The sequence below is a fragment of the Cupressus sempervirens genome, chromosome 1 (genome assembly GCF_028749045.1).
Source record: "Cupressus sempervirens isolate cs-2001-9-10 chromosome 1, ASM2874904v1, whole genome shotgun sequence".
Classification (NCBI taxonomy): Eukaryota; Viridiplantae; Streptophyta; class Pinopsida; order Cupressales; family Cupressaceae; genus Cupressus; species Cupressus sempervirens.
In genome coordinates this window covers 470,066,064-470,138,152 of record NC_143118.1, presented here as the reverse complement: position 1 = coordinate 470,138,152, position 72,089 = coordinate 470,066,064, and the positions used below count along the sequence as shown (strand labels likewise).

The following is a 72,089-nucleotide window of genomic DNA, read 5'->3' as shown; positions in this document are numbered from 1 at the left end:
TGGAAAAGGTTTTATTTCTGGATCAACTAATTTTATTCGACCTTGTTGTTTGATAGTTTGGGTAACCTTTGGCTAATATTATCTTAAGAAGCATTTTCAGGCTAGCCACTAGTCTAAATATTTTCAAGCTTCCTTTGAATAGTAAATTTTTTCAAGAAATTCCAAATTATCATGTTTGACACATTCATGTATTATTTTATATTCAACTCTCTATCTCATTTATATTAATAAGATCATTGTTTGATATACATCGAACTTGGAAGAGGCTTTTATAATAATAAATATATCCAAGAATTTGGTACTCTCTCTCCAATTTGGGAAGCTTCTAATTGGATTTTTTAAAGGATTATTCATGGGTGTATAGGTTTTTGTGCTTCATGAGTTTCCAGTAGTGTGTAGATGGATCAAGTCTTTCATTGTCTTAGTTTGGGGTGTTAAGGCCATGGAAGGTTTCATTGGAAAATCTATTAGAGCTTTCTTTTATATGATTTTAGTATGTCAGAAGTCAACACTTTCACATCTGTCCCTTTTTAAGAATCTGATAAGGGGTTTTTAATTTTATGATAATGGCTTGATGAAGAAATTAACTAGTTTCTTGGAGGGTTTGATTATTGTAGATGGATACATCAACATCTTTTGGTTTTGAGCCTTCCTTCTCCAAGCTTCACAGAGGATCTCCTTTTTGTCTCTTGTACTCAATCTTTTTGTGTTTTCATCAATTCATGTAAATGAACTTAAACATTTTGAAACAAGGGGTATGCCCCCTAAGTTATCTTTGAAAAAGAGGGAATGCCCTCTTTAAGTCCCAACTTGGCCATCTATATGCAATCTAGACTTTGGTCCCAGGTAATACTAGGGGTTTTCTTCACTTCGTTCTTTTCCCTTTGGTGTCTACACTTAAATTGGGTGTTATAAAATTATAAAAATTTGTGAAATTAATATAATAGACATTTTCCATTTATTAATTTAAAAAATCTATTGTATTTATTATTCTAGAGATTTACAAATATTATTGGTGCTAATTTGTATTTAGTTTTTTTTTAATGAATAGACACTTTCCATTAATTATGACTTTAAAGATATATATTCACAAAAAAAGGGGTAAGGGGATATAATATCACCCCATGAGTTCAAATGGCATAAGGCCAAATTAATAACTATTCATTAAAAAAAAAACATATATAAGCAATAAGCAAAAATCCCTCAGGATACACAAGCAGTGCTAGTCAAGGGTGAGTATTTATCATTAGAACCCTAGAAGTCCTTGGGGTTGGTAGTTGGCTCAAGGGGAGCCCAACTGTCATTAGCAATAGCATCAACATCTTTATCACCCTCTTGTCTGGGTGGAGAAATGGCTAAGTCCAATCAAGGGAAACCCATTTGGGGTCATGTTGCACAGACAACCAACCTACATTAGGGGTAGTAGGAGGAACCATCAGGGACTAGCCCAAACCCAACCTTTGTGGAGGTGATGTCAAGTGACAATGGCCACCAAAACCACTGGGAGAGTGGTGATGAGGCTAAGATTGGGGAGTATGTGAGTGGTGTGTAGATCTGCTCTAGCCTAACTGGCAACCACGAGGAGGAGTGCAATCATTGGATAAAGCATCTAGAGGCACGCAGGTGATTGTAAAGGATGGATCTTCCCAATGAGCCAATAACTCTTGTAGGTGAGCGACCTCCAATGTGACTTTCTTAGTTTGTACTTGAATCTCCATCATGACATTATTACAGATATGTGCTTTAGAGTACATAGCAACATGAATATCAAAAAAGATATGAGAGAATAAAAAAAAATTATGGTCCTTCCAAATAGTAAATAAAATATCCATTCTGAAAGCATGTCAAATATGGGCATATCTAAAAAGAAGCCTGGGTGGATCTTGTAGAACAATTATATGCCAATTGAAATCCTCTAGATGAAAAGGCTTGAAAAAGGCATGGATCCAAAGTTAATACTTTTGGGATCTTCTATAGAAGCAACAAATGTGCAAGAAGCTCTTAGGTTGGCCACAAAAAGGGTATCTAGGATCTAGGAATTCCAAATGCCAGAGTTGAGGGCCTAAAGGCAAGCCTTGGAAGAGGAGGCACTAGGAAAAGTGAGCAATCTTTAGCTTTGTAATGGAATGCTAGACGGTGGTAAATCTATTACTCCAAGTCTTATAAGAAGAATGCAAATGCCAACATTGATTGACAATATCAACCATTGAAAGATGGGACACCATCCACCAATAACCTGGCTTGGGCTTGTAATTAGTCATAGGAGTGGCAAGATACCACTTCCAATCTTTCAACCATGGGTGAGATGAATAAATACCAAGCTTGTGTAACAAGTTGGGAGGCACTACAAAAATTAGAAGAACAACTATTGGTTGATCTACAAAAATAAGCATTGCACCTACAGGTCCTCCCATGAATGAAGGCCCATAGTAACCCAAGAAAATAAGTCCTTTGGAGTTTCGATACCCTTTCAAAATAAGTGCAGAGCGTTGGGTTCTTGAATCTTAGCTAAAGGAAAACCTTGAGAAAAAAACAAGGGAGGTTCATTGAGAGGTCATCTCTAAACCCATTACCTTCCTAATGAATCCAAGGTTTGAGAGCTTCCCAAGATTTCCAAATTCTCTTAACAACAGAAGTGCCCTGAATCTAAATAGGTTTAGGATTCACAAGAAGGGTATGAAATCCAACCCCCTTCCAAGAAAGCCAATTAACTAGAAAGCTTGAAGAAATGCACTGTCATAGTAAAATTTTCTAGGCCTCATCTCTAGTGAGGGCCCAAATGACCCACTAAGCACAAAGGGAAATTGGCTACTTGTGAGTGGAAAACATTTGAAGGCCACTTGAATCTTTGGGAAGACAATAGTAATCCTAGGAAACTTTGTGAAAGTCATAATTCATAGCATTAGAGGCCTAGAGAAAGTCCCAAAGGAGATTCTCAAGCTTGAGGTATGAAGCTTTAGAAGGGACTCAATAGGAAGAGTAGTAGACATGTGTAGCAGCAAGCACTTTAGAATAGATTTGAAACTTACCTACAAGTAAGAGTGGCTTAGTGATCAAATACTCTAGCTTCTTCTCAATCCATGCAAGAACATCATTCCAAAAATCCACTGGGGAGGCTTGAAAAGAAAAGGGAATGCCCAAAATCTTAAAATTTATCCATGTTGAACCCTTTTCCGCCCATACTATTGCAACCATGGAGGGCCTAGTAAGAAAGATTGTCTATAACATAGGGCTTTATGTCATTGAATGGCCTCTATCCAAGCATTGCAAGGCATTGATAATATTTTCTTCATCTTCCATCAAAGTAAGGAAGGAATCATCTACAAAATGGCCATTAAAAAGTTGTGTGGAGGAATATGGAAGAGAGATTCCATGCACCAGACCTTGAGAAATGGCATTTCCAAGAAGATAGCCAAAACCCTCAACTATCAACACATAAAGTGAAGGTGCAAGAGGGTAACCTTGATGAATAGATATGAAGATCCCAAAAGCTTTAAATAGCCTCCCATTAAAGGTGGTGCAAGCAAAAGCATCACCAAAGAGCATCTTCACAGACCATAGAAAGACTAGACCAAATCCTAGAACTTGAAGCGTGGCCATAATGAAAGGCCACTCAATCCAAGTCATAAGCTTTGGAAAAATCAATCTTGAGAAATAAAGCCTGCTAGTTAGATTTTCAAACACATTCCATATCTTCCCAAAAAGCAATGATGTTATCTAAAATATATTGAGACTTAATGAAACTAGTTTGTTTAGGGTGAACAATCTAAGGGAGCAAGTACCAAATTTTAAGAGAGAGGGCTTTGACAATGATCTTGTAGGAGACATTCAACAAAATGATGGGCCTCCAATTGTATATTTCCTTGAGATCACTAGATTTAGGTATGAACTTAATATTGCCTTTTTTTATAATGTTGCATAGGGAATTATAATTGTAATCTTCATGATACACCGGCAGAAAATCAAGGCCAATATCATCCCATAGGATTTTGTAAAAATCATAAAGAAAACCATCACAGCCAAAGGCCTTGTCATCAACCATTGAAATGACATCTTCCTTAAGGTTTGCAAGCATTAAATTTTGCTCACAAAAGGTATATTGCTCAGGAGAAAGCCTATTAGGAGTGACAACAAGGCAAGCTTGTAAAGCTTGGTGATGCACCTTGGATGGCCCTTGAGCTATAAAAACTTACTCATAGTGGCACACAAAATCCTAGAGAATGGTTGGAAGGTCAATAAGAACCTATTGTTCTTCTCAAATGCATGTGATGCCAACTATAAAATGATGAGCCCGCACATCATTACAAAATTCTTTAGAATCTTTATCGCTGACCTCCAACCAATGAAGACAAGATTTGATTTAAGCTTCTCAAGCAACAAAACTGTTTGCAACTTGCTTTTGATGTCAAATATTGGAAAGTTGAACCTTGAGATACATATCAAATGGATTCATGGTGAGGACTTATGAGGCTATACATAGATCTTTAGATGTGGCTTCATAATATTTTCTATTGTACTTAGCTAACTGTCTACTACAAATACGAAGAAACCTTACAGTATGGAGGATGACAGCATTCCACCATTGAATCCACCCAACCTAGGTGTAGGGACAAAAATGAAGATTCAAGACTAGAAGAATGTGGGAAATAGTTAATGGATGGGACAACAAGAAGTAATGAGATTAAATTTAGTTTTACAAGGACGAAGCTGAGTTGTTTGCCAAGTGATAGAAAAGATAATAGGGGAGTGATCTGATAGCATCACATCTAGAAGAGGTGTGACAAGTAGGGAATACTTGTGAGAAAATTAAAAAAAGGATTACGTAGAAATCATAGCTCTATCAAGCCTCTTCAAGGACTCTATCATACCTAGCTTAAAAATTGGACCACGTATGCCAAACCTCATCTGGGTCGGTGGCCAGCATTGGGATAAAAAAGACCTAGCTTGTTTCACATGTAAAACTAGGCCTCTCTTTTACCAGTTGCCCATCAAAAAGGCAAAAACCCTTCTTTGTTAGTGGTCATCTCAACCATGTTGAAGTCCCCACAAAAAACTCAAGTTGCAAGTGGAAAATGATCTACCAGCCAACACCACAGATGTAAACACTCAATAGCGTCATTAGGGGCATAAATGTTAACAATACCAAAAGAATAATTCTAAAAAGACAATAAAATCCAAACTACCATGTGCAGAGGGTTAAATCCATGAAAAATAACATAAGAAAGTAAACAGGGGGAAAGAAGGGTAACAACCCCACCTCGACCGACGTCATGCTAAGAATAAAATATGGCATTTTCTAACCAAATAACCTTACTAGCTAAGGTAAGGAGAAATCTAGCCACTTTAACTTCTTAAAGACAAAGCACATCAAGATTACCAATTCGACGCTTGGTGTCATAAACAAAATATTTTCTAGGGAGGTCTATTAACCCCTGCACATTCTATGAGAGGCAATTCATGGTAAACCAGCTTGTATGCCATCCTCATCTCCAAGAGAGGAGAAAATATTATGCAAAAATGTGGGAGCATCAAATGAGGAGCCATCAAGAGAGATGACCCTTTGAATCTTCTCCCCATTATCAAGATAATCATCACAGTCATCTAGGCTAGGAGACTGATGTAGGGTTTTCTAAGCAATCATTAATGCTTCTTTTGGCACTAAAATCTATAAAGGATGAGGATCAGGAGTATGAACACCTGCTATCCCTTGCACTCAAGGGTTTGAAATAGGAGGTAGAAAAAGAAAAGGGATGGAAGGTTCTGGTTGAACTAGGCTTGAGCTAGGTCTACCATTATCCATAGGCAAAGAGCTCATCTTAGCCATAGTTGAACCCTTACCTTTTTTCACCACTATAGTCCATTCATCTTTCTGTCCAAAATGGGTGGATGATTGCAGTCCAACAAAGGATAATCCCTAATCTTGTGTTCAACAAACTAGTACTGATAATAGGTATTCAGAAGGTTTAGGTAAAGAACCTTCTGAGTGAAGGTGGTACCACTAATTTGGACATCCATAAAGTCTTTGATGTCCCTATATAGGTCAACCTCAACACAAACCTTACATTATGGCCGAGCATTGAAGAACTTGTCTAACTCAAGGAAAACAACCTTACCGACAGTTTGCATAATGGATGACAAAAATGACTAGCATGGGATAGGAAATCCAAAGAACTCCACCAAAATAGGAACCTTAAGCTTTCTATCATTAGAAACAACAAAATCACATGACTAGTGTTGAAAAACCAAGAGGGAGGACCTAAAAATCAGGGGACCTTGAACAAACACATGTTTCGCTTGGCCTGCATTGCCAAATAAAAAAAGGAAAAAGGCTTTGGTAAGGCTTTAAACACCTTCAAGGTGAACACCTTGAGGTGTGTTATGATGTGGAGCCTAATTAGAATCAAAGGTTTATTTAGCACAATTTTCTCCCCATTATTTCTACAGGGGTTTGGGGCAGTGCCCCCAAGATGGGATCAAGGGGCAGCACCCTTGCGAGGTCTTGGGGTAGCACCCCAATGTGCTCCCTATCATAGTACAGGGTGGGGTCGAGGGGAAATGCCCTCATGGGGGTTTTCAAGTGTAGTGACTCTGAAGCCAAAAATGCCCTTATATTGTAAAAGGTGTCAACTGTTATTTTTCCCTATTGAACAAGTTATTCTAGCCTTAATTTTGTAAGTAGCAAAAGCTTGCATAAAAAAGGCTTAGGGTTAGGGATTTCATAATGTAATGGTGATATTTTAGCTTCTTGTAGTAGAATTGAGCTATAAGGGATTATGGATTGTAATCACTGGATAATAATAATATTGGACTTGTTGGTGGATGTAGCCGAGGGATTGGGTGAACCACATTAAGTCTTGGTGTTTTGTGTTCTCTTTTATGCGATCTACTATTTTTTGATATTGTTTATATTTGCATGTAACTATTATTTCTATCTAAGGTTAATCCTAACAACATGTCCAATCCTTGGAAACTCATTCTTGCAGCATGCTTTTAGAAGGAATGTGACCCACAAAATACCCAATGAGGGTTTTTTGTTCTAACCAAGTGCATGCACTATCAAACTCCTTGACATTCAAAAAAATATCTGGAGAGGAATTACCTCATAAAACACCATGGTGATGAACTTGTGTGGTTGTTTGTTTAGCAGTGTCATTCTTTCCAACAATAACAACTCTAGCTCCAACATCAACTCTTGAGTCATAAAAGGCTAAGGCCATTAGAAATGAAAACAATTCCCGGAGTAAATGCAAAATGACAGGCGGTAAACCAGTGAGGGCTCAGAAAGAAGTCATACAAACCCTAGCAAAGCACATTTTCAATTGTTTAATAGGTTCTCTTTTTCTTTGCAACTTTTTGAAAGTTCCGTGAAACTAGAATTGATCTAAATCCTATTTATTTTTTATTAAGTAAAAATAGGTTTTAAAGGACCCGAAACCTTTTACAAAGTATCAAGAAGTCTTAAAAGTATAATGGAGAACTAGCAGCTAAAAGTCTAAAGCAAAACACAATAGGTCCAACAACAAAGATCACAAACTAATAGGCCTCATAGAGATCAGAGAAAAACATATAAGCAAGAGGCCAACCATAAACAAAGCTGAAAAAATAGCAAAAGGACAGCAAAAACCTAGCACCCAAACAACTATGTAGTCTTCAATAGGTTAGTAGCTTGATCTACCAAGATGTACATGTTCTCCATAGTAGCCTTCATTTCTTCCATCTTGTTCGCATCCCCACCCTTCTTGAAATGAGCCCTTGTGTGCGTACTTGGTCCCTGATTCTCGATCATAGTAAGGGAATCATGTTGTTTATCCTACTCAAACTTTTTCAGAAGACTGCTAAAATTATTTCACTTTCTTTAAGATGTTTTTGTTATGATCAACCATCTTCTTAATCATCTTTTCAATATTACCAATTTTGGCTTCCAGGTTGTCCATCCTCTTCTAAGCATCACTATTAGCCTTCTCCAAAACCCTATTTTTATCTTCAAACAGTGGTACCTTTTTCATAAGATTTTTTTACCTCTTCAGCATTACCTATTACTTCAGATAGTTGGTCAATATGTTGACCTAAAGTGTGTTCCCCTCTAGCCATCTTGTTCATCTTCTCAAATTCCTTAGAAATAATATACATTTTTTGTTTTAGATTCCCAACTTCCTTCAGAATGGTCCTAGGATTACCCATAAGCCCTTTGTAAAACCCATCTCCCCCTCATCCTTATTATAATCAAGGGGTTGTTCCTTTCCACCATGATCCTCTTTGTCCAAAGCCATATTCTTAGAAAAATTATCAACCCCCTCCTCTTGATCCATCATCATATTTCTTTTCCTTTCCATTTTGTGAATAATAAATTCATCATTAGAGGGAACCGAAACCCTATCCTCGTTCTGACCCCTATTACCTGAACCCTTTCCTCCACTTCCTTTCTTTTGAGAGCCTCTCCTCAGGCCCTCATCTACATGACTATCTCAGTCATAATTAGTCCCCTTGGCTTTCTTATTCTTCTTCTGAGAGCTACACCCACTACCCCCTTTAAATCTCGTATTCCTCCCCTCCACTTCATCCTCAATGTCCATATCATAGCCTTTCTCTGAGACACTGCCCTTTGTATCATACTCAACCGCCTTCAAACTATGCCTGGGTTTGTCTACCTTTTTGGATTTCAATAAATTCATTATGAGTACTATTAAACCCTCATGACACACATGTTCACCATATGGGTCATTTTGAATTGCCCGAATAGAATTACCCAATGACTGTCTAAGATAGAAGGGTAAATTTATCCTTATACCATGCTTGAAATGGTTACCTAACATGAAATGATAACCATAAAGCTTCATGAAATGACCATCCAAAGTAAGGTATTCTATGATTACAAACAACATGAATCTCGAAGGCCATGAAATAGAGACAGGGCTAAAGTAAGAGTTACCGATTTTCACTAGTCAATTACATTCTTTAACAAAGTCCACAAATTCATCAATCACCCTGTTTGAAAGCTTCCTATCAAGGTAGAAATTGATGCCCTCAATTTCTAGCCCTGTCACTTTCATAATTATCTCTTCTGACACCTCTATTCTTTGGTTTCCAACAAGGATAGAACCATCCCTCCACGTCTTGATGAATTGTTGAGTGATACTAGGGTTATTCGCTTTGAGCTTTTCCATAAAACTGGTGAAATTCATGTGCTTTAGAATTTCCCTCGCCTCTTTTTTTTGCTTCCATTCCTTGTAGATAGCTAGTTCGGTTCTCTTTTGTTTCCCTCCCATATTCTTCACTCCAATGTCGATAATGTGATTGCTCAGAAAGACCCTATGCAAGTTATCACCCGAGTCGATATCACAATCAAGAGGCAAATTAGTAACTAAAACCCACAATCTGTGTGGCATAAAGCACTTTGTTCTAGAACTCATAACCCGCCACTTCCCAAATGTGTTCAAAACATAAATGTTAATTTCTGACATAATCATCATTAGTGAAACACCTTTGCCTACTACCCATTTTATCATGATTGATAAGTAGGCATCCTTCAACAGGTAACAGATCATTATTATTCCATATAATCTCTTGGTCACTCATGCAAGCCACATTAGCTGCCCAATCAGTAGCTTGATTTACTTCCCTAAAGTTATGGGTAACAACACATATATCAAAAGAATTGATAATATTAATGATCTGAAGGATAATATTACTAATAGTCCATGAAGGCTTAGTAATTTTATTAAGGAAATTAATGATATTAAGAGAATATCCTTTCACCCAAACCTTCCTCAAATTTAAACTCTTAGCAAAAATGAGACCATGTAGGGTGGCACTAGCTTTGGCAACATGATTGGTTTGTCTGCCAATAGGGATAGCCATACAACCCACTTTCTCTCCACAAGCTTCCCTAATAACAATGCCACAACTAGAAATTCCTAAATTACCTTTGGAGGCCCCATCAAAGTTTATCTTATACTAACCCACCGGTGGGCTATCCTATCTTACATTGTCCCTTGGATTAGGACCCTTCTGGTTCATACTAAAGCCACCAAAGTTTTAATTTTGAATCACTATCTCTTCCCAATCATTGTGATGTAGTTGACCCAACGATCCATTGGTTTTGATATTCTCTGTCATTAGAGCCTTAATCTTACAAAAAAATTGATCAAAATTAGATTCAACACCTCTAAACACCCTGTCATTGCACTCCTTCCATATACCCCAACAAAGATATGGGAGAATAAAATCCCACAATCTTAAGATCAAATCATTATTAGAAGGAGGCTTCCAACTAATGAAAAACATTTGGATAGTGGTAGGGAAAACCCAAATACTCTTTCCCAAGTCTTCTTAGTATAAGAGAAATATAAAGTTAAATGGTTGACTGACTCAACATCATTCTTGCAAAGGTAACATCTATTAACAATATTGAACCCTATCTTCATTAAATTATCTATAGTCAAGATCTTACCCTGCAAAAGAATCGAAAAGAAGATATTAATTTTAGGTGTCATAACTTTCACCCAAACCTTGGCCCAACAAGGTTCTGGATGCATATCAAAAGAATTAATATAGACCGAGGAAACAGAGAAAATGCCACTAGGATCATACTTCCATATCAATTCATCCTCCTCTTGACTTAAAAAGACAACATTTAAAAACTTGTTAAGATAAGCCACGTTGTCATCCACCCTTTTGAGATCTAGCCAAGTATTACCCTCCCAATAATCCACAACAAAAGTTCCAATGAGATTTTTACATTGCTCCATTTAACTATTCCACTTTTGATCAGCGCAAAGTGGATGATCCATGATCTAAATATCTTCCCAAAAAAGAATAGTCCTTCCATTTCCCACCTTCCATCTAGCCCCTTTGTTGACGATGTGTTTATATTTATGAATGTTTTTCTAGATCATGGAACCCTCTTGTGCCAAATCATTATTAATAAGTTGATTAAAATTATGGTTATCCCTATTATATTTATTATCCCAAATGTTCCTTTATTCCCCATCCTACTTGTGTCATCTCCATAATAACTTGGCCAACAGAAATTCATTCATAGTTCTTACTTTTCTCAGTCCAAGTCCACCCTTATTGAGAGGCATGCAAACTTTCTCCCACACAATCAAAAGTAACCTTTTATTTACGCGTACCAGTCCATAAGAAGAGCTTCTGAATTTTTTCAATAGTTTGAGCAAACTTTCTAGGGATCTTGAAAACACTCAAAGCATAAAGCAAAACACTCTGTAGGATGGACTTCTAAATCCTATTTAGTTATTTTTAATTAATTAAAGAGATGATTTTTATTTTATTATGAAAATGAAAAAATTAAGAAAATGTTTATTTAATTTTTAATGTAAAAATATAATCTTAAATTTATTATATAAACTTATTGTTATTTACTTTTGTTAAATGTGAAGATATTATCATTCTATTTATATTTTTATAATTTATTCATTGAAGAATATATTTTTTCAAAATATTTTTAATTAATAAAAATATTAATTTTTAGTGAGTATTTTACTTATTTAAAAATACATAAAAAAATATTTTTTATTATATTGTTATAATAAAAATAAATAATTAGGAAAAAATTATATTATCATTTTATGTAGAGTTTTCTCAATTAATACAAATGTGTTTTATTTATCCAAAAAAAAAACCTTTTTAATATTATTATTTTATTTATACTTTTAATACTTTTTCCTATTAATACAAATATTCAATTATTATTATTATTGAAATTTAGAAATGTTGTTTATTTTAATTTCACTATTTTTATTTACTTAAAATAATCTATTGATTGTTTGAATAAATAAAAAATAGATAATAAGACATTTTTTATTTTAGTGCTAAAATTAAAATAAAATTATTTTAGGAATAATTTTTTACTTTTTAATAGAGATCTCTTTTATTTATTGTTATTGAGATTTAGAAAAATTATTATTATTAGATTTTATATATGTATTTTTAATTAATTAAATATAATTTTTTATTTTATAAGAAAAATAAAAAGATTAAGAAATATTTATTTAATTTTTAATATAAAATTATATAAATTTTAAAACTAATCTTAATTTTTAACTTTTTTGAAGATATTGTTTTTATTTACTTTTTCAAATTAGTTATTTTTATTTTTAATTAATAATAAGAATAATTTATATTTATTATTTTAATTAATAAAAGTAGATGACAAGATTCTTTTTTCTAAAACAATGATTAAAATAAGAAATAAATAATGTTGAATGTCTTTTGATTAGATTTTATCTATACAAGTTTTATATGTATGCATCTTTCTTTTGCTTAAAAGTAGATTCCAAAATTATTATAAACCTAATAAAACACATGAAAATGAACAATTTTGTCATTCCTCTCCCTTCATAGATTAACTTTTGCATGCAAAATAAAGTGAGTGTAAAAAAAAATAGGTATGATGATTTTAGAAGAAAACAATAGTTTTAAGGCTATTCACTATTTCATAAAAGTAGCATTTTAGAATTAAAAAAATAAAATAAAATTCCTACTAAGAATCTATGAATTCAAATTTGAAATCTAGTAGAAACTTATATTAATTAAAATCATTTTAAAAAATTTAATTAAAAAAGAATATAAATTTTTGTTTACTTGACTATTTCATGGTGAATTTTGTTTTTTTATTTGTCTATTTTTTATATTACCAACCTAAATTTGGTTGAAGTTTTAGATTTGCATTCGTTTGACTGGAATCTCAAGGTGTCTAAATATGTAGATCTAAAGAACTCGGTCACAATATGATTTAATATCATAAACTAAAATGTATGATCAATAGATAGTGAGATCAATTAGTTGCAGTAAATGGAAAACATATTCAAATAGGTGTTTGGCAATGTAGAAATGATGGCATAAAGTTTGTAGGCAAAGCTGGTAATGACTACCTTAATTTTAACAAATTACATGAAATAATTCTTGTCATATTCTAAACGACTAAAATAATATGCAACTCTTGGTCTTTCTCTTACCTTCTTTCTAGCACCAGAACCAATGATTCACTAACTTGTTTGTCCTACAGATTTTTAAAATATGCTACAAAAAATTGGATCTCTATTTGTTGGTAAACAAATTTGTCACTATAAAATTGGTCCAATAGAGTGTATGTGGTAAACTGTTCACAATAGTTGGATAGGCCCTTGGCATGCAACCTTCCTCTGTGTTTTGAGGAGCAGCTCCCTCATATGATATAATTTTGAAGTTTTTTGAATAAATATGAAATCAAACTTTAAAAGATGAGAAAGCTCGTGATGACAAATGCACCACATGACTTCACAACTTCCTTGAATTTAACATAAACTGCTAATAACAACAATCAAGATCTAAGCTTGAGAACTATTACCAGCACAATGATGATCCAAAGATTCATAAACATTTGTAAAATACCATGAGAATGATCATCGCAAAGAGAATCAACATTTCCAACAATTTAGATTCGAAAGAAGAGAACTCAAATTGCACGTTCCTTTATTTTCTTGCACCAAGAACCTAAGAGGAATTTCTGATTACAAAGACAAGATTTTTGCCTAGTGATATCCCTTAAGCATTCTGATTACAAAGACAAAGACAAAGACCAGAGTACCTTAAGTATTCTTGCCTAGTGATCTTCCTATGGTCGAAATCCCATAAGTGATCACACTAGGCAAAGACAAATGCTACGTCTACCAAGGTTTTATGTCCTTGATAGCCTTGAGTTTATAGTGGGTTGGAAGAGCCAGGTAATCTGCTTGTCCCCACTTGGGTCGTTCCTCTCAGGTTGTCCGAGAGCAGGCCCTCTAAAGGATTCTAACTACACAAAGAGTGGATCAACTTTCGAAATTCAATATTTATGATTCACCACAAGGGTGAAGAGTGTACTCTCCTATTCCAATCGCTTTCTCTCAAACACACTAGGAAGATTCAGTTACCCCTTGCTTTTTGAAACCAAATGGCAAGTCAAGATTTCTGATTCACCACAAGGGTGAAGAGCATACTCTCCTATTACCAAAAGCCTCCAATCACAAGTTTTATGTGCCTATGAAAAATGAACAATTAGTCAATGCCACACATGAAAACAAAAAATCAGGCAAGTTTGGGTTTTTGTGTTTTGGGCAGCCCTGCAAACAATGTTAGTAGCCCTTGCGCATTTGAAGCTTTGACATGCATTCTTTTGTATGCAAGGTTTCAATTTTTCTTCACAAAGAGGGCAACCTGCAATCACAACTTGTTAGCCCACAAGTTAGCATGAAATAATCACAAAAACTGCAAACTAGACCTCTGTAAAATAGCCTAGAAATTTGCTAAAAAACAACAGTTAGCCAGCTAAGAAGAAATTTGATCAAACCCCTCGAAAATGAGCAAAACTTGTCAGGCAATACTTGTTGCTAAACAAATGTCGTTCGATACTTTATAGTAAAGAAAGGCAACAATTTTTGTGCAGATGATACTTTTTCTTCAGTCGTGCGATAGAGTTTTTCACAGAGGGTGATAGAATGCAGGCTTCAAGTGCGACACTATTTCCAAAAAGTGTCACACAAAAGTACTATGAACTGTCACACAAAATTGGAAGAATGTCACCCAACACTTCTGTATGCACCCAAAAATGGTCGCCTAGACAATGGGCCCCCATTATTCAATTTATCAATTTATCAAATTTTCTGAATCAATGGTTTGTAATATTTTATTAAATCAATTCAAATCAATTTCCTTGATCAAATTTGATTTATTTCATTTCTAAGATTGATCATTTTATTCCAAGTCTTATTTAATTAAAAGAAAATCTTCTCTTTTAATTAAATAAAATAAAATCTCCATTTAATTAAAAGAAAACCTCTCTTTTAATTAAACAGTTCATCTACATTTAATTAATTAAGAGAAAAACCTCTCTTTTAATTTAATTAAATATCTTTTATTTAATTAAAAAGAACTTGCTCCCTTTTAATTAAATAAAAATCCCACTTAAATATCTCTTTTGATGGAAAAAAAGAAATAAAATAAATTCTTTTTATTTAATTTCTCTACACTTAAAAATGTGATCTAAGTGGGATTTATCTTTCCACTTTCTCCTCAACCACTCCTCTTTTCTAATTGGTGGAATCTTGTCTCACATGGATCACCACTTTCTTCTCAACCACTCCTCTTTTCTCATTGGTGGAATTTTGTCTCACATGGATCAAGCTCTATTATCCCATATTGGTTGTGAGAAGCCTCTCACCTCCATAATTTCCTTTATAAGGGAGAGCCCTCTCCTCATGTTAGACACCCATGATTATGCTATCGTTATGCTGCAGGTTTGAAGACCAATTTTTGAAAGAGTTTGAATACAAAAGCTTTTTGTGGAGAACTTCTATTTTCTTGTCTTTTTCTCTCTTGCACCCATCATGGGCTTTTAGATTAGATCTTGCATTTATAGATTAGATTTTGCTTTCATAGATTAGATCTTATTTTCATGCATATTTGAAGATCATGGAGACTAGCATTCTTGCTTTTCCTCTTTGAATCTCTCATCTCATGGTGTACTTGCATGGGCACAAAAATAGGTCAAACTGAGGGCCTCCATTGCAAACCTTTGCACTCTATGAGTAGAGAGCTATGGATCGATTTGTGAGGGCTCATTCTTGAGTTTTCTTACATATAATGATTCATAGAAGTGTGACAACATTTTAGCACACATTTTTGGCGCCCACCGTGGGGCTTGAATCAAGTTTCTAGCTCCATTTGCTTTTATTTTTTATCTCTGGTTTTTTTTACAGCAGCATATTGGATCTAATCAAGTGCTTTTGTAAATTTTTCACTTTGGTTTTAAGGCCAACCCATATATAGATTGGTTTGCAGGCAAAAAATCTAGTTGGTTTAAAGATTCAATCATATCTTTTAAACCACTTAGAGTTTGATTCTGAAATTTTTTTTTTGGGTTGGGTATGTGCCCAACATGTACGAGTTCTATTTTTAGAGAATTTTGAAATGATTTGCGCGAGTTACGAATTTCTCTTTATTTTTCATAAAAAGTTGTTTTTGATCGCAAATCAGCGTATTTTTCAAAAAAATTTACATTTTCAGAAATCTTTTTGAATTCTAAGGGGGGTTCTTTCTTTGTGTTTTGAATTTTGAAGCCTTATTAAGGATCAAAAACTTGATTTGATGAATCTGGCCTATTTTGAAAAATTGGGTCCCTAGGGCACAAATGAAGAGATTTTTTTGAATTTCTTACATTTTTGGAAAGATCTTTAGTTTTTAGTAGGGGTCTCTTCTTTTCATTTTTATTTTTGGGTTTGAAATCATAGCAAAAAAAAGGTCTAATCATGTTCACTAAGTTATTCGTATTTTTTTTGCAGGGATTTTCGTGTTTTTCTAGTTTTTTTTGCTAACTGCTCACTATTTTGGGTTTTTCTGTGTTTTTTAATTTTTTTGGAATAGCATAGCAGCAAGTTGTGATTTCATTGGAAAAACGTGCTAAAGTTGTTAAAAATAGGTAAGATCTACTAAGCGCGTTGCGAGGACTTCAGGTATTCTTCTTTGGCTGATAACACTTTGATTTGGAACCTTAAAATGAACCTCTCATGTGTCTAGCTTGTGTGTTTTGCTTATGTTTTTATTTTTCAAACACATGCATAATTGATACTAGGTTGTAATCTCCATTGATTTTTATTTAGCAAGCTTGATTATTAGTGATAGATTTAGATAGCTATATTGGGTTATTGGACTCACTGAATCTGTCGGCCCCTCATTCCACCCCGTGGTTGCAAGATCAGCGCCACATTAAAGGGGAGGGGTCTACAAGATAGAAGCATTAAGTGCTCCACTTGGCAACCCTCTTGTGCTTTCTAGAACTCACTAATCTTTGAGTTGTGGACTCATTTTGGCTTGTGTGAGGGGTTAAGTGTTCCACATCTTTGGACTCACCTTGCATTTGTTAAAGCGTTAAGTGTACCACCTTGTGCTTTTTGATTATTCTTGGATAGATTTACTTTTGGGGAATTAACATCTGTACACACATAGTAATTAGGCCCCATGAATACTATTCGTGGATCTTGAGGGAGTGAGTTCCTAGTGAAACTCCTCTCAAAGACAGATTCCTTGTAGGTGGGGAGGATACTTTGAGAATCTCTTAGATAGATGGATCTTCAACTTGTTGATTGAGGCATCTTTTCTCCGGAGAGGTTGATAGATCACTAGGGGTTGATATCATAGATCTTGAGATAATCTTAGTTAGCGTGTCAGATTAATCTACTTGCTTTGATTGGGCTAAAAGTGAAAAGGCGTCAAAACCTTGGATCTGAAAGCTAAGTCCCCTTGTGGTCCACTATTGTGAGTCGGTCACCTTTAGAGAGGGTTAACCATAGCAGACAATCCCTATATAGGGAAAACTGCAGATGGAACCTCAAGCGGTAATAGCCACTTCTGCCATGGTTGCAACAATTGCTATATAAATGTCCGCATGGAAGAAATCTCCATGGGGTATGGTTCATTGTGGGTTGTTAGATCTCCCTAGTAGCTCTTGAAGATTAAGTTCTCAGACTGTGTCAAAACCTCGATGCGCCGGGATTGGAGGTCACCCCTGTGAATCATAAAAGTTGCAGAGTCAAACCATTACTAAAAACCTTAGAGAGGCCAACTTTTATTTTCTAGGGATGTATGCAATGATTGTGAAACTCTTTGAGAACATACACAATTAGCTCTCCTAGGGATTAGCATAAACTAAGTCACTTGATTGCTCATGCGCAAGGTTGCTTTAGCCCTTGCTCATTGTTTGAAGACTACTTTCTTGAACTCCTTGATTGTTGTCTTATGTGCCTATTCAATGATGAAAACCTATTGATGTGCTTACTTCATATTTTAAAACAAATATGGGTTCCTGAGTTGAGACTTCACGATCAAATAACTTTGTTGTCCCATTATTTTGAGTCTCCCTAGGTTGATCCTATTTGGATTAGGCTACTTAACCCATTGTTAGAAGCTTTTTTTTGCACCTTAGGTTATTGTGCTTTGACCTCTTGAATTAGTAGTCATTGATTTCACAAGAGACCTTGTTTGGAGTTGGTAAGATAGAAATCGTCCTTATTGAGATAGATATACACTTGGATCCTTTGATATTACACTTGGAGAGTCTTAGTAATCTCTTGTCCATTCACTTTCATCAAAATTTAATTTTAATTAATTATAATTTGGGTCAATCATCCTCCTGGTCCATATGTGCTAGGGTATTCACCCAAAGTTGTAGGCACCTCTGTGGCAGTGTTGGTTTACACCTATTGCAAAATTCTATCTTATCACATCTCTTTTGGACAAGTGAGAGCTTTTACTATCCTAGTTTGGTACCAATGTTTCTTAGGGTTATCCTATCAACTAGTGCCTTTTCTTTCATGTTGATTACAAGTGCTATTACATGTTGCTCAACATTCAAATGATCTCAAATGGTATCAAATTTTCCAAAATGAATCTTGGTCTTCTTTCTTCTTTATCTTCCATGTCTTTCTAATCTATCATTTCCACTCTTCCTCTTCTTCATGTCTTCTTGATTCTTTTCCTCCTATTATCATATAGTCTACCTTCTTCTATTCATTCTTTCTCTTCTTCCATAGTTGATTCTTCTTCTTCTAGAACCATGGATCTTGGATATCTTTTTAGGGATCCTCATTTGAGCTCAGATGAAATCTACCTCCTTCTTGAATTTGAAAAGTGTTGTCACTCCAATAGATGCATGGATGCTAATGTTGCAACAAAAATGATTAAAAAAATGGATAAATCAGACACTTTTGCTAGGATCATGTGCAAGATTAAATCACAATATCCTTCTTCCAAATATTTTCCATCTTCCAAGTCTTATCATGATTCTTCTAAATATCATACTGATTCTTCATCCTCCAAGTCTTATCATGATTCTTCTAAATATCATTCAAATTCCTTATCTTCCAAGTCTTATCATGATTCTTCTAAATATCCTTCATATTCTTCATCTTCTAAGTCTTACGATAATTCTTCTAAATATCATTCACATTCTTCATATTCTAAATCTTACCATGACTCTTCTAGATATCATCCATCTAGGTCTTCACCTACCTCTTTTTCACGATATCATTCTTCTTCTTCTTCTACCAAGAGTCTTATTCCTCTTATTAAGACATATGATAATGGACAACATGAAAAGTCTTGTGATATGCCTATCTATAATTCTTCTAGTGACAATGATTATGATGGTGATGATTATTACATTCCAACATTTCCTAAAAGTCCTCCTAGTCCTATGCTTGTGCTTAAAGGGGATGAGTCATGAAAATATATTGATGGTAATTCACATGAATCAAATCTTGAAAACAACATTGATAAATTTTTTGAACAATACCTAAATGATAAATCTGCATTTTGTGATGAAGAGAAAGCATTTTTTTGTGCTGAAATACAACATCAATGGGATAAGAGTTCCTCTTCTAAGAACCCTCATGCTGAAAATAAAGATTACACTCTTGAGCAAGATCATGTTAATGTTGAACCTTTGTCTTCTGATGCTCCCCTTCCATCTTCTACTTCCTCCACTATCCATACATTCCCTAAAGATTCTAAGACTCTCAAATCTTCTACCAATCATTCGTCCAACAAAGATCCTAATGATTTTCATGCAGTTCCCTATAGTTATCCTCAAGGGCTACCTCTTAAAGAAACTCAAGCTAACCTTCACTTGGCTGCAAATACTTTTGATAATGCTAAATCTAAAGATCCTAAGCCTTCATGTGCTCTAATGCCTACTTCAGCTAGTCCTTCACAATCTCCTCCAAAGTCTTCCATACAATTCCAACATGCTTCCTTCTCCCTAGGAGTGGCTTCATGTCAAGAGGACTCTAAAAATGATAAAGAAAAGAATATAAATAAAGATCAAGATCAAGAACCTTCCATGTCATCCAATTATTTTCACAATGTCTCTGGTCCATTTCATGGTTCTTTTGATCCCTTACACCCTTCCTCATTCATTCCACCATGTCTTAAGTCTTCTCCTAAGAAAGATCAAGATATTGCTTGCAGCACTAAGCTTATTGACAATAAAAATGGCCTTAGTACACTTTCTCCTTCCAAAGATGATACTTACATTAAGGTTATTAAAAATGATGCTATTACTTCCAATGTTGAGCCTATTGAAAATCAAGAGAAAAACTCTACACTTATGCTATCCAAATATCCTTGTCAAGATCAAAGTGTTCCATCTTCTTGTTCTACCACTCCATGTTCCCTTCCACTTTCTACTCTTCCTAAGTCTTCTCAAGCTATAAGTTCTCCTATCAAATAAGTTGCTCCTATTGAAGATGTTCATGTTCCTATTGAAAATCCTGATGCTCACTCTAAAGATGTTGATGTCCTTGATTGTGATATAGATGTTGATGAACTTATTGATTACCCTTTTGCATCTTCCACATCCATCCTTGGACCTCCCCCACTGATACTAAATTCTTCACATCTTCCTTCCATCTTGGGTCCTTATGTCCCTTCAATTTCCCCTCCCTCTCCTATCTTTCCTCAAGATCAACATAGATGCATATCCTTGAATCCTTTTCATCCACCCACTCACCTAAACCAGTCATATCATCCTTCTTCTTCCACAAGTCCTAATTCTTTTGGAAGTAACTTGAATGTTCAATACAAGAAAAAGAAGCAATTCAAGAAGCCATATAAAAAGGTAGACCACCATGTCTCATCTAATCGACATGGGGGCATAAAGTCAAAAGAGATATCTAAGAAAAAAATTATAAGACAAGTATGGGTTCCAAAATCCATCATTGAAGATATTATCTCTACATCATCAAAAAGAAATGAAAAGAGGCCTACGGCTATATGGATTCCAAAGTCTTTCTTGAGAAAGTCTAATGTTGAACAACAATTGAAGTTGACATTCAAGCTTCCAAAGAATTCTGCTTTATCTTCTTCCAAAAGCATTCTTCCATTCCATGTGCCTAAACTACAACCTTTTCTATCCACTCACCATATTCCTTCATTCACATTTTCTCCATCCTTTTTCCACCCTTCAAGGTGTGTGTTAACGTTGATCTTGCCTTCATTTCCATTTTTCAATCTCACTCACTTCGCATAAAGCCATATCCTGCATTTTTGTCTCCCATCTTCCTTTCCCTATTAGCATCTTTGAGCATATCATTTGAATTCCTTTGTATATCATGGTTTAAACATTCAAAGAGCATCATCTCAAAAGCTTGACTTCTTCCAAAAAAGAAATTGAAAAAGATTGAAAAAAAAAAAAAAAAAAAAATGAAAAATTTGAAAATGTGCCTTGGTGAAAACTTGGTAATCAGGCGCCTTGGTAGCAAAAGTAAAGAGAAATAAATTCATCCTATGGTGAAAACCACTCCCTTGTGGTGCCTTGGATAAGAACCATGATGAAAACCTAACAAATAGGCATCATGCGTAGTTCTTCTACATCTTTCATTCATTTCGTCTTCTCTCTTTGATCTTGACAATGTTGACCTATAGACAAATATTTGGCTATCTTGTGAGATATCTTATGATGATCTTGTTTTCATTCCTTTCATGTTTAGCCTTCATATCTATTTTCCTCCATTCATTCTAGTCTTTCGCTATCCTTTTTCCATTTACCCTTTTGGTCTTGATCTAATAAAATAGAGTAAAATATGATGCTATAAAGTCTCTTGACATGTCTACTTCTTTGGATTGCATCTTTCCCACTTTTACATTATGCTTTCTTGAATTATCATATACTGGCCTTTCATTTCTTTTCCAAATGTTCTTTAAATGAAAAATTTTCTCTAGCTTGGGTACTCTTGCAGAGTCAACCTTTGAAGATCAATTTCACTTGCTTCATACACTCCTTGCTTATCCATAATATCCATTAGCTTATTGCTTCATCATGTCCTCCACCTTGTTAGACATTGGGACTGCATGATGTGATCTTGCTTAAGAGTTTAATGCCCATTCTGTCTAGGGGTATCTTTGTACATATTTATTGATCCTGAAAAAAATTCAAAAAAATTGATATATTTTAAAAAAAAATCCAAAAAATTGATATATTTCAAAAATTCAAAAAATGATATATTGCAAAAATTCTAAAAATTGAAAAATGTCCTTAAAAAATGATCTTCTTAGTGACAACCTAGCAATAGGCACTTTGATGTATCTTCAAAAAAATTATATATTCCAAAAATACAAAAAAAATTAAAAATTCAAAAATTCAAAAAAATAGAAAAAGTGCCTTGGTGAAAACCTGGAAACAGGCGCCTTGGTAGCAAAAAAAAATTTAAAAAATAATAAAAAGTCCTGAAAAAATAAAAAATAAAAAAATCCAAGTGGTGAAAACCTAGAAACGGGCGCTACTTGAGGCCTTTGCACCCCTGTTTCTTAGCACATGTCCTCGACACTTAGCCTTTCTCCACCATGCCTTGTCCTTGTTACCTTGGTTTGGAATTGGTCTTTGTCTAGGGGGCATAACTATGTTAGCTTTGGTTTCTTAGATGTGTGAGTCTTTAGGATACCTCACAAATGGTGTTTTTCAACACCCATTGACATCGAGTGTTTTTCAACACTTTTTGGTTTGGTCTTACCCAATATCATCATGTGATCTTACCTTCCTGCAAGCATTTGATCCTTGACCTCAGAACTCAGTATCAGTTAACACACTTAAATTTTTTAATGCAACACTTAATGCTTGACTTATGTCATGATTTTTTTTTCTCTGTGTACTAACTGTTATTGATTTTTGTTGAGTGTCTTTGTCTGATAAGTCTCTCTATGATGCATCGCTAGAAGACTTGGGGCATGAGACATGTTTTTATTTATTTATTTTTTGCTTGTGGGTGTGGTCTTGAACTCTAGAGTGTCTTTTGTTGTCCCCTTGAAACACTTAGGAGATTTGAGACATCATCCTTGATTGTTTTTGCACAACCATTCTTATAGTCATCTTGGCATCTATGCCTTGATGCGAGCATAGTTTTTCTATATTAAATTGGGTAAGCTAACATCAAAGTCATCTTGACCTTTATGTCTTTGATGCTTATGTTAGAATCTTTCCACATTTCAATCCAATATAAATCGCATTCATATCTTCATAGTTGCATTTGTAACTAGTGATGATTGTGTGATTTTTCGATGTCCATTAATAATGGCCCAATGATGAAAATAAGTTCTTTTACATTCTCTAATGAATGATGAACACAAAATCCTATGTTATAGTTGCTCTTTTGCAAGTACACCATTACATTTCATGTAGCTTGCATTATTAGACTTCATGTTAGTTTGCATTTTTAGGCTGCATTATGAGTTTGAGAGGGTTCTCCTTTCATCTTTATTGTGGACATTTAATCAATTGTGGTCACATTTTGATCTTCATTTCCTTATTTTCTTTCGTGATCTCAATCAAAATTTCAATCTTAAACAGTTGATTGATTTTTGGAGCATTTTCTTTTCTTATTTCTATTTCTTTCCATATCTTTCAAACTTCTATCTTCCATTTTCTTTTTCCCCATTTCTTTTCTTCTAAATCACCTTTGGGGCATAATATTTCATGCTTGATGATCTACCTTGGTTCTATGATTCTTATATCTTTCATCTTACATCAAGAACCTTATCTTTTGTTCGATTTGATCAAATTTATCAATTTGTTGTTTCTCCTCTATCTCATTTCGATTTCGATCACGAGGGGGCAGTAATTATCAATTTCAATCCTTGATTCAGTTTTATCAATTTTATCCTCGACTTTTTCAACTTAAAATTTATTTGTATTCTTTGTCCTGATGTGTTCCCGAGTTGACCACACATCTGGGTTGTTTTGTGATCCCAAATTGACCTCACACTTCAATTTCTTTCTTTGACTACATGTGTTCTCGAATCGATCACACATTAGTCAAAGAGGGGCAAATGTATGCACCCAAAAATGGTCGCCTAGACAATGGGCCCCCATTATTCAATTTATCAATTTATCAAATTTTCTGAATCAATGGTTTGTAATATTTTATTAAATCAATTCAAATCAATTTCCTTGATCAAATTTGATTTATTTCATTTCTAAGATTGATCATTTTATTCCAAGTCTTATTTAATTAAAAGAAAATCTTCTCTTTTAATTAAATAAAATAAAATCCCCATTTAATTAAAAGAAAACCTCTCTTTTAATTAAACAGTTCATCTACATTTAATTAATTAAGAGAAAAACCTCTCTTTTAATTTAATTAAATATCTTCTATTTAATTAAAAAGAACTTGCTCCCTTTTAATTAAATAAAAATCCCACTTAAATATCTCTTTTGATGGAAAAAAGGAAATAAAATAAATTCTTTTTATTTAATTTCTCTACACTTAAAAATGTGATCTAAGTGGGATTTATCTTTCCACTTTCTCCTCAACCACTCCTCTTTTCTAATTGGTGGAATCTTGTCTCACATGGATCACCACTTTCTTCTCAACCACTCCTCTTTTCTCATTGGTGGAATTTTGTCTCACATGGATCAAGCTCTATTATCCCATATTGGTTGTGAGAAGCCTCTCACCTCCATAATTTCCTTTATAAGGAAGAGCCCTCTCCTCATGTTAGACACCCATGATTATGCTATCGTTATGCTGCAGGTTTGAAGACCAATTTTTGAAAGAGTTTGAATACAAAAGCTTTTTGTGGAGAACTTCTATTTTCTTGTCTTTTTCTCTCTTGCACCCATCATGGGCTTTTAGATTAGATCTTTCATTTATAGATTAGATTTTTCTTTCATAGATTAGATCTTATTTTCATGCATATTTGAAGATCATGGAGACTAGCATTCTTGCTTTTCCTCTTTGAATCTCTCATCTCATGGTGTACTTGCACGGACACAAAAATAGGTCAAACTGAGGGCCTCCATTGCAAACCCTTGCACTCTATGAGTAGAGAGCTATGGATCGATTTGTGAGGGCTCATTCTTGAGTTTTCTTACATGTAATGATTCATAGAAGTGTGACAACATTTTAGCACACAACTCCAACTGTAAAAAAGAAGAAGAATGCAAAATAGTAAAGGAAATGCAAGCAAAAATAGGGAAATGCAGGGCAAAACGTACAGTCTGGCCCCACGGTGGGTGCCAAAAATGTACACTAGAAATGTGTCACACTCTAAACCATTCTATCCCAATGATTCCATGATTTGGAATGCTTGGATGCCGGCTTAGAGCTCCCTATCCATGAAGTGCAAGAGGCTAGTATTCTAGCATGAAGGCTCTTAGCTAAGCCTTAGAAATGTGCTTCTTGCTAGTAAACCATGCAAAAGGAGGTTCTTTGAGACAAGAGAAGGAGTGCAAATATCTCAAGGAATCCCTCAAGTATGCAATGCAAGATGGAAGACTAAATTAGAGTGGAGATGCAAGATGCAGCTATGCAGCTAGAATATGAATGAGAGTGTTACAATACCGTTATTTAAACTATGTGAGATAGATTATTGCAAGAAAATAACTAAACTAGCATGTAAGTATGAATCTAAACTAGTATGTAATGGTAATGAGAGAATGAGACAAGAAATGAGAAGTTCTCCACAAAGCTCCAAAAAAACCTGTTAGAAAACCTGCAGCATAACAATATTCAAATGAGGGTGGATCCTTTGAGGGGGAAAGCTCTCTCCCTTTTAAAGTCATACGGAAGGTAGAGATAAAGATGAAAATGGTGGATGATCAATGGTGGAATTCGAAAAGAGGAGTGATCCATGTGCACACACAAGTCAACCAATAGAATATAAATTGACTTGTCACATAAGACAAAAGTCTCACAAGCCTTTTCTTTTAATTGTAAAATAGAAAAAGGACTTTATGTGTGCACTTTAAGTGGGTTAGAATAATGGGGTCTTTTATTTAATTAAAAGGGGACATGTTCTTTTAATCAAATAATGAACTTAGGATAGCATAGTCAAACTATAGGTTATAATCAAATAAATTGATTATTAGCAATTTGGTCTAGGTAAGTGATTAAATTAAATTAGCCAAAATATTGAGAAGGGGGCTAATAGTCTAGATGACCATTTTTAGGTGATTACATTTGCCCCTCTTTGAATAATGTGTGATCGATCTGGGAACACATTATGTCAAAGAAAATCAAAGCCAAGTAGGCAGTGGTAGATATAGATGTCTGATTTCGAAGAATGAAATGCAAAAATAGATAGCAAGTCTTGAATGTACAGCCTGATAGTAGTAGTACTGAACACTAAGAAGATTATGTTAGGATCTAAAAAGAATTCTAACACCTAGAAAAGTGAATAGATCGAGAGCAAGTGATAAGGTCAAACAAATGCTCCTAAGAAATAGATAGCTATAACAATCAGCAATAGAGTATTTCTGCCCCCTCGAGATCAAAATTGAAATGAGGTAAGAGGATGTAGAAACTAGCTAGACATTAGAAAATTGAGATATAGCAATGTCCAATATGACAGATAAATGATTAGAGCCCAAGAATGACTATAAGAAAGTGATAAAATGCCTTAGTTTGACTAGAGTTGACTGTGAAGGATATAGCATAAATTTTTTTAGGTCAAATCTCGTAGAAAGATGATGTTAGATATGAAAGAGGTGAATTTGAGTAGATATGAAGTGTGTAAATGCTGAGAATATGAAGAAGATAAGATGCCCCAACGATGATTCAGAGATTATACCTCAAAAGGTCAGCTAACTGCTCAGAAGAAGGTGAAATTTTAAAATGCAATTTTGACCATCAAGATGAACTTGAATTTTGATTTTGATCCCCAAAATGGATCTAGGACATCGAAATTAGCTAGGGGTGCAATTTTTGCGCAGTTCCAAGGAGTTTGAAAATTAGGTCAAAATGAGGTTGGAGTCTATAAAAGGGGTCCAATTGTCATTTTCACTATTCATTTGTCTTTTTGTGATTTGAGAGATTTTGTGAGTGGTCTACATAGCATCATGGCTCAGGCAAACATTCCTCTTCACTAACACCATTTCTAGGGCAGCCGGTTACACAACCAGCCAGAGCGATATGGGGCACCGGTAAGTAATTACCTTTTTTGTCACTTTTTCAAGCTTTTGTGAGCTTTTTCACACGTTTTAAGGGTTTTTCAAAAAGGAGTCACGCGATACTTTTAAAGTATCGCACGGTGACACAATACTTTTTTTCAAAAATAGTATTGCACCACTTAGTGAAAAGTGTCACTTCGGCTATACCCAAATGTTGCACGGAATGGTGCAAAATATCACACGACAAAATTATGTCACACAGCTTAGAAAAAAGTGTCATGGGATACTGTTGTAGAAAATTATGTCACACATTGCATGTAAAAAATGTTGCACTGATGATTTTGATGCTTTTCTTAATGCTTTTTTTTTCATCATGTGACTATTACTGATGGTTGCATGTTTTACCTAGATAGGAGGTATTCTTAGCATTATAGATCAAAGCTCCCAAGGTGGTGGGTTTGCGCATTGTGGATAATTTGAGCGATGATGAGCAGGCTGCTCTAGCTGCTATGGGCTTGCGATGGGTTTTACGGATACCCCATATTCGGGTAAACCATGGTTTGCTGAGTGCGCTGGCGGAGAGGTGGTATAGCGAGCATAACACCTTTCACTTACCAACTAGCAAAGCCTCTATTACCTTGGAGGACATATATCGCATTCTATGAGTGCCATGCCATGGCAAGATGGTAAGTTGCTTGATTAGTAGTTTGTTGATTTAGCAATTTTGATGTTGGATGCCAGGTGTACTGATGTCAAGTTTGATGATGGCACAGGTGTACTATGATACGACCCCGACAGAGGGGCGAGCATGAGTGCAGGAGCTATTCCAAGATGTGACCATTTTGGACCATCACCTAAGTTGGGAGAGATTGATGACCAAGTACAAATATGATTATCCTTTGCCTATCTTGTTATGCTCTTTTGTAGCCTAGTCCCTGGTGACATACCGAGGCTAGAAGGGCTTCCCACTAGGATGGGGTCAACTGGTGTATGATCTGATCTCCTGAACACATAGGATGGTATGGGGGCCTACCATATTGGTAGAGATGTACCACAAGATCCATGAGATAGTATACCATGAGGGTGGGTCATGGGCATGTGGAGCAGTGTTAGCAAAAATCTAGGCTTGGGAGCACATCGTTGTGATCCGACCGCAGGTGCAGCCATGAGAGCACAACCAGCCTTACATTTTTGGGTACAAAGGGTTCATCCCACAAAGACATAGTGGAGATGTGACCTACTACCACATGTTTGATGAGTTGACTATATTCACATGGTGACCATACCGGGAGAGTGGAAAATGGTCAGACTCGTCAGAGCTCGACTATATTAGATATAGTAGACCACTGGTGGGTCGAAGCATAGACATTATGGAATGATTTATGATCAGTCATGTATGGAAAAAATTTGCAGAGTGAGAGGTGATATCGGTAGAGACCACCACCTATGCCCAATTGCACACAAATGAGGGATTGGGATGGCTACCGATGCTGGACTATCATAAAGCAGTTTGAGATACAGTGGTGCTAGTGGCAACTCCTTGGGATTATAGCCCATATGTGGCAGATGAAGGGGTAGATCTAGGGTATCTTTATGAGATACAGAGACACCCATTCCCTCAGTTCATAGATCCAGATGTGGCACCCATAGGAGTGGGACATGGAGGCGGCGGGGGAGGAGGAGGTAGAGGGAGAGGGAGAGGGAGAGGGAGAGGGAGAGGCAGCAGGTAGATGGAGGGGGAGAGCTCCTGAGCAAGGCGGAGGAGGACGTGAGCATAGAGGGTACAGGAGGAGGAGGAGGAGTCATTAGAGTCTGATGATGATGATGGTGAGGAGGAGGAGGTTCCCCTGAGGCAACAACGAGCAGTGAGGGTAGAGGCACCTACAAAGCAGCCAGCAGGAGGAGAGGATCAAGATGTGAGGATCCATGCCTTGGAGGCAGAGCTATAGGTAGCTCGGGTGACTATCACAGTATAGGATTAGCTGATGATGGATGAGTGGGTACGAGCAGATAGCTACACTGAGAGTGGGATACCGCGAGGCAAGAGGCAACGCATCATGGTGCATGAGATGCATATTATTACGCCATCTATAGGGGTGTGGTACCACTAGGACAGGGTCTTCCTGACTATTCAGAGCGAGCAGGTAGATCAGAGCACGCAGTGCAGCCATCGGATAAGAGACAAGCTCCCCCACTAGGGCCAGCACCAACCATGGAGGGTGGCAGTCAGACATGATGTCAAGCGATAGCTATGTTTTGATTGTACCTCATGTATTTTTGAGACATATATCTAGATTTTGGATCCCATATTTGTATATATACCATGACACATTTGATATATATATATATATATATATATATATATATATATATGAGATACTGGATTTATTGATATTCTTGTGCACTTGTCTCAAAATGTCTGTTTCAGCTTTCATGTGGTGTTTCAGTTGTTGTTTTAAGCTCGTGTATGTGTATATGCTCATGTGTATTGATTTTGATCTCTCATATGGATGGTAAAGACTTAAATGTTTTTGTGAAAATATGTGACACCTGGATAGATCGTATGTGATGTTTTTGGATTAACCCCTTGTGATGACAGGATAGCAAATAAATTTAGCAAAAGATTAAGGAGGTGAAAAGACATGAAGAAGTGAAAGATGAAAGTAGCTAGCTAATATGACCACAATGAAAAAAAGATGAAGAGAGAGCTCTTCCCACGTGTAGGAATGTGAAACTAGATTAAATATGGCATGAACCTAAAATGCAAGCTAATATGCAAAGTGGTTTACCAACAAGAAACACATAACATTTAGACTCTTAATTTCATCATTGAGAATTTATTAGGGACATCATGAGATCATACAACCATCACTAGTATAACTATGAGGATATGAATATGATCGATATCAGATAGGGATGTGGAAATCCAATCTAAGCATCAGAGACATGTAAGTCAAGATAACTATGCGATTAGATTCCCTAAGTTTAATTTAGCAAGATTACACCTGTATCAAGTCATAAGCACCAGGATAAACGCCAAGTGTAGTCTTTTGAAACAGTCAAGGATGATACATTTGTAAGTTAAAATTTTGAATAGGTCAAGCATAAATGCTTACAACACTATATACAAGCAAAGTATACCCACAAGCAGAAATCAAGAAAACATGCCCCATGCCCCCAGTCTTCTAGTCAATGACATCCTTGAAAGACTATTAGGGATGGAACATAAAGAAATCATCATAGACAACACACAAAGTAGATAAAGATCAGCATAGCTCAGTCGTTTAAGTGTTAAAGTGTGTGTGTGTAAGTCACTTGACCATTTCTTCAAGGCTTGATTCTAATAGTGAGAAATATCACGACATCGGAGATCATAGGTAAACTTATCTGTAAAGTGTTGAAAAACACTTGATGTCAAGGTGGGGGAAGTGTTGAGAAACATTTTTTGTGAGTTTTCAAAGAAACCCTAATGTACAAGAATACCTCAATAGGCTAAGTAGCTATGCCCCCGAGATGAGGACAAGAAACAATTCCAAGCCAGGAAATGTGGATGATTAAGACTGATAGGCATAGGTGCAAGGGTCTCAAGTAGCGTTTGTTTCCAGGTTTTCACCACTTGACATATTTTTTCAAGACTTTTTTTTTTTTTTTTTTTGGTGATACATCAAAGCACCTATTGCTAGGTTTTCACTGCGATGATCATTTTTTTAGGACTTTTTCTGATTTTTAGGATTTATTTTAGGATCATAGATATATACAAGGTAGCTAAGTAGCAAGCCTCTAAGAATAGAACTTCTTCAACTATAGGATGTTGATAGGTTCTGCAAGCTCTTCCCCTTCAGGAGTAGACAACTGATAAGCACCAAACCCAAATGATGTTGTGATAATGTAAGGACCCAACTAGTTGGGTTCAAATTTCCCTTTCTTCTCTTGATGTTGCTGATTTTTTGGATTCTCTCTAAGCATGAGTTCACCTACTTGAAACTCATGAGGATGAACTTTCTTTTTATACTAAGTAGACAAGTGCTTCTGATAAGCCCTCATGTGATCAAAAGTAGCCTTACGTCATTCATCAAGAGTCTCTAATTCCTGTACCCACATAGCTCTATGGTCCTCATCAGTTATCAACCCATGTAAGGAGACTTGCAAGGAGGGGATCTCAACTTCTAATGGGAGAATAGCCTCAGAGCCGTAGACTAGAGAAAAAGGAATAGCCCTTGTAGGAGTACGAATAGAGGTTCTATAGGCCCAAAGTGCCAGATTTATTTGCAAGTGCCAATCTTTCCCAGACTTGTGAACTATGCGGTGTAGGATTTTCAATAGTGTTTTATTAGAGGCCTTAGCTTGGCCATTCCCTTGGGGATAGTAAATAGAGGACCAGTGTTGCTTAATTCGAAACTTTTTGCACAGCTACTTTAAGTCTTTATTCTTGAATTGCCCTCCATTATCTATAACAATAGAGGATGGGATACCATAATGGCAAATGATGTGAATCAATATAAACAGGGCAACATGTTTGCCTGTAGCAGCAGATAATGGTACAGCTTCAACCCATTTAGTGAAATACTTCATTGCTGTGATGATGAATTTATGACCGCTGGATGAGCTTGGATGAATCTTTCCTACCAAGTCAAAGGCCCATTGCTGAAATGGCCAATATGTCACAAAAGGGATTAACTCTCATCCGGGAGCATGTATCAAGTTGCCATGGAGCTAACATTTTTTATAGGACCTCGCATAGCACACAGCATTAGCTTGCATGGTGGGCCAGTAATGACCCATCCTAAGCAGTTTTCGAGCAAGTGCAAGGCCATTAGAATGTGCCCCACAAATGCCATCATGGACTTTGGCAAGTGCCTTCTCGAACTCTTCTAGCTCTAAACACCTAAGCAACATTCCATCTAGACCCTTCCTATACAAGTCACCAGAGACCAAAGTGTAGTGTGAGGCATTACAAAGGAGTTGGCATTTTTGGTTGCGCATGAGGGTTTTGAGAATAACTTGATCACGCATGTAGGAGAAGATAGCCACGTAGCGGGAGGAATCATGACCCACAATAGTGCAGATCACTTGGTTGTCTGAAGAATCATAGGCTAGATGACATAATTTTTCCACCAGGAACTCAAATTGTGATTCATGTTCTTGTAGTTGGAGGATAGATGCTAAGGTAGCCATAGCATCGGCAACCTTGTTTTCTATTCTAGGAATTTCTTGGAATGTCACAAAAGTGAAATAGTTCCTTAGAGCATCTATCAACTTCTTATAAGGGATCAACTTGTCATCTTTTGTTTGATAGTCATTATTCACTTGGTTTATAACAAGTTGAGAGTCTCCATAGATATGCAATTCAATTATTCTCCATTCAAGATACATTTTGATTCCATTTGTGAGTGCCTCATATTCTGCAATGTTGTTTGTACATGGGAACAAGAGTTTGTAGGACTTTGGGATTGTATAACCATGAGGGGAAATAAACAAAACACCTGCTCCAGCTCCATTCTAAGTATGAGACCCATCAAAAAACATCTTCCATGTCCTCTTAGTAATATACATGATTGAGGCATCTGGAAACTCAATTTGCATAGGCGTTGTATCTTCAAGTGGAAAGTCATCCAACTAGTCAGCTATGGCCTATCCTTTGATTGCCTTATGCTTGACATACTGAATGTTAAATTTAGAAAGAATCATCATCCATTTAGCAAGACGACTAGTAAGTGTGGCTTTACTTAACAAATATTTCAAAGGATCTATCTTAGCAATTAAGTGGACTGTATGCGCCAACATATAATGTCAAAGCTTTTGAGAGGCAAATACTATAGCAAGGCATGCCTTCTCTATACTTGTATAGTTTATTTCATAAGCTACCAAAGTTTGACTGATATAGTATATGGCTCTTTCTTTACCTGTCTCATCACTTTGGGCTAAGAGTGCTCCTAGAGAAGAATTCGTAGCTGAAATATACAGAATCAAAGGTTTTCCCAGAATGGGTGGTATCAAAACTAGAGGTTTTTCCAAGTAGCCTTTGATTTGATCTAAACTCTGTTGACAATCACTGTTCCAAATATGGGTAAACCCTTTATGCAAATTTTTAATGAAAGCTTGAGCCTTATCAGCCAATTGAGAGATAAATCTTCTTATGGATTGTAGACGTCCTTGCAGACTTCTAAGCTAACTAATATTCTTTGGTGGAGGCATATCCATGATAGATTGGACTTTCTCAAGATCAACCTCAATGCCTTTTGCTGAAATGATATACCCTAGCAATTTCCCAGAAGTGACACCAAAGGCACATTTTTTTGGATTTAGCCTAAGTTGAAATTGTTCCATACGGTCCAATATTAGACTAAGGTCTTTGAGATGTGTGTCTCATTTTTTAGATTTAGCCAGTGTGTCATCAACATAGTCTTCCATGTTTTTATGCATCATATCATGAAAGATGGTTGTCATTGCTCTTTGATATGTAGCGCCAGCATTTTTAAGCCCAAAAGGCATGACATTCCAGCAAAAGGTACCCCATGCACATGTAAAAGCTATCTTTTCTTGGTTTGCTGGAGCTATCTTGATTTGGTTATACCCAAAAAATCCATCCATGAGCGAGTACATCTCATAACCCACAGTCATGTCCACTATCATATCAATTTTTTGTAGTGGAAAGTCATCCTTAGGGCATGCTTTATTGAGATCTCTAAAATCAGTACAAACTCGTATGGATTTTTCATGCTTAGAGATAGGTACAATCTTGGAAATCCACTCTGCATAATCAATGGCCCTAATAAAGTTTTCAATTAAGAGTTTTTCTAACTCTACCTTGACCAGTAGAGCTACATGTGGGTGCATTTTTCTCAACTTCTATTTGATAGGCTTGACATCTATGAGATTGATAAATGATGCATGATGAGATCTATATCATGCCCTGGCATATCAGAGTATGTCCATGTGAAGTTGACCTTCTTGTCTTGAAAGAATTGAGCAAACTATGTCTTTTCTTCATTTGACAAGGATTGAGCTACATGAATAATCTTAGGACATTCTTTTGTACCCAAGTTGATAGGCTGCATAGGTTCAATGAGAACTGAAGATCTATCCTAGAAATATTTTGGCAGACTACCAAATACCTCATTTGTAGGTGCCTCAGGGAGGTTTTCACCATTAGATACGCCTTTATTTTTACTTTTTTGAGGATCAGACACCGCCACAATGTGGTTTTTGCCATCTGACCGCTTATTTTTTCTTTTAATTTTTTAACTGAGGTACTTGATATTTGATTTTGTCATGTTAACCATGGGTTCACTAGTGGAAGAAGTGACGAGTTCAATGGCATTCAGGTAACAAGTGGTCTCATAGTCATTTTGGAAAGACCATATTTTAGGTCTTTGATTTTGGAGAGACCAATCTATGAGATTAGGGTGAATTAGTGAGCATGAGGCAAAAGTTTCAATGTGATTGATATGGAAGGAGTCATCTCTGGTGACTTGTGAAGTCGAGCCTATAGAGAATGTCGCAAAGGAGTCCACAAAGCTCCAAAAAAACCCATTAGAAAACCTGCAACATAACAATATTCAAATGAGGGTGGATCCTTTGAGGGAGAAAGCTCTCTCCCTTTTAAATTCATATGGACGGTAGAAATCAAGATGAAAATGGTGGATGATCAATGATGAAATTCAAAAAGAGGAGTGATCCATGTGAACACACAAGTCAACCAATAGAATATAAGTTGACTTGTCACATAAGACAAAAGTCGCACAAGCCTTTTATTTTAATTGTAAAATAGAAAAAGGACTTTATGTGTGCACTTTAAGTGGGTTAGAAGAATGGGGTCTTTTATTTAATTAAAAGGGGACATGTTCTTTTAATCAAATAATGAACTTAGGATAGCATAGTCAAACTATAGGTTATAATCAAATAAATTGATTATTAGCAATTTGGTCTATGTAAGTGATTAAATTAAATTAGCCAAAATATTGAGAAGGGAGCTAATAGTCTAGATGAGCATTTTTAGGTGATTACAACATACACAAACCCTAGATCAAGAGCTGCCTTTGGACTTATTTCTCCTCCACCAAAGTCAAATGGAGTGCCAACTGCATTTGTATCGTCTATCATTGTACTACCAGCATTGTTCATTGGAGTAGCTGTTGTAATGCATGTTGATCTAATAATAGATGGGTTCCAAGTGGTATGAACTATTTTTAAAATGTAGCAGCTTGTCTCACATGAGGGCATGCCATGAATGTTCCAGATATAATGTTAAAAGAGGATGGCTTCATTCCCATGGGAACATCATCTGATGAAGAATTCATAGGAATCCAAGAAGCAAGTATGTTCACTCCCAGTGCACTTATGTTCGGCTTGAGAATGTTTTCAATCTGTCCTCCAAGCCCTCTAGATGAGAAATATGGAATAATTGGTGCTGGTTTATAATTTTGAACATCCTCTGGTAGAGTCACAATTGCAACTGGCTTCTTGGTTGATTTTATGTATGTTAAGATCTCTTTTGCTTGTGTGCCACTAATTGTAGTGGTAGGAAAAGTGCCATAATTGGTTGCAATTAATTTCTATGAATCGTTAGCTAAGACCATGACTATTCCTCCCTTGTTTTTCACCTCTCTTTTCTCATATTGCTTTGGATAACTTGTGTTAGTTTTGAGACATACTACCACCTTTCCTTTCACTTTGGAAGAACTCAAAGTGCCTGAATTGCAATTGCTTGCATCATCTGTAGAACTAAAAGAGCTAGCAGCACTACCCCCATCCATAAGTGGGTACATGTTTGATTGGCTAAGATTTGAAAAGTTTATGCTTATGCTCTAGATAGTCTTCCATTACCCAAGACAACATTTGATCAGAATTGTCTATCAATAGTGGTTGCCACAACTATGAATATCCAAGGAGCCATGTTGACAATAGATCGACTCTCAGGACCATTTTTTCCAGCAGAACAAACAACAATAATTCCTTTCTAGGAAGCATGGAAAGCTCCAATGATGATTGGATCAGATGTATAATCAATGAAAGCTGAATTGGATCCAAGGGAGAGAGACAAGATGTCAAATCCATCGTTAATTGCATTGTCAAAGCTAGCCAAGATGTTCGAGCTGAGAAACCCATCTTCAACACACACTCCATAAATTGTAATTTTGGATGAAGTTGAGCCACCTCTAGCAGTTCCCTTGGCGAGGCCATAGTAGTTTGCATTCGCTATTGCATTCCAACCTGTAGTAGATGTAGTGTTGGTGCCATGGTTGTTTGAATCTCTTGTTGTCATGGATTTTGTGTAGATCATTCTTTTTTGAGGTGATGATGTGTTATACTTCACTCCAATCAATTTCTTGTATCTAGAAGCCAAATAATCACATCTTTTTGTGAAGAAGACACATTTTCATTTCCACTATGCTCTCACTTCCTTGGAGCATTTTGTCAAGCAGTTCACATGTTGTGTGTAGGCTTCCACATTTTGCATACATATCTACCAGGGCACTTATGACGGCAACATCTAAAATTTTTTTGCTTCCAATGATGCTTTGGTGGATACCTATACCTTGTTCTAAAGCTCGCTTATTGGCATAGACTGGAAGGACGGTTGCAAGGGTTGAGGAGTCTAGCTTAATACCTGCCAATTGCATTTTTTTTTTTAAAGTTTCCAAGGAACTCATGTGATGTCCAAAACTTTGTGGTGTTTATGATTGGATCCTTCACTGATGGGGACACAACCCAAGCACAGAATGGACACAACAGGAAAGGGAAAATTTTATTAATTGTGAGAAAATGCTAATACATTCAATATAGAGAAAAGAGACTTCAAAACATGCCCTAAGGGCTTACAATAGTATAAATCTAGAGATAATTTCTCCTTTTAGTACCTCCTCTCAAACTCCACTTCAAACTGCGTTTTACAATGCCAGAAATGTTCTTAAATAGACCCTGGAGGGTTAAGGATTAGGAATACATTCTAAAAAGTGCTAGTAGGCATCCACCGACCAAATAGAAGGCTCTAGAAGTCACATTAGAAGTTGACGCAGAATTAGAAGAATCTAGAAATGGTAACCGAACTTTTGGGAGGCATAACTTTTGAACCGTAGCTCTGATTGACGAACTGTTTACATTTTTGAAAAGCTCTCAAAGCACTCTATAGCCCTATGGACCAGCTTCGCTCATCCTCCATTTTTTGGTCCTATTGAAGGTCATTTAATGCCCCTAACCTAACTTTGAAGCATTCTTAGGATGTCTCCAAAAATCAAAAAATTGCGATAACTTTCAAACCGTGGGGCCTTTCGACCTGATTCCTTTTCTGGAATGCTCTAAATTAGTATGACAATTTTTCGACCAATTTACACCTTCTAGTTCACCAAAATGATGGCTCAATTACATACTCCTATTTTTTTGGCATTTACATGTATCCCAAGGTGATTAAAAACTCTATCTTAGAACACTGATAGTGGAACTATGAGAGTTGGAACCTTTATTTGACCCAAATGGGTATCCAGAAATGAAAACACATGAAACAGAAACTAAGTCTAAGTACATTTTTTTGGGTGACACAGGATTGCCCTTATACCTCTGGATGCTCCTGCATCAAACACCCAGGGTAAATTGAAAAGTGACCCTGTCACTTTATGAATGGTAGAGGAAAATCCCAAATGGGAAACCTCAAATGTGGAAATCCAAGTTGAGTCCTCAATCAGCCGTCCTTTCCACTTGACCAAATACTCTTCATATTATCTATTTTTGGTACTCCTACCCACACGACTATCTAGAATCTCCTCTATCTCCTCCTTCTTAGAAGTAGGAATTGGACATGGCTCTAACATCGGCTCCTCATCTGCACCATCATCATGATACTCTATTAAGTTTGCAATGTTGAAAATAGGACAAATGTGAATACCATTTGGCAACTCCACCTCATATGCATTTCCTGAGTCATGTTTCTTTAGAATTTTGTAGGGACCAAATTTCTTCATTTTTAGCTTGTTGTAAGTACTGGATGGAAATCTTTCTTTTATTAAGTGTACCATGACTAGATCCCTACTTGGAATTCCTTATGTCTTCTCCTTTGATCAGCCCTAGCTTTATACTCTTGATTCATCTTGGTAATGTGTGCCTGAACCTCCCCATGTAGACGCTTAATATGTTCAGCAAATTCTTCAGCTTCAACACTTGTCCTCTCCCCTTGCTCTATCTTCCTCAATTTTGGTGCAGTCCTTGGGCTACTTCCATATATAATTTGGACTGGTGATCTACTAGTACTCCTATTTACAGAGTTATTGTAAGAAAACTCCGCTTGTGGTAGAATCAAATCCCATCCCTTGGGCTTACCCCAACTAAACATCTCAGCAAATTGCCCAGACTTCCATTTACCACTTATGTTTGGCCATCAGTCTATGGGTGATGTGTGGAACTGAATTTCAAGTCTGTTCTCAACTTTTTCCACAATGTTCTCCAAAAATACCCCACAGATTTAGTATCTCTATCAAAAACTATATTCCTTTGGAGACCATGTAGTCTTACCACCTCTTCGAAAAACAAGTTTGCAATATGGACAGCATCATGAGTTTTGTGGCATGGAATGAAATGTGCCATTTTGGAGAACCTATCAACCACCACAAATACTGAGTCATTACCCCTTTGTGTCCTCGGCAATCCAAGAACAAAATCCATACTTATGTCCTCCCACGGCTTTGATGGGACAAGCAATGGCTAATATAGTCTAGTATTGTGACTAAATGTTCTCTAAGAATGGCAATGGTCTTATCTTGACCAAAATGTCCTGCCATCCCTCCATTGTGTTTCTCCTTTATTGGATTTTCCCTCATGGAACTCCTTGGAATGAATAATTGACTGCCCTTGAATAACATACCATCCTGAATTAGATAGTCTAACCACTTAGTTTTGTCTATAGCAATAGGCTCCTTACAAGCTTTCCACGATTCAGCAAAATTAGGATCCTTAGGGTACAGATTCTTGAGTTCATCAAACCCAACTACTTCAACCTACATTATTGTAAGAAACAATTGTCTCCTACTTAGTGCATCTGCAACCCTGTTAGATTTTCCACTTCTATGCTTCAACACAAATGTATAGTTCTACAAGAACTCTACCCACTTCATATGCCTCTAATTCAATTTACCTTGGCTATTTAGGTACTGTAATGCTTGATGATCAGTATACAAAACAAATTCCTTTGGCAATAAATAATGCCTCCATTTCTTTAAGGCCTGAACTATTGCATAGATTTCTTGATCATAAACAGAATACTTTTTTTTTGCATCATTCAATTTTTTACTAAAATATGCAATAGGCCTACCTTCTTGGCCTAATACAACCCCAATAGCATTGCCACTAGCATCAGAATCCACCTGGAACACCTTTCTAAAATCTAGAAGTGCCAACACAGGTTGTTCTATTACCTTCTTCTTTAGCAATTCAAAACTTCTCGCAGCTGCCGCAGTCCATTTGAACTCTTTTCTATCCCCTCTTATTGTGTTAGTCAGAGGTGTACACATGCCACTGAAATTCTTAATAAACTTTCTGTAAAAACTAACCAAACCATGGAACGATCTTACCTCAGTAGCAGACCTTGGAGTAGGCCATTCCAAGATGGCTTTTACCTTCTCTGGATCCATTTTGAAACCTTTAGGTGATATAACAAACCCCAAGTAGACTAACTCCCTTTTTGCAAAGATACACTTCTTCAAATTAATTAATAGTTTCTCTTCCCTTAACCTTTCAAGGACACTATGAATATGCAATAAATGTTCTTGTAAAATCTTCCTGAAAATTAAAATATCATCCAAATAGACAATAACAAATTTTCCCAAGAACTTCTTAAGTACCTCATTCATAAGCAGTATGAAGGTGCTTGGGGCATTCGTCAATCCAAAGGGCATGACTAACCACTCATAAAGACCCTCCTTGGTCTTGAAAGCTATTTTCCACTCATCTCCTTCTTGAATTCATATCTGGTGATAACCACTCTTGAGATCTATCTTTGTGAAGTACTGAGCTCCACTCAAGCAGTCCATAAGATCATACATTCTTGGCAAAGGAAACTGATACTTGATGGTTATCCTATTTATAGCTCGAGAGTCTGTACACATCCTCCACTCTCCATCCTTCTTTGGTGCTAGTACTGTAGGTATTGCACATGGACTCAGGCTCTCTCGAATCAGGCTCTTTCTCAATAGCTCCTGCACCTATCTGTTTAGCTCCTTAGTTTCAATAGGAGTCATCCTGTGAGTAGCCTTGTTAGAAAGACTAGCTCCTGGGATTAAATCTATCTGATGACTAATTTTCCTTATTGGTGGCAATCCTTCTAGAACATTATCATAGATAATATCTCCAAATTCACCTAGTAAATCTAAAACTTCAAGTGGTATTTCACTACTACCTTCTTTATCTTTCCTAGGAATCAAAGCATAGCACATACGTTGATGTTTCATGCCATCTAAAAACTTCCTTCCATCAACAAGAAAAATCCTAGCATTGCTACACACCTTTTTTCCTTCCTTTTTCATGGGCTTCAGTTTGTGGCAAACTCCATCCTTTGTTAGAAAGTATGTGTTTGCATGACCATCATGTACTGCATGCCTATCAAACTGCCACGGTCTTCCCAACAATAGATGGCAAACATCCATTGGAATAACATCACAAAGAACTTCATCATGGTAAGTCCCAATTTTGAATTTCACTAAACATTGTTCACTTACCAGGACCTTATGATCATCCTTCACCTAAGCAATCTGATAGGGCTTAGAGACCATCTCCTCTGATACCAATTTATCAGTGCTACCACCATCAATGATCACATCACAACATTTATCCTCACACTTGCACCTAGTATAGAATAAACTCCTCCTTTGTCTGAGTTCAATCTCACCACTTAGTAGGACTCTTTCATTTACTAAAGTCTCTCCTCTTTCTGCATCTTTTGAATGTGATGATTGTGCATCCTCATTCGCATTAGCAACCCTAGCTTGACCCTCAACTCTCCTATCTGTCCTTCCTTTTCATTGAGGGCATTCAAAGGCATGATGACCTTCTTCATTGCAATGGAAATAGGTACCACAAAAACCTCCTCTTCCTTGTCCACGTCCTCTACCTCTTCCTCTCTGATTTCCAAAGTCTTGATCTCAGGAGCGATTGAAACCCTCATTCCTCTAGTTCCTGCTAGTACCCACATCTTGATTCTTCTTTTGGGTTTCATTTTGGCCTCCAAATGACCTAGCACTACCTCTTCCTCCTTGACCACACCCTCTTTGTCTCCCTTCAAATCTCTTATTTAGCTTCTCTTCAACTCGTAGGGAAAATTGGTATGCCTCTTCGACGCTGGTCATTCTTACAAGACTTAATTCCTCTTAGATGCTAGGTCACAACCCACTGATATAACGAGCAACCTTCTTATTTGCTTCTACATGCCCCACTCTAATAAGAAGTTGATAAAACTCCTTTGTATATTCTTGGACTAATTTTCTTGCTTGCTTTAACCCATGCATCTTCTTAAACAAATCAATCTCATAATCAATAGGAATGAACTGCTTCTTCAATTTGTCCACCATATGATCCCACCTTGTGATCTTCTCCTTTCCTCTTTTGTTTCTTTCCAATTGAACCTCTTGCCTCTAGATTTTGGCATGTCCTTTCAGTTTGGCCTTTGCAAACTTAACCCTATCTGGGTCCTTGATATCCTCATACTCAAAGTATTCTTCCTGTTCATTGATCCAATCGATCAACTCATCTGGTTTCAAATTTCCTGAAAATACACCCACATCAATTGTAGGTCTTTTTCCAAACTTAGTAATGGCCCTAAAAAGCCTTTCCTCTACCTGATTCAGAACTTCCCCATCAAATTCCCCTTTTGGTCCAATTTCTTCTTCTTCATTGTCATCCTCACTTTCGTCGCTTGCGGCAACATTTGTTCCTCTATGGAGCTCCTCCTACAATGCTTGTACCTACCTTTGGAGGGCTCTAACCTCCTCAAGATTAATAGCTCTAGCCCTTCCACCATGCTCTCTTCATGGAGGCATCTTCTTAACTCAAACTCACAACCACACAGTCCTGGTGCAAACTGCCTCACAGTTAGCGCTCTGTCTACACACTCAGAAAAACTAGCTCTGATACCACTTGATGGGGACACAAGCCAAGCACAGAATGGACACAATAGGAAAGGAAAATTTTTATTAATTGTGAGAAAATGCTAATACATTCAGTACAGAGAAAATAGAGTTCAAAACATTCCCTAAGGGCTTACAATAGTATAAATTTGGAGATAATTTCTCCTTTCAGTACCTCCTCTCAAACTCCACTTCAAACTGCCTTTTACAATGCTAGAAATGTTCTTAAATAGACCCTGGAGAGTTAAAGATTAGGAATACATTCTAGAAAGTGCTATTAGGCATCCGCCAACCAAATAGAAGGCTCTAGAAGTCACATTAGAAGTTGGCGCAAAATTAGAAGAATTCAGAAATGGTAACTGAACTTCCGGGAGGCATAACTTTTGAACCATAGCTTCGATTGATGAACGGAGTGCTCTATAGCCCTATGGACCAGCTTTGCTCATCCTCCATTTTTTGGTCCTATTTGAGTTCATTTAATGCCCCTAACCTGACTTTGAAGCATTCTTAGGATGTCTCCAGAAACTGAAAAACTACGATAACTTTCAAACCGTGGGGCCTTTCGACCTGATTCTTTTTCTGGAATGCTCTAAATTACAATGACAATCTTCCAACCAATTTACACTTTCTAGTTCACCAAAATGATGGCTCAATTACATACTCATATTTTTTCAGCATTTACACGTACCCCAAGGTGATTAAAAACTCTATCTTAGAACACTGATAGTGGAACTGTGAGAGTTGGAACCTTTATTTGACCCAAATGGGTATCCAAAAATGAAAACACGTGAAACAGAAACTAAGATTAAGTACATTTTTTTGGGTGACACAGGATTGCCCTTATACCTCTGGATGCTCCTACATCATCCACTATAAGCCCACAAACTGCCATGAATCAAAGAGTTTCATCTATTCTATGGGCTAGTTCTAGATACCTTTCTCCTTGCTCACTATGGGAAGTGAAATCTAGATTCCACTGGACACACATTGCATTGTTGTATAACCTCCAGTTGTAAATGCTCAAAGAAGATTGAGAAGTTAATTAACCACCTCCAAAATACGTATTTTGAGGATTAACCTTAACCTTTTGAGAGGTTAATGATGGGAGAGAGAATACAATTTTGGAGAGGTTAATTAACCTCCTCCAAAATACATAATTTGAAACTTATCATTAACCTTTTTGAGAAGTTAATGGTGAGAGAGAGAATGCATAATTTTGGAGAGGTTAATTAACCTCTTCCAAAATATGTAATTTGAAACTTATCATTAACCTTTTTGAGAGGTTAATGGTTAATGATAAAATTGAAAATACGTATTTTTGGGCCTCTCCATTAACCTGCGATAATTTTGGGCTCAGAAGCTAGATTTTGAATATTCAAAGTGTTGGGCAGAGCTAGGAACGAGCTAGAGATATTGAAGGTCAAAATTTATCAAAAACTCAGAGGAGAAATGACCATTTTAATGCTTCAAACAAGGCATATTTCAAAAATATCCATAGCATTAATAAGATCAAAATTGAGATAATTTCAATAACCGGGTAACACTGTTTAATAGAATTTACCACACTAAAGAACTCAAAAATCCATTTAAAAACTAAAAGACACTACACAATTGAACTGTTAAACAGGGCTAAGAGGATTTGTGAACATTTATGCGCTTATAAGTCATATGTATATATATTATATATACATACATACATATGTGTGTGTGTGTATACATATGTATATATGTATATATATGTATATATATACATGTACATATACATATATATATATATATAATATATATATGTATCTAAGTATATATATACATATATATACATATATACATATGTATATATAAATATATATACACACATATATATGTATATATGTATTTATATATCTATATTTACATATAGATATATATGTGCATGTGTGTGTGTGTGTGTGTGTGTGTGTGTGTGTGTAGTGAGTTTTTCTTAATCTTTATTTATTTATAAGAATAAATTCTTTTACTTTTAATTCAATCTCCAATCTCTAAAAGTAGAATGATGGAATTTGATGGAATTGGAGATTGAATTAGACATAAAAGAGTTTATTCTTATAAATAAATAAAGGTTAAGAAAAACTCAGTAAATAAGGAATAGAAAATTGAAATTGTTTAAAAGAATATGACAAAATATAAAATTTGAATAAGACTCTATAATTGGATAACATTTATTATGACAAAATATAAAATTTGATAATTGGATAACAAAATAAATACACTTGCTTCCACATAAAATATATGGACTTAATTAGACTAGTGCATGCTTTTGTGCTTGCAAACGATAAGTCAATAGGTGCTCCATAATAAGATTACTTTTTAAAATATAATATTTATGTGAACCAATTAGATTATTAACAATTTTGAATGTAAATAACAAGAATATTTACTAAAATGTTTTGAATAGATTAATAGATGTTATTTATTTAAATTTCATTTATCAAATATGAAAAAAAATCATTTAAAAAAATCTCATCAAAAAATCTATTATGAAAAATTAATAAGAGAATTTTTTTTAAAATGATAAAATAACATCTCTAACATATATTCTATTAACTAAATAAATTATAGAAACTAAAAACAACATTTAAAGAAATGATTAAACAAATATTTTTTAAAAATTAAAAAATTAAATTAAAAAAAACTTAAATCAATTTTAAATATCAAAAGTTAAATAAAAGATATGACAAATGAGCTAATGTGGAGATCACAAGTAATTATTTTTTTAAAATAGAAAAAGAAAAACAATAGTTAAAAGTGAAGATTTAAAATATAATCATATGTGAACAAATTAGATTATTAATCATTTTCTATTTAAATAACAAAATATTTACTAAAATCTTTTTAATAGATTAATAAATATTATTTATTTAAATTCAATTTATCAAATATGAAAAAAAAGTCATTTAGAAAAACTCCATCAAAAAATCTATTATGAAAATTTAATAAGACAAATGAAAAAATAGAAAAAAATAGCAACGTCTCTAACAAATATTCTATTGACTAAATAGATTATATAAACTAAAAAAAACATTTAAAGAAAAAAACTAAACCAATATAAAAGAAAATTAAAATAATTTAAACACTAAAATCTAAATCAATTTTAAAAAGTAAAAGTTAAATAAATAGAGATTAGCTAATGTGGAGAAGTAATTGTTTTTTGAATAAATAGAAAAAGAAAAACAATAGTTAAAAGTGGAGATAACAATTAATAAATATCAAAACAAGAATCAAAAGTGGAGTGAGATAATAATAATAATAATAATTTAAAAAACTGGCCGGTAAATAGTTAATGGGAAGAATTTACAATTTTTCGTTCGACAACTTTTCCGGCCAACTAACAAATTTTTGTGTCAAAAATTCAATTAATGGAAACAAAGCTCCCACAAATAGTCTATTGGCTAAAATATAGTTAATAATTATTATAAATATATTAAACTAGAAACATAATCCCATTTAGCATTACAATTAAAGATGATTGCTACATGCTAATTGTTTGCTAAAGACGTGATCATATTCACTTTTGAAGTGTGGTACAGAAGGTTTCCAAAGATTATATCATTTAGATATCTTAAAGACAACTGTGTTATAATTCATTACAGTGACATTGAATGAGTAAGGTACTGTGAGATGTTTACCAAATTATTTTGACCTTAGAAAAAGAGAAATAAATGTGTCTAGATCACATACCTACAAAGGTGTAAATGTTTGTGGCTTCTTAACTTACAAATTGGGAGTGATATCAAACCTTTTTATATTTGTCAAAGTTCCCTAGATTCTCAATGTGCCCAAATGACTTATCAAAATACTTCACCAAATAGTATATTGTTAAAATGTGCAAGATTAGTCATTGTCATTGAAGCAATTTAGAATCCTAATCGACATTACAAAGTAAGGGTGCTAATCTATCTAATGTGTTAGTTGTCATTAAAAAAATTAAAATCGGATAGCAAATGAGCTATAAAATGTTTTCCAAATTGAAAGAATGAATTACTTTACAAATCCATTTCTTTCTTACAACTTCAAGATACTCGCCATTTCAGTATTCAATAATCTTACACTCCACAATTGGAAATGGTGAAAAAATATGGTGAATCCTTTTCTTTCTTACAACTTCAAGATACTCACCATTTTAGTTTTCAATAATCTTACACTCCACAATTGGAAATGGTGAAAAATATGGTGACTAAATAAAAAATTAAGGTCATTCCATATATCTGCCCCATAGAAGGGTTTCGTTTAAAGTCGAAAAAAAATAGGTAAATTGAATACAAAGGTAAAACGAAAACTAAATTGAAGTCAAATGGAAGAGTTCAAAAGCAACAAATGATCAGGTTTTCATAATGGTCACCCATGTTTAATCTATGAGAGATATGTTACATGTTTTATACATACAAAATATTTAATTTTTGATTGGGCAAAAGAACCATGCACAGTGTTGCTTGTGACATGGATTACAAGGAAATAGTTACAATTTTTTCCTTAGCATCCAAGCAAGAGGACACCTCCACAAAATGATATTAATCAATCAAAGCATAATGAAAAGTATTATGAGCAAAAACATTATTGGACCATAAGAACTAAACTTTTTCTTACAAGAAGCTAAGACTGTAATGTCCCTTTTTCAAAATATGGTTTATAATTTAAACAATAATCATAAAACAAAAATGTAAAAGAACAAAAAATAATATCCAAGTTAATTTTAATGAATAGTCAAATGGAAAAGGGGTAAAAGTTGAAGAGTTGCAACTCTCTCATACATGAGATATGAAAGGGAGAAGAGAATTGCATGTGAAAGGGGATAAGGATAAAGGAAGAAAGAATGGAAGATATGAATCATTAATGGAAGATGTGAATCGTTAACGGAAGAGAGAAGAGGAATGCAAATCCAATGAGAAAACAATTGTTTTAATAAACACAAATGATGAAGTTTTGTGTTGATGTGAGTTTTGTTCGACTACAAAATACAAGATCAAATACCCTATTATTCCTAACTAGAATGTCAATTTTCAACTATCTCTTGAATATAGATACTCATATGCTACACTATATATATATATAATGTGATCCAATTTAGATAACTTCAAGGTTCTTTCTTTATTGTGGACTTCCACTCAATTTTATGATGTGATATATTAGTTTTTTTTATTGACAATAAGTTTTGAAGGGACATTGAAACCCAATACAATATAGGTTTTTAACCATGGGGCCCAAAACCCACACATAAGATATACAATAAGCTCTACTAAGAAAAATGGAAAAAGGACAAAAGAGTAAAAAGATGAAGAAAAGGGAACCAGACAACACACTCCCCCCATAAGCATAATCTAGAAGTCAAGAAACAACAAGATAATCAATCATTGTACTTCCCCATAGGAAAAAATAATAACATTTAAGATTACCACTTGGATCCCATCTTTTGGGATCTAAGGGTCATGCCAAAAGAAAGAGGGATATTCTTTGAATGTTTTCCTTTAACTATAATCAACCCTTCTTAAACCATGGCCACCTCATCTTGTCAATCCAAAAAGTAGATTTGCCTGAACCATTAGAGATGAAGAGAACAAGCTCTCTAATGACATGGATAGAAAAAGAACCAACACCTGAACACTACTTCCAGAAAAAATAGGGATAATGAGATCCTTAGGGACAAGAGGAGAAGTAGAAACAACAAAAATAGTTGGGTCATAAGAGTTACTTATAAAAGGGACAATATTCACACCTTCATCTTTATCATTTGAAGGAACAATAACAACATGAAAAGAGGAAGAACCCATGGTGGGAATGGAAGGAAACTCGCCATCAAGGGCCATCTCTAGATCATTGGCATGTCCATCATAATGAGAAGAACCCTTAAGAACTTTGTAATCATGAGTATAAGCATCCTTCCATAATGAATAAATTTGTTTCACTTTATCTTTATTCATCCCACATTTAGCCACAACATGCCTAATGTTGAAATACTTTTTGCATATGAAAGGGATGCCCTCATAGTCCAAAGACTGGATCCAAAAACTCTTAGGATAATCCAAATTAATATATGTAGGTAAACACTTAGAAGAATCTCTCTCTCTCTCTCTCTCTCTCTCTCTCTCTCTCTCTCTCTCTCTCTCTCTCTCTCTCTCTCTCTCTCTCTCTCTCTCTCTCTCTCACACACACACACACACACACACACACACATTTCTGTTAATCATGTCTAATGATTATTAACTTACCATAACCAATATTGATTAACATAAATATATGTCTTTGTATGTCTCTTCATAAGACATGTCTTTTCTACTCCTCTGTGTGTGTGTGTGTGTGGATCTACACTTCAAATATACAAAAATATGGAAATGATATTACATTTGCAGTGATCATGTTCTTTAACACAATATTAGAGCAGGTTGAAAATGAAATAAAAATAATTAAAGATACTTGAATAAAAATTATTACATGAGTATTGAAGGAAATAATATGTAGTCATTTAAGAGAGCAATATTCATTGTCGAATAGATAGATGCAAGGGGGTCTACGCAGGAGGAAGGAAATAATTAAAAAGAATGAATTTAGAGGAAGAGTCACATCAGAGCAACATAATTGTTAGAGTTACATGATAGAATTTAAATAAGAAATCAATGAAGTTGTCTGAACACAAATAGTGCAAAGGATTATCCCCATTATATGCAACTGAAGAAGATACCTTGGAGCCTTTGTAATGTTCATATGTGACCGAGGGATAAATTGAGTCATCAACCAAAGTAAATGATAACAATATTGGCAACTGAAGAAGTTGGTCAAATCATCTAGGGCCCGTTTGGCAATGGGAATACAAGGGAATAGGCATATGTAAATTCTTAAAATTTTGAATTCTTTGTTTGGATGCACCAAATTAGAATTGGAATACAAAGTAAAATAGGAATACATATTCCAATTTTGGCCCAAAAATGAGGTTTTGCAATTCCACCAAAATAGGTGTTATTGGAATACGTATTCCTATTCCACTTTTATTTATTTTAGGAAACATAAATTTTGGGGTCCGCAAATTCCCCATCAAATATTGGCTGAACCAAACAGAAAACAGGAATACATAGTCCCATTTTCTATTCCAGAATAGCTATTCCTATTCACCTATTCCTATTCCTACAACCAAACGACCCCTATAAAATTGTGGGTTTGATAAAGGACCATCTTGTCATCTTAAAAGGATCAATATGGAAAGATAGCATAAATGAAAAATTCAATCTACCTAACATGTTAAGTAAAAAATGACTGTAGACAATAAGGATTCAACAACCAGAAGTCATTCCTTCCATTGAAAGAAAAGTGCATAAGGAGTATCAACTGTCATAGACCAAATAGAACAAAAAAGATCACAGATCAGATGAAAAGGAAATCATAGTTTATGAAAATGTATAATGTATTCTTGGGAGAGGAGACAGAGAAAATTATAAATTTACGTAGGAAAAGATGCCCAATCTAAGAGTCGTAGATTGTGCTTAATTAACCATCGCACCACATATATGGGTTTGGTGAGTTGTGAATTCCATTAGATTTACTACTAGCAGGAAATAATATGGGGAGAGAAGGAATGATTTAGACATGGAAAATAATGAAAATAACAAAGTCACAATAACAATAATACTCAAAAAATACCCACCACTGACTGTATAAGGGAGAAGACATACAATCAGGAAGTGATATAGCGGTAGAGAAAAGATAAAAAGAGTTATCTACAAGACTAAATACGGTGTGATGCCTAGATAAGAGGGAAGGACCAAGACTTTAAACATCCAATCCAATAGTTAAAATGTACAGTCAGCAACAGATTTGTAATACTACAGTCACACATAGACAACATACTGGTATTAGTAGAAGATGTCATGGACAAAAGAACTCATTTCTATGATCATAATCAAAAGTTTGTGAACATCATCACGAATATCATGATTATACATATTAATGGTAACAAAATGAGAAAGGAGGATCATACAAAACTAGAAACACATAACGGGAAAAGAGAATCCAAAATCTATTATGTTGGCTTGTGATTTGATAGAATTTTAACAACTTCTTACAAGATCAGAAAATCTAGGAATTAGCTAGAGACCATAATGAGCATTCTAAGAAGAAAAATAAAAGGACCAAAGGACAAGACCTGATGTCTTCTCCACTTTGAACTTTGTAAAATTGAGACAGGTATATCTAGGAATTCACTCTTTATTTACTTGAAATTCAAATTCTCAACATGAATCCCAAAATAACAGATGATTTAGCCCTAATTCTTTTAATTCTAGGATAGTAAAAGAGATCACAAATGGGTATTTTATCAAACCCTATAAATCCATGAATGAAGTGCAGGTTGATATTCCAAACTAGATCAACTTAAAGATGACTAGTACCTTATCTATTGGGCTACAAATTCACAGGGATTGGGCATTTACTTCTGGATCTATCTTACCATTTGTGAAAAGATTATCAGTATTCATTTTCAGATCTCATAATTATAGAAATCTTCAATGAAAATCATAAAGTTCTTCTAATTTACATTAAGCATTTACATAACCCATTAGATTATTAGAAAAAGTAAACTGAAATATAATTCAAAAAAAATTACAACTGAAATTTAATAAACTTTTCCATTAAATCTCAAAGAATAGAATGGAGATAAAAGAAGAGATAAGATCTATGATGAACAACAAACTTTTTTCATTTTGTATTAACTTCTTTAAAATTGTATACAATTCAATGACCACGCCTATTAAAAAATGACTCTATTAAACAAGCCACTATTAACTTTCTATTCAAACTCTAGATTAAAATTACACAATATGCATAGACTGACTCAAAACATGAACATAATTTAGTTCAAACAGACCCTCCCTCTAGCCTTGGAAACTCATTTATATAGCATGAGTTGCAACAAGATTCAGGCCTAGAGGGAAAATGACAATTGTCCTTTAAAAAAAAATGATATACATACAAGACAAAAATGTCATTTTCTTCACTACATGAGGAAACTAAAAACACTCGTGACATTTTTTCTTGACAACAAAATAGTGCCTTCATTCACTGTTTTGTGGTGGGGCCTGCTCTTTTTTGTCTATTTCTTGTTCCTCTACAACACTTAATGGTTGGTCTTTATCTTCTTGATTTTCCACAGGTTTTGGGGTGAACTTTTCTTCTTCAACTTTGCTCTAATTTGATTTTGTAGTATATGTAATGAGTACCTAGCTTTCCTTTTCTTTAACCACTTCCAATGTCTTCTATTCAATCTCTTGTGTTGGTTGTATGTTCATTTCATCCATCTCTGCCATGGTTACCTAAATAGATTTTTCAGACACTTCTCTCTCTTTAGTAGCAATGGACTTATCCATAAATTTCTCCTCAGATCCCACCTATAATAGTTTTGAGGATAAAGAGTATTTTTCCATCCACTTGTTGAAAATACTGTCATTTGACTAGCAAAAATTGATGATTTCTTTCTCTCTCTTCAAAATATATTTCCCCAACTTCTTTATTTCTTCAAAATATTGTTGGAAGGAATCAAAGAATATTTGGACATTAACTACTTCCTCAACAATTCTTGCAAACTAGATATAGTCTTCCTTATTAATAACATTATTCATTCTGATACTCATTATTTCTTTCGAATCATTTCCCCATTCCTCTTTATCCTTGATAAAGCCAAGGTCTTCAAGCATGTAAGGAAAAAGATCAAAATTCCTACTGAGATATTTAGAGAAACATATACTTAGGTTTCTTCACAGCATATCTCTTTTTTATCAAAATCCAATAGGTCACTTTCTTGATCATATATGTTCTCAATCCAATCATCAATCTTATCAATGACAATAAAATATAGAGTAATGATATTATCGTCCCTACTGATCTATTTATTCAAAATTTTCCTCAAGGTAGTGTCATTACTTTCTAATTCTCTTCAAATATCTACTAATCTTGACATCTCCAAATAGAAAAGAGGCCAATTTAATCTATTAGTTAGGAACAAAAATGTGTCTCTAATCATGTCTTCATACTAAAATTTCACCTCTACCTGTGTTGCTCTAAGTATAGATTTTTCATCATTCAGCTCATCTGTAGTGTAAAGTTCTTGATGTTGAGCTGTGTCGGGGATTTCAATGATTGGCCTAGTAGAAGGAGGTGTAGCAAGAGAAGTTCCAATCATGAGATGTCTAGATCTCTCCCCCACTTTTCTCTTTCCTTTTTGCTTCTACAATCTTGAAATGATATTTTCCATTTCATAGATATTTCTTCCCTTTCATCATAAGGTTCTACTACTTTTTAAAATCTGGCATTGAGCTAAAGAAACTTATTCGTATCTTTCATTGCTACTTCCACACCAAAATCAGCCATCTCTTTATTTATGCGAGTAACTTTTTCACTATCTACATCTCCCACTTTGTATACAACCAGGCTTCTTGTATGCTCTGCATTTGAAGCTTGTTAGAGTCTTGACTTGTCTCTCTTTTGAATAGACCATATTGCTAGGGCCTTTTGATCATCACTTTAATTTACCTCTTTATGGGCTTCTTTAACTTCTTCTTCTTCTGTATTAAAATTTGTTTCCTTTTCCTTCCTAATAGTATCAAAAAACATTCATTAACAATGTCCCACTCTAGAAATATAAAAATACCTAAATCCTTTAGCAATTGTCTTCCCCCTTCACGGGTTATTTGATTGAAATCCTGCATCAGCTTTTCTTTTATTTCTTCCTCTATCTCAAATTCTTTTTTATCAGGTTTCTTTGCCTTTTCCTTTTTACACATTGCCTCAAAATTGGATATATTGCTTGTAGACAAAATTTGGATAAAAGTGTTAGGATAAACCACGAACAGAAATAAAACTACATGCAAATATAACCATAAATAGAAAATAATAGATCACACAGAAATGAACACAAGGCACCAAGATTTAACATGGTTCACCCAATCCCTGGGCTATGTCCACCAAATAGCAAATCCAATCTTATTGCAATCCAGTGATTACAACCTAATTACAATCCATAATCCCTTACAGCTCAATACTGTCGCAAGAAGCAATTTTGCATCACAACATAATGAAAAATACCTAACCCTAAACCCTTTTATACAAGTATTTTATGCCGTTTTAGGGTTACAACATGTCGGCCATATGTCGGCCATAACTTTAGTGGAGAATCTATGAATGGAGAATAGTACCAAAAAAATTTCTACGAATGACAAATAGTACCCAAAAAAAAATCGAGGCGATGCCTCGAACCCCACTAATTATGAAGTATGTATAGTACTTTCCTGATCAGTCACCATAATCTAACAATCTTCCACTTGGGGACTGATCAGGCTCCACACTAAACAACGATCTCCCACTTGGAGACTAATCCTGTAGCAATACCACTACCACATGGGGCTCCCACTGGATCAAACCACCCTGGACTCTGTTGTGCTTTTATTCATGTTCAGTCTAAAAGACCAACCGAAGCTGAAGATGAGTTTAGTTTCTCCCTTATTACAACCTTTTTCAACATATCTATTGGATTGTCATTGTATGTATCTTCTCCAGCGTTAACTATCCATCCTCCAAAACTGACCGAATGAAATGGTACTACAATTGGATGTGTTTGGTCTTAGAATGCAGAGATGAATTCTTTGCAAGATGAATGGAACTTTGACTATATGTAAACAAATAATTATCCTTCTGAGGATGTCCCAACTCTTCCAAGAAGAGTTGAAGCCATATCATCTCCTTGGCTGCCTCTGTAGCAGAAACATACTCTGCCTCTGTAGTGGATAGAGCATTAATCTTCTGTAACCTACAAACCCAACTCATGGCTACCCCACCAACAGTAAAGACATAACCTGTAGTACTCCACCTAGTATCAATATCCCCTGCCAAATCTGAGTCAACATAGCCTGTAAATCAGTAGTAGAGCCCCCAAAGTGTAAAAACTTATTGGATGTTCCTCTCAAATATCTGAGAATCCACTTGACAGCATTCCAATGCTCAGATCCTGGATGACTCATATACCTGCTAATGACTCCCACTGCATGGGCAATAGCTGGCCTAGTGCATACCATAGCATACATCAAGATTCTTATAGCTGAAGCATAGGGTACCTTGGACATCTTATCCTCCTCTTCCTGTGTCTTCGGACACATCTCCATAGTCAATTTTAAATGACCAGGTAAAGGCGTGCTGACAGCTTTAGCATTCTCCATAGAGAAACATTGCAACACCTTCTCAACATAATCAGCCTGAGATAGCGTCAATGTTCTGTTCTTCCTATCTCTGCAAATCTTCATACCAAGGATTTTTTTTTCTGCCCCCAAATCCTTCATAGCAAATGCATGTGCTAACTAGCATTTCAGCCCCTTAATATGATCCATGTTAGACCCAACTACAAGCATATCATCAACATATAAACATAAAATAATATAGCTATCATCATCCAACCTCTTAAAATAAACACAATAATCTGAATGACACCTATTATAGCCATTCTCATGCATAAACCTATCAAATTTCATATACCATTGCTGAGGTGCTTGCTTCAAGCCATATAAACTTTTCTTCAATTTTCACACTAAGTTCTCCTTACCTTTGACCTCAAATCCCTGTGGCTAAGCCATATAGATTTCTTCATCCAAATCACCATGAAGGAAGGTTGTTTTAACATCCAGCTGCTCTAAATGCAAATCTTCCGTAGCCACAAGACTTAAAATAGTATGGATAAAAGTCATTTTAACAACAGGGGAAAATATCTCATCAAAATTAATTCCCTTTTTTTGTGCAAATCCTTTTACAACTAACCTGGCCTTAAATCTTTTCTTACCTCCTTCCTCTTCTTTCAACCTGTAAACCCACTTATTCTGTAAAGCCTTTTTACCTGCAAGCAACTTGCACAAATCCCATGTCTTATTCTTCAGCAAAGAGTCCATTTCATCTTTCATTGCAGACTCCCACTGAATCTTAGTATCCACCTGCACAACTTCATCATAACTTTCAGGTTCACCAACATCAGTAACTAAAACAGAATACAAAGAGGGAGAAAATCTTTTTGGAGGTCTAATTTGCCTCGTTGACCATCTAACATTCACCAGTGTGTGGGTATTTGGTGTTGCAGTTGTTGCATATCATGAGGAATGGATGAAACATCAGCTTTTGGAGTATCATCCAGCACTACATAATCATCTTCTTTCTTCTCATGTTGTTGCAACAGATCTTTGTACAACACTTTCTCATTGAATATGACATCCCGACTTCTAAAAATTTTATGATTTTCAAAATCTCAAAGCCTATAACCAAATTCAATAATTCCATATCCAACAAAGACACATTTCTTTGATCTAGCTTCTAGCTTGGTTCTATTTTCAGAGTCTATATGAGCAAAAGCTTCACAACCGAAGGTCTTGAGAAAAGAATAACTCACCTTCTTACCAGTCCATGCCTCCTCTGGAATAACATAGCCCAAAGGAGTAGAGGAACCTCTATTAATCAAATATACTACAGTATTGACAGCCTCTGCCCAGATGTGTAAGGGCAACCCAGCATGCAACCTCATGCTCCTTGCGCGCTCCATTATATTCTTGTTCATGTGTTCAGCCACTCCATTTTCCTGTGGAGTTCTTGGAACAGTTTTTTGTCTATGAATACCATTAGTGGAGCAATAATCTTCAAATTCATGACTGCAATACTAACCACCATTATCAAATCTGAGACATTTTAATTTCTTACCAGTCTCATTTTCAACCAAGCATTTCCATTTCTTAAAAGTTTGAAATACATCAAATTTCTGTCTAGGGAAATAAACCCATACTTTTCTAGTTGTATCATCAATAAATGTATCATAATAATGAGAGCCACCAAGGGAAGATACCTGAGCTCGTCCCCATACATCTGTATGCACAAGCTCTAATTTCTCCTTTTTATTTTCCTTTCCATTCTTCACAAAACTCACTCTCTTTTGTTTTCCATACACACAACTTTCACAAAAATCCATATTAACACGTTTCAGACCTGGTAAAATTTTTTTTGAATGAAGTACTTTCATACCTTTCTCACTCATGTGCCCAAGTCTGTTGTGCCACAGCGCTGTATCAGAATCTACAGCAACTATTTGTTCTCCTTGCTCAATTGCAGCAATTGTTCCTGAACATTCATTTTTCTCTGAAACAATCAAAGTAGAAGGAACAATATGACCTATACAAAGATATAAGGTGCCTACTTTCACACCTTTTGCTACTACAAGGGAACCTTTTGAAACCTTCCAATTTTTATCATTAAAAGTAACTACACAACCCTCATCACCGAGTTGCCCCACTCAAATTAAATTCCTACTCAGCCTTGGAACATGTCTTACCTCATGTAGTAGCCAATGATTCTCATTTTGCAACTTAATCTTAATTTTTCCCTTTCCAACAATCTGACAGGGTTCATTATCCCCCAAATAAATAAGCCCAAAATCCCCTTGGACATAATCAGTGAAGTAACCTCTATGAGGTGTAGCATGAAATGAAGCACCAGAATCTAAAACCCATGAATCATCAACACTTTCTAAAGACAAAAGCAAAGCATCCTCTTCGGATTTTTTACTTGCCACATTTGCCTCCTTGTCTCCATTTGATTTATCTCCTTCATTTTTCTTTCAATTCCAACAATCTTTCTTTTTGTGCCTTGGTTTCCCATAGTACCAGTAATCGTTTGGTCCTTTCGATTGAGACCTCCTCCTCTTTGACTTTCCTCTTGATTTCCCACGATTTCTAGAGTTACTTCCTCTCTCAGTCATTCTGCCCCTACTTTGTGCATTCAAAGCACTTCCTAATGTAGATCCACCTGAGGATTTTCTATGAGTTTCCTCACTCAAAACAACACTGATCACATCATCATATTTTAGGGTACTAGATCCAGGAACATAATTACTCACCGCCATTACCAAGCCATTCCAATTTTCAGGCAAAGAACACAAAATCAAGAGAGTCCTAATTTCTTCATCAAAATTGATACCCATAGAAGATAACTGACTAGTAATAGTATTAAACTCATTTAAATGATCTGCAACAGATCCACCTTCTACCATTTTTATATTAAATAAATGCTTCATGGGAAATACCTTATTTGAAGCGGAGGCTTTTTCATACAGTGTCGCTAGGGTTTTCATCAAATCTTCTATCGTCTTTGCTTTTGTAATATTAAATGCCATCGATGGTGCCAAGCATAACCAAATGCTTTTGAGTGTCTTTCTGTCCAAAAGATCCCATTTAGCCTCTAACATAGTTCCCTGATTCTTGGCTTTGCCTTCCAACGGCTTCCATAAATCCTTTTGATATAGATAGTTTTCCATTTGCATCTTCCATAACTGGAAGTTTTGCCCATTAAACCTGTCAACCCTCAGCTTACCCTCATCTTCCATTGCTCCCACTCAACCGTGAGACTCCCACTCAACTGTGAAACTTTCTTGCAAATGATAACTAAAAAAACAACTAGGCTCTGATACCACTTGTTAGGATAAACCACGAACAAAAATAAAACTACATGCAAATATAACCATAAACAAAAAATAATAGATCACAAAAAAATAAACACAAGGCACCAAGATTTAACGTGGTTCACCCAATCCCTGGGCTACGTCCACCAAACAACAAATCCAATCTTATTACAATCCAGTGATTACAACCTAATTACAATCTGTAATCCCTTATAGCTCAATATCGCCGCAAGAAGCAATTTTGCATCACAACATAATGAAAAATACCTAACCCTAAACCCTTTTATACAAGTATTTTATGTTGTTTTAGGGTTACAACATTTTGGCCATATGTCAGCCATAAATTTAGTGGTGAATCTACGAATGGCGAATAGTACCAAAAAAAATTTTGCCGCATTAATTATGAAGTATGTATAGTACTTTCCTGATCAATCACCATAATCTAACAAAAAGCCCTAGACTTCACAAATTCATCATCATCCAAAACAATTTCTAGCATCCTACTCTACAACGAGATCCATCTCTTTCCCTTTAAAGTCTTCAATAGTGAGGGTTAAGAGGGGCATTGGGGGTTCTTCAGGAATTTCTTCCTCTATTACTAATGTTGTTACCAAAAAATCATCTTGTCCCCCTATCTATTTTAATTGCTCCCTCAAGGGGTCTTCATTCTCAAAATGAATAGGTGTTTGGGAGGGAGAATACTCTTCTACCTTTGATGAGGTTCCCTCTTCCATCTTTTTCCTTTCTTTTTCTCATTCTAGGGGTGGCTTTCTAAATGTTGTCTCTTATAAACTGGAACAGATGTGCCCCTACATTCCTAAAAACTACATATATGGCCTTCCTTTAGAGGGTATATTGTGTTGGACTAATGATAATATTATTCACCATTCTCCTCTCTACCTTCTTGGCCTAGTGTGGGTATGCTTTTATAAATGTCTCCTTTTCATTTAAGGTTTGCATGATCCCAGAAAAGTGTGCCATTAATTTATTCACCTTGTCTCCTAAAAACTTGATATCAACCAAAGGGTCATACTTTCTATGTAAAGCATTAATAAAATCCAAAACTCTACTATAAACTCTCCATTTCTCTTTATTTACTTCTCGGTCTTGCAAAGAGAAGTCATTCCTAATTATATCTTTAGGGAAGTAAAATATATGTTTATAGGATTTGGCTCTAGTGATTTCTTTAAAGATTTCATAAAATCCTTTTGAATCTATGAAATGAGAATGAGATTAGGCCATTTGAAATCTACTTACCCAAATTTCTCCATCCTCCTTTGGTTAGCACAAAATTGTGGACAGCTATAAAATTTGGAAATATTGTTCCCCTAGATCTTCCCACTGATTCCTTCTCTTCATGTCCTCCAATCTACCACAAAAACTCACCATTTTCTACTTTAAAAGGCACTTGGTAGGGTAGGACATGAGGCTTCCCTTGTAAACCATATACCCTAGAATAAGTAGAAACTGAATATGGGATGATGTCTCTCCAATTGTGACTAATCATCAAAGCCTTAGCATGATCCTTAGGCCTGATCAGCTCTAATAGGGGTCTAGGAATTCAAGGCTTGTCTTAATTCAAAAATTTCCTCATCTTAGATGCAAAATACCTATCAAAATGGACAAAATTGGCATATGTGACTTCGTAAGTCATGTCTACATTCCAGAGCTAAACTAGTCACCTCTCTCCATCCCTTTCTCGCTCTAGTTTCATGTCTTTTGTCAAGAAAAAAATACCCTTGTAAAGGCACATATACATCAAAAAGGAATACCAGAAAAAGGGTTTTTCAACCTTACACTACTACATTTAAACCCATTTTTTGACCATTAACTAAATAAGTTTAGATTGGTCAGAATGTTAAGGCAAAAAAAATTCTTTTTTTCATATGTAAGGCTCGTGTTGGTCAAAATTTTGACCAACATGGGCGTTATACATCAAAACAAAAACAAAAATATTTCACTTTCAGTTTCTCTTTCGCATGTGTAGGTTTTCTGTGTTATAGCAGATCAAATCGCATTGAGATGCTTGACTATTTTGCACTATTCTGCAAGTTAGATGCTTCCAATCTGAGTGTCATCTTTCTCAATTTCATAGGTATTATTTGATGATATTTGACTGATTTAGATTATTATCTAAGGAAGGGGGGAGGTAACTACTTTGTGAAAACATTGCAGCATTGTCTTTTGTTGTGATGTAAAAACCTAAACGTTTCCTTTCTCTTTTATTCTATATTTAAGAAAGATTTCAATCATTGGTAGCCCTTCCCTAACAACAAGCTTTCACAGGTATGATTCATCCCCCAATTTTTGATTAACTAGAGCACCTATGATATTGATATATGTTTGTGCGATGGAACAAACATCAACAGATGATACTAGTGCAGTGTTAGATGAGGCTACTTACTTGCAGAATTGGAGAAGTACTCATGTTGGGGTTGTCACTAGGAAAACACATATCCAGTGGAGTTCAAACGACACTCTTACCATGGGACCCCTGTTGCTTTCTTCATAAAAAATACTCATAGGCACGATTTTTTCTTATGCAATTGTTTGGTGTATCCTGCATCTCACTATAAAAAGGACAGGGTCTTTTTCTCCAATAGGATAAAAACATATAAAAAAATTTCCCATTTTGTTTTAGCAGTGGCGTAGAAGATTAAAACTTAATTTTTTAGTAAATAGCATGATTCATAAGAAATTTGCTTTGATTTGCAGAGTTATCTCCCTCATGAGGCTTCTCAAGCACTGTTAAATTTGAGGAATGAAGAGCTTATGGAACAGGGGAAGAGTGGCACATAATTACTGATTATGATGTGTACAATGATATGGGAAACCCAAACAAAGATGAGGAGCATAGTAGTCCAATTTTGGGAGGATCTAAAGATTTTCCCTACCATAAGAGGGGTAGAAGAGGCCACCATCCTAAAAAACATGTTGGTTAACAGTAAATTCAACAATGGTTTCAAATTATCAGCCACTAGTGAAAGCTAATCAGGATACCATCAGCCAATAAACCACTAGTGAAAATCTAACGAATCCCAGATACATATTCTGAATTGAATGATACATTTTATAACAAGTCTTTGGGCTTTGTTTTTCAGGCTTACAACTTGCACAACAATAGAGCCTTTTATAATTGTAACAAACATAGAGTTGAGTGCTATGCATCCGGTTCACAAGCTATTGAGCCCCCATTTCCGAGACACAATAAACATCAAGAAGACCATAACTTTTTATACCATACAAGGAATAGCATGCTCTGTTCACTACCTACAATATAGTATGGCATGAACTTGCTCTGTATGTTATCCTTGTTATTTAATTTTGACCAATGCAGGATTTAATTCAATGACAATCCAATTATATATTTGTGTTAAGTAATTGAAGGCTTCTAGCAGTATTTATGGTTACATTTCATTTAGAAATTTGATTGTATTATTGTGAGTTTTCATTTTAGAAATTTTATTTTTCCTCATATATGTTGCAAATAACTACAAGGATAGGGGGTACAATTAGCACACAAGCACCTTTAGCCATCTAGTAGTAGGAGGAAAGGATGTATAAACCATTACATTTACAATTTCATCCTCTTTCTTGGGTCATATATTATATATTCATGGGTCAATGAGTTTGACTTAAAAAATGTATAGTTGAATCGTGATAGCAATATCACAATTTGACTTGCTGTGGAAAATCTCTTAGGCTTATCTATTGATGAGCTCAAGGGACTTTCTAATGAATGGTTCATAAGGCATGACACTTGTTGTAGGTTTTGCAAATGGGATTGCAAGTAGAGTGGTTTAAACCATGGAGGAAACTCCATAGTTAAGCCTTCTTGAGCTAGAGTAGTACTGGAATGGGTGAGCCTTTGAGGAAGTCATGGTGCTTCACCTTTATGAGCACTACCTTGATGCAATGAGTGCAAAGTGTTCATTCATTCTCATGAGAAATGAGTCTCTGTGAACTACTATGCATGAATCATGGTTCAATGAGTTTGACTCAAAAACTACACTATTGAATCTTGATAACAATATCAGAATTTGACTTGATGTGGAAAATATCTCCTACTTATCAATGATTTGTGTGTCTTAATTTTTAACATATTACTTCAATAATAAATACACCTTCAAAGTTCAGAGTTCAAACAATTCTGCTTTTTAACATTTTGTGGTTTTGGCCTGATATAAGACAATTGTTGAAAACAGTAAGGTTTTTATATTTCCAATTATTTATTATAAAACCACTTCCCAATTGAGGATTGGCTTGTCATTGTGATGGTGCCCTTATCACTGATTTTAATTTGAAAATTCATTTTTGAGATTATTGTTTTTAAGTCTGGAAGTTTTTCTTTGATGATAATTATGCCTTTAGTGTGTAGAACTAACTATATTTTGCAACTTGTGATTTTGTTCAGATATGAAGCAATAATTGCATATGGTTATTGTTTTTAGTTTCAGTGGTTTATCATAAACCAAGTATCAGTTAAAGCTTGACTTGTTATTACTATAATTACTTTGTTGTTAATTGGTTCAAATAGTCACATTTGAGTTTTTGTTATTAGATTTTTTGTGGATGATAGAAAAGAGAACTAATTTTTTGAGTTTAAATCTATCGCTTCAGGTTTATTCACTAAAATTTGGCTTATTAAAGATTTATACATACTTATTGATTATTGTTACAAAGAATTTAAACTAGTTATTGCTTTTGCTACTATTAGAATACTAATTATTTTCCATAACATGCATTGTATCTATAACTGTACGAAAAATGGTAATGGTTGAAGTTATCCACCTTAAAAAGATTTGACAGAGGTCTAGGCAGTGAATTTACTCCAAAGAGAAGATATCTTTATTGAGATGCTTGTTGACTCGGTTCACATCCTCCAACATCATCTTTTTTATACATTGGAATTCTTTCTGTGACACGTGGCTCAGAAATTATTAATTTATTGTATTTCATTTGTTTGGAAGTGGCTGTAATGTTCCCAACAATATCACTGTTGAGAGGAAAACATCAAGTAGCAAGTTTCAAGAGGAATTGGGAAAATAGAGGTAGCTCAAGAGATTTTACTGTCAACCACTTGGAGAGCTTTTAAATAGTATCCAGACCAAGGTTCAAAATTTATCCTCAAAAGCTTGAAAAGCTTTGATGGTGATTTTGCATTGGTTGCTAATTTGCCACATGCAATTTATGTTCACACTTAATGCTATATTTGTATTGACAAGATTTACCTCTGCATCTTGCAAAATCACGTGGGGTCTTTAAACTCTTTGTAACAACCTCGACAGTTTTATATCCTTATTTATTATGTTGTGGAACACACATCTCCAACCATAATAATGCTCTATTTTCTTAATAATGCTCTTGGCTTTCCTTGAGATCTTTTGTTCCATCCCTACTGTCCCTCAAATGCAGAGAAAAACTGAAGAAAGTATAATAACTTATCATTTTGTTTTGTTGTGTTATTCAGGAGAAGCAAGAGAACCATCTTCAAAGAATAAAGGAGAAAGTTAGAACACTAGAAGGTGTGCCACGCTTATTTGACTTAGTAACTGTTCAGGATGAGCACATTAAATTCGCATTTTATGCTGCACTAGGAAACACTGTTGTAGCAAAAGATCTGGACCAGCTAGATTACATTCTTTACTTATTTTTTAATTGTCTCCTTCTTTGCCCCTTCTATGGTAGCATTCATTTTATTGGTTGGATTTGTAAGAAAAGATAAACTAGTTATAAAATTGAGGTTAGTTTTACATTTATTATAGAAAAAAAATTTCAAGGTCCACACATTTAGATGCCACTACCATATTATACATATTCTAATTTCATATATCTAGTGATGACAGTAACAAATGTTGTTTTTAGCACCTCTTTCTTAAATATTTTGTATATTTCCATAAACTTGTCTGTTTAATCTTTTTAATTTTATTTATTGTGTTTTGTTAGGAGACTCGAATTGCCTATGGTCCAGACAAAGATTTCAGATGTGTGGTCACATTAGATGGTGCAGTTTTTGAGAAGTCTGGTACAATGAGTGGTGGCGGTGGAAAACCACAGGGTGGTAGAATGGGAACATCCATAAAAGCTTCTAGTGTTTTTGGGGAAGCTATTGTGAGTGCTGAAAAGGAACTTGAAAACTTAGTTGAACAGCTTAGAAACATAAAAAAAAGGATAAGTGCTACTGTCAAGTAGTATCAAGGAGCAGAGAAGGCCATGTCACATTTGGAACTTGAATTAGCCAAGTCACGCTTGGAGGTCTAGAAACTGAACAACAATATTTCCAATCTGTTATTTGTAGACATCATTGCCACTTTTTTAGCCATGGAAATGGTTTACCTAATCTTACCATTGTTCTGATTACAAATAGAAGGACTCAACGGTCAACATGTTGACATTGAGAAGCAACTTGATTCTTTGAAGTTACAACACAAGCATCAAAGAGTGAACTAGACATATTTTTGGAAATGTGGGGAGGGTTCTCCATGGAAGTAATGGTGAAGGGGCATTGAGTGAAGGACCTTTGGTTGTTGGTGTTTGAGCATACCACAAGAGAGTGGTCAATCTTTATAATAGTCCATGAAACATGATCTCTTTCAACAAAAAACAATCCAAATGTAGGCACAGGCTTGGTGGGTAATCCCACCTGTGGAGATGTCGTGAAATTGAAAATTAAAGTGAATGAGAAAATAAGCGATGTGAAAAATGCTTGCTTTACCTAGGGTTTTGGTAATCAAGCTATTTATTAATTTTCTATTTATATATACAAACTCAAAAATCGGTTCTCTCATTCCTAATTGTCAATAAGTATTAAGAACGCACAATTATATAGCCTCTTGCACAAATTTTTCATTGTGATTGGTGCCCAAGAGGAGATGATTTAATGAAAATAAGAGGTGTAACAATGTAGGGAAAGCACTAACTTGACAACAAAGGTGAGTGGTGCACTTGAAGTAGCTGTGGTGATACCTAATGCTTTCAATTAAGGAAGCACATATGTATTTTAGCTGCCTATTATAAAACTTATTTTGATAACCATAAAGAAAAGAGCTTAGTGTAAATTATTACATCAACATATCCACATCAATCCTTTGGTTTTTTTATCATGTTATGTACCTCAAATGCATTTGACATTTTTTTATTGATCTCATGAAACAATGTTTAATGTTTGCCAGAGAAACTACATTGGGAAATAATTTGAATGGTTTGGTTAGGTGTTTTCTCAAAGCTTCTTTCAATTTACTATACAAGTTACTTGTTTAGGAGAAATTATGTCATATTTAGTTCTTTTCAGCACATGTGAAACTTGTATAGCCTTTTGGTGTACTTTATGTTATTCTTTAGATATTTTCTCTACTTTTTTGATGAATGATTGTTCTTTTGAGGCTTGCAATGAAAATAGTTTCAAATCATACTATTTTGATGCTTGGGATAAGAAAATAATTGTTAACAATTAGAAATGTTGGAACTATTACTGTAGAATCTAGATAGATGTAAAGATAAATGTTGTGATATTGAGCACTTAAAGTGATGATTAACTCTGTTGGTGAATTGAATTTTTAATTTTCTATAGGTTTGGGAAGGATGGGCAGAAGTGTGATGATTGTGGTCATTCAACCCCACAACACTTCTGCTAGTGGAACAAGGTATAATATCATTGGTTGCCCTTTTTCCTTATGTAGGGGAAAACAAGGATTCAGGTTTATATTTTTCCTTGCCTGGACTAGCATATTCCTACAAATTCCTCCCATTTGAACATTTTATTTTATGTTATATTTCATGTTACAATTTTTTGCAAATCCAATAAAGAAATGGGGCTACACTCATGACAGGCACAAAGCACTAATTCTGCTCAAGTACAAAGTATTGAATAACATAGTTCTAAGGTGTACAAAAATTGAATGGGCGGAAAATCTTGCCATTCCACCTAGAATAGTCTGTATTTCTTCACCTATGGCTTTAGATTGCTTTATTATAGTATTCATATTTGTTATTTTTGTTTTCTTTAGAGGGGTTAGACAAGGTAGATTCTCATTGTTTGCTATGTCACATTCTTTTCATTACAGGCATGCATTTGATGCAAGAGAACAAGATTTCTATGAAGCTTTGTATGCACAGAGTCAATCACAGTTCAACACATAAGCAAGACTTTACATGAATTGTTTTCAAGGGATGGATTTAGATGCAATTTTTCAGTGAACTAAGTCACAAATATAAAGATTGACTTGTCATTTGCTTCAACTTTTTTCAATTCAATAATTCTCTTCCTATTTTTATAATTTAGCCGTAAAATCTAATTTTCACATTACTTATCTTCTATCCAATTATTTACCTCTTGTATGTGTTTTTCCTTTCATATGCCTTGGATTGGATCTCTACTGTAGGCATCATGTTGACTTGTACAGGCATGTTTTTTGTAGGTGTAATCCAATTCCAAATTCTTGAGATGTATTTTTGATCTATTACAACTGTAGATATGTGTTATGCAAATATTTCTTGTGTTTCTCTTTTCTATGACAGATTGATACATCTAGTAGTCCCTTGTTCATAACAATAAATAAGTATACTCATGTAACATTTTGGAATATTGTGTTGTTGCTTTTATTGTTGAATTTATATGTTACAATTTTTGCACTTTTAAAAAATAAATCTATAATCCCTTTTGCCAAGGTATATCAGCTTCCCTTGCTTTTCATTATAAATGGAATACCAGCAGTAGTATTGATGTCATGAGATCTATAAAATCTTATTTTCTTTGGAATGTGTATTATTCTTTGTGGTTCTCTTAAATACTTAGCAAAGCAACCCAAGGAGCGACTGAATCAAAGCTCCTTGTAACAATTTAATCAAACCACCCTAACTTTGGGTGTGTTTGCCTCGTTTCTTGTTGTCTTGTTGGCTATTATGTACCTTCTATTAGTTGTTGATTAGATGTTTTGGGTTTAATGCTTTTCCCTTCTCTCTTTGTACAAGGGATCAAAGCCCTCCAAAAATCCTTGCTTGCCAATCAAAAATAGCAATTTGGAATAGCTCGAGTTTTCCATAACAATCGCAAGGTAGAAAAACTAGTGGTCATTGGAGTATGGAACAATAATAGATGAGACAGGTAAAAATCTGGGGCTTGCTCAACCAAATTGGGCAATCCAATAAGCCTTAGAACAATCAGGATACCCCCACCATGTCATGGAGACACAAAGTTTTCCTTTTGAGGTTGTAGCTTTTGTTTGGAAAGCACAACATAGAAAAATCTTAGCTAAACATCCACTAAAGAAGGTAGGTATAGCTAACCTGTCGAGATGTAGCCTTGGCCAAGTTGATGAAAAATTTACCGATCACTTGGTTGTCAAGATTTACCTTTGCACTTAAGTGTTACAACTGGCTCTCTGCAAAACTTAATTGGCCTATTACTCTGACAAACAATCTTCACTAATTTGAATAAGAGTTAGCTTCAAGTTCGTGATTGTCAGGAATAAAACGTGATAAATAATTTTTTATTAAGATTTGTTTTATGTCATATGTTGATAAATTTTATTAACCATCTAGGATTTGCCATTTCTTTAACGATAAATGGCCAGTATTAGAAACCAGTCTCCAAAAAAAAATCTCCTCATCTGATCAATATATGAACGAGACCTGGTCTCTAATGAACCTTCCACCTGCATATATGGACATGGGTGTTAATTCAACATGTTAAAAAGAGAAATTTCCAAATGGATTCCTCTATGATATTTTAAAACTTGATTCTGGAAGTAATTTAGTTCAACTCTAGAGCCAAATGTATTATTAATGATTATGTGGATACCTTGTGTTTGCTGCTTCTAAGAAACTTTTTTAGGGCAGAAGCAATGAAACCTTAAACAAAAACTTTATAATTGGCTATCAAGCTTGTTATCAAAAATGGAATTAACTTTCACCTCAAAGGAGATCCATGCTATGCTTAATGAAATAAAAAATCAGAACTCTAAGAACTATAAGATAGAAAGCATTTCAAGAAAAGTTTGGCCTTATATGGATTTGCTCATTTCTTTTCAGCAAACCATTGCTATAGGTAGGCCAATGAGAGCATAGATTTCCTAGCAACTATTGCCACTTAGCATAAAAATTTATTCTAGGAAATATGTCATTAAGTGGGAAGGCTAGATGATAATTTAACCATCATATATAAAGTCCCATATCTAGAAGGTATTATGAATGTATTTAGATAATCTAATTTTCAAAGCAGACCACACAAGAACCTGTTTTGAGCTACTTATGTACTTGAAAAGTAATAGTTATTTATTTTCTTAATGTTTGACAACTTTGTGAATGAAAATCTTGTTATCATCCCGCAAACACAATTCAAAAAGAACTCAAAAACATAAAGGAATACATGAACTATGATTGCTTATTCTCGAGTAAATTCAAATAAACTGTTCTTGTCGTCTTCTTTCTTCCTTTTTATCGATTATAATTATCTCCTATCTTCTATTTCTTTTCGCTTGCATGGTAACATGAGCAGGGTATTCCATAGTTCAATGACTATTTAATTGGACATCATTGATTGGTGGCTTGATTGATGTTTAGGTGATGCCCTTACAACAGGCAGGTATTTTTTGAATTTTGACATTTTGGTTTGGCATTTCTAGATTGTTGCCTTGCAATATGATTTTTATAACAATTATGGTGACTGGATTATAACTTGATAGGTTTATAAGGCTGGTACTTTTTTATGGAATAAGGAAGAGTCTGCCTTAATATATCTTCTCCCATGGATTTGAAAATATGAGCTTATTATTTCTTATTGTCATTTCAATGAAATTTAGACATGGATATCTACCATTTTGTTGCTAATTCCTTTAGTCATTGTCTTTTCCATAATATCTTCATCTAGATTTTTATACATATTACTATAATCCTTTTATTCCTCAATGATCCTTTTATGTGCTCTAAAAAGAGCATATTGTATAGCATAAAGGCTCACTGTCACTTCCATCCTTACCCACATTGTCATTTTCCTTGTCATTGTAATTATCATCATTGTTCTTATTCTTATTGAGACCATCCTTTGGTGAACTATTTGTCATAAGATAGACTGGCTCTAGGCATCAATTATAACTAGTTGATTCCTTGATAGATTTTTATAAAGAAGATATTAACACTAGAAGAAAGAAACTAGTTTCTACCACTATCCAATGCATGGCCAATTACTCCCAAGAAGTTGAATTACAAGCATCCATCATCTAGAGAATCTCCTTATTTTTGTTAGAAAGGTTACTTGCAAACATATGGCCAATACCCAACACTCTTATTAAAAGGTACTCTTATTTCATGAAAACTAAAATTTAAAAATTGCTTAACATGATCTATCTTTTGTGGGTGTTTGGCCTTGTTTTGTTGAAAAGTTTGAATTGCTACACTCTCTTTCAATTTTCATTTTGAAAGAGACTCTTCCTGATGTAGAGATACTTCACACAACCTCCAAAAAACTATTTCCATGATGAGGAGCAACTTATAACTTAAGTGAATCTACAAATTGGAGACTTCACACATGCTAGCTTCTATTCACAGTTCTGAAAACTCAAGCCTATTAATGACCAAACACATTCCAAATTTCCTTGTATGATCATTAGATGGGTTTATCATAACCACAATCCTATCTTTACCTTACTGTCAAATCTGGACAATGACTCTATGCATAAATCTTTGTTGCAAAATTTTACTTTGCACATTCTGATATATTAAAATTCAATAGAAAATTTATAAACTTACCTTGGATATTCCTATACTTCTTCAATTTCATTCCCTATTCATTCTTGGAGGACCTTCACAACAACTTCTATATTGAGGAGAAACTCAACATGTAGAAAATTTAAGGCAATTAAAAATAAGTCATTCCTCTTGTACTTTGGAAAATAGTTTGTCACCAAGCTCCTACATCCCATTCAAAGATACATCAATCTGCATGCTCAAAAACATATTTAACCCTCAAACAATGTCTTTCAGTTCCATGTAGAAAAATCTAACCATTATCCATTTGGTCAATTTGCACAAACTCAACACTAATGATATCTAGCCCCAAAACTTGGATTATCTTTTCCAATATGGAGATCTAAGGCAATTAGTTATCTTGACCCTTGATTAAACTTTGAAGTACAATCTCCTTCAACATGCATTTTTGTTTGTAACGATACCATGATTCGACTACATTTAACTATGTATTTTTTATCTTGAAATGAGATGAACATGATTGTGTACATGACTTGGTTATTTATAAATTTGCTAGATTTGATGCAAACTTTTTGTTGGATTGCAGGAGGAGGCAAAACGGTTTCAAGCAATCTGAGATTGGTCCAATGGAAATTTAATTGAAGGAAGAAAAATAAACTAGAATTCCTTGTGCCGTGGTGGGATCTACAGCTTAGACTCTTAGTTAATCAATTTTTTTTAATTTTCCTGTCAAAAAATTCAGATTTCAGGTAGAGAATCTATAATCTCAAACATAAATTTGAGTGTTATAAAAAATAGTTGTGGAAAGAGTAACTTCAACAATTAGAACCATTTGTAGCTTTCTTCATTTGTTCTGGGTAATATAGTTGATGAGGATATAACCTCTTTTTGTGGTTAATGAGGGGATGCATATGCATGTTATTTATTGTGATAGGCAGAGAGCATTTTCTTTGCTCTTTTTTGTAGTGGAGAACGAACCATTTATTGAACTTCTAGTGGTAGATTTTCATTCTTGGCCTCAGCATGTTCGTGAGAAGAAGATTCAAATTGGTCTTGCTCCAGTTGCTATAGTTAGGATACACAAACAAACAAATGATACCTTGAAGCCTCAAAATGGTCTATCTATATATCCTCTTTGGCCCATAGGTAACTGGCCCACTAGAATAGATCCAATTGGATTTGCAGTTACATTAACTGCAACCAAGGATAGAGCAGCAATGATTAAACCAATAATTGCAACACCATCCTGAGAAACACAACAAACGTATTCAAATGTTAATTCATTTAATATTCTCACAAAAATTTAGGCTATTATTATAATGGTTGGTTAATGTATCAAAAATAATCTCTTAGTCAGAAACTCTTAGAAAAAATCAAGGAACCATTATTTTATTTCTAATCTCGTTGTGGCATTCTTTTCTGACTAATCTAATACCTCCATCATTACTGCCACATTGAAACTAGTTCTTTTCCGACTAATCTAATGTCCATGTGGCTTTGAATATGTTAGGAATTCTTGTGTACTCTCAACAAGTATTTGAAGGATGTATGAATTTGATGTAATCATCTAAATCTCTATCCTTTATATTGATTCTTATACCCTTGTGTGTATGCCAACTATATTGATCAACATGAAGGGATCTTGCAGATCAATTTGGTAATATGTCAGAGATTCAACACTCTTTATGCAATATTTAATAATGTTCCTGATTTTCGTTGTTGCTATGAATAGTATTGTTCTAGCTATGGTTGATAGAATACTTCCTTTATTTGGTGGTTGTTTGATCTCCAATAGTGAATATTCTTTTGAATATAATTGCTACATATATTCAAATGTCTATAGTCTAATCCTATACAATTTTGTGCCTTATCTTCTTCTCTATCTTTGTCAATAGGTGACTTTGATTTCTATTGATTTATTTTCTTTTAATTTTGTCATGATTTATCCTCTTGTCTGAACATATCTTTGAATCTATGACCTTTTTCTGTACTTCTTCCTTGTGTAAATATTCAACAGTTAAAGTCAAATGGCTAATTGTTCAAATACATAGATCTAATGAATAAAAGGGGATCGAGGTCTAATCTCATATCCTCTCCAAAATGAGATTGAGAAGCTTTATATCTAGTCAATATGGAATGATGAGTCATGTTCTGCATTAATAAGTAGGAGATATTTTCCACAGCAAGTCAAATTGTGATATTGCTATCATGATTTAACTCATGAAGCACAAGTCAATGAGTTTGACTAAACAAAATTACACAGTTAAATTTTGATTGTGATATCACAATGTCCCATATTACTAATAGCATGGCTACTTAGATTCTTAACAAATATTTCCTAAGGGTAATCATATTAATTCATACTATTTGGTTATTGTGTGTATCAATGTCTCAGTGTGCATTTGTAGTGGTAATCTTACTAGTTAGCAATTTGTATGATGCCTGTTGGTGGAATTATCATGTGGAAATGATTATTCAAAGGGATATCTATTATATTATTAATTATGTGTCTCACTAAGAAATTTATAAGGAGAGGTCCAATGTAGATGACTGTTTCAACATTGGTATATTGCATCCAACTAGAAGCCACATCAGAAATACAATGTTGAACCCTTATTTCAATGTTCATGTCCCATTATCTCAGAATCATTTTTGTCAGTCTTTTCTCTTTATGTGATGTTGCCTAGCCAATTCCTATTATGCTTGTTTTATGGCAATATTATACTTCTTGGAATATTCATGTGTAGGTCTATGAAGGCTTCCCCAAATTATATTTGAGAGCAAAAGAAAAGTTTTCCAAGGCTGAAAAAGGTGGTCAACCAGAGCCACTTTTTATTCATCCTTATATACAGTGGTATGCATGTGAAGAGAA

At 34.9% G+C, this 72,089-nt stretch overlaps 1 pseudogene; it reads right to left on the bottom strand.

Annotated features, from left to right (window-relative positions):
* Positions 1 to 34,909: 34,909 nt before the first annotated feature.
* LOC149578327 (CO(2)-response secreted protease pseudogene) lies at positions 34,910 to 52,820 on the bottom strand (annotated as a pseudogene).
* Between the last annotated feature and the right edge of the window lie 19,269 nt (positions 52,821 to 72,089).